We start from the raw sequence: 72,089 nt of genomic DNA on the forward strand, positions 1-72,089 counted from the left end.
AGACGGAGTGAAGTGGCATCGACCCCTATGTTATTTTCTACAGATTTTGCATTGTGGAATGTTGGTCTTGAAGCTGGACTTTCGGTGATACCCTTATTTTTGATACGGGTGTTTCCTTCTTTCCTTGGGTCGTGTGTTGTTACGACCTTTTTATCCTCCTCTTTGTTGCGGATCATTCCGCCCATCAAGTAACCAGCCAATTCCATCGCGGAGTCAGCGGTTTGTGGTAAGTGAGACCTCACCATATCGCGAATTTCTTGCGGTAATCTCCAAATATACCTTGTGGCTTTGCTGGACTCAGGGTTAACCAACTGGGGAACCAGGCAACAATATTCGTTGAATTTGGTGTTGTACTCACGAAGATTCGTTCCAATGACTTTGTGATTCAGAAATTTGGTTTGGATTTGGTCAGTCTCATGCATCGGACAGAACTTCGCCATTAGCATATCCTTAAATTCTTCCCAAGACAGATTGTACATCACTTCTCTTCCTCTACTCAGAATTAACGTGTTCCACCACTCCAACGCTTCGCCTTTGAACATAAGGGCAGAATATTGAATTTTCTCTTGGTCGGAACACTTGCTTATTATCACAATCGACTCCATTTCTTCAAGCCACCTCACGGTTGTAATGGCTCCTTTGTCACCATGAAATTCCTTTGGTCCATAATACTTGAAATCTTTGAACGAACAACCACTTATCTTAAGTTTCTTAAACTCTTGTCTAATTCCTCCATCAACATTGGATTCATGAACACTTTCTTCGACACGGGATGGTTTAGGACGGGATTTTATGGATTTCCGAGAAGGATTAACGAATTGTGAATGTTTAGTTTGCCTAGATTGAGATCTAGCTTCCGATTCAGCCCTAACGGCATCTTTGATCATTTGTTGTATTTTATTCATATATTTATCAGGAATTGGTTCTTCTTGTTATTTCTCGGGGGTTTTCCCCTTTTCTTTTCTTTTGTCAACTTCTTTTCGAGAAGCTTCATGATTATTACTTGATTGAGACATTATCTTTTCTTTTCGATTTTCTTTATATCTGAAATGTTAACAAATTTCTTTCTTTTAACATAGGTTATATATATATATATATATATATATATATATATATATATATATATATATCAAAAGTTGATATATATAATTTTACATCATACGCATTTATTTATATATATATCATCTGATATATATATTTTTTCCAATCCTTAATACTTCGGACGTTTTAACGCCCTTTATTACATTACACATTTATACATATATTTTACAACAACATCACACACACTTTCATCACATCTCTCATCTTCAATCCTTCATAAACTTTCTCACCACCTTGGTCAACTTATTACATTTCCGAAGAAGCTTGTCTCCTATCTTCTTCTTGTTCTTCTCATCCATCGATATCTTCTTTCTCAACTCATCCGTTTCATGCAAGGCTCGGTCCAGGTGTCCTTCCTGTGACTGAGGAATCTCGTTGGGATATCCGTATCTTGGCGGTGGGTCACGGTAACCCATCATCACTATGTCATAATGGTTTCTTGGATCTGGGTACGGAGATGCGGTCACATCGGACTGATAGTTGAAGAAAGCTTCTGCAACCCTGTTCTACTCCTAGATTTCATTCGCTTGGTCTTCAATTGATGGAATCTTGCTTTGATACGGTGGAAAGCTTGATGACACTTTGCCTTTGAGTTCTTGGAGAAATTGCATGTAGGGATCAACAGAACAATAACTTGGGTTTTGGTGAGAGAATGGTTCTTCTATCGGCGTTGTCACTTCATTAGGATTGTCAGGGTATTCCTCCTTCGGATCTTCTTCAGTTTCTTTTTCTTCCGGGTCTTCTTTCTCCGGGTCCTCTTCTTCCAATAATTGGGCAGTTTCTTTTGATATCGATTCTCGTACGACATCATCACCCTCATTTTGGGCTTACGAGATAGTCCTTCTTTGTTGAGACGTGAGTCGGCAGAATCCATGGTAGAGTTTCCGGTATGCCATCTTCGTTGACCTGAGTGGCATTGCATCCAATCTGATGAGGGAGATCTTGGTTCCTCTTTGATCGGTCGGTTGGAGAGAAAGCGTATGAAGGGTGAGGATTTGATGGTAGATATGTCAGAACGCCATATGGGTAGCATGGCGGGATCTCAGATGGTTGATAGGTAGGAACCTCAAAAGAATGATACGTTGGAACTTCGGATGGTTGGTACATGGGTAAACTTGACGGGTGGTAGCTTGAGTGTCTTGGTGCTTGATACACTTGATTTGGAGTGTCATCGGGAAGGCTAATTGGACTTTGTTCTGTACCGGGATAATGAAATGGTTTGGTTAGATCATGCTCTATGTCGGGATTGAAGAATGCTTCATAGTAATTCTCGTTCATGTTGTCTTTTGGAAATGATTAGCAGATTCCGGCTCTTTTTACTTCACGATCATAACTCTCCATTATTTCTTTGAAAGACCTCTAAGTTGGGTGGTTTAGAATGGGGAGGGAAAGAAAAGGTTACCAACCTATCTTATCCCTATTCAAATAAACAAGTAACAGAAAATGTTTTTCCTATGCTTGGATCGAAGCTTAGGTATTATCTTGTAATACCTAATTCGCTAAGATCGATGGCTTTGATACCAACATGTCACACCCCCTTCTTAGGCCTAGGAGTGTGGCCAACAGTTGGTACCATAATGGTAAATAAATCAGAGATGCGGGTTAATGCGGAAGACTTTTAATCCTTTATAAAACATGTTGGCTTAAAGTTATAAATATTCACATCACAAAAGATGAGAAGAACGTCTCATAAGTTTACTTATTTATAGTTTTACAAAACCACCATTCATTAATATTTAAGTTTAACAAAATATCCGAGCCATCGGATTCTTAAGCACTTCGTCTCCACAAGCTCTAATCTTGGTTACCTGCAAAATGTTAGAAAATACGTCAGCAACGAATGCTGGTGAATATGCTGACGTTAAAATATTTTCTTTTACTTGATTACCCCTCGAGACATAACTTAGGTCCAGACCATCGTGGCTTAGGAATAATCAAGTTATAAAACAATACAATTTATAAACTCAAGTCTCTACTCATAGCACCTCAGCAAACACCGCAACTTTCGACATTACTTAGGTACCATAGATATACACATGGTCATTACTCCCCGCAGGCGAGCGTACTATAACCAAGCGTGGTGCGACGTGCCCATCGCATTTTACCACATATGTAAGGATCCAGACAAACGTATACTATAGCCTGAAGGCTAATGTTTGTACTCTTGTTTATAAATATTTTAGAGACCCGTAGTCTCATGTAAACCTTTTCATATAACACGTTTGACTCATTTGGAAACATTTGTAAAGTTGGGGCGTATTCACCTTTTAAATTTGGATCGGCTTCAAAACACCTTCCGAGGGTCTTTCCCGTTGCTATCTCGCACCTATAGTACGAGTATAACCATTTGTTAGTCGGATATACAATCCGGCTTAAGACCTTTAGTCTTATTTTATAAACTTTACCTCGATAAACCTTTAGTTCAAAATCTCTTTTACTTTAAAATCTTTAATTTAAAAGTAATATTATAAACCTTTAGTTTATTTATAAAACCTTACGTTTCTTCTTCTATAAGAAACGTACTCCTTTCTTTTCTTTATTATTTAAGAATACTCATTATTACTTAAATAATATTTATAGCAAAGAATTATATATAATCACACACATACACACACACACACACACACACACACATATATATATATGCATTTATATTTCTGTCTTTATTTTCTTTGTTATGTATATCTTTTATTTTTTATCGAGGTATCGAGTATAACCGTGACTTAGGGTATTAAGCCTTTTATAATATTTTATTATTATTCTATACGGGCATTATGTCTACCTTTCTTTGGCTTATCAAACCCTTGACAACCGAGCAGCACTTCGACGTCTCTTTCTTTTTCAACACTCCTTGATCAACACTCCTTTCTTCGGTACGCTTATCGAGACACCATCACTCTTTCTCACGCGGTACGCTTTACGAGACAATCGACTGGACGTCGGGATTGTAACACCTTCTTCTTGGAACGTCGCCGGGAGATGGCACGCACTTCGAGGATTGTAGATATTTTGGTACAATTTACAAGGAATCGAGGGCACGTTTATCGAGGTGGATCGAGGGTATAATTATCGGGCTTAGAGAGATGTTAGAGAGAGAGTTATGTATGTGAATTTTGGTGTGAGTTGTGAAGAACCCATAGATGCTATTAATAGACAAAATCTGGAAGCCCGTCTCGATACGCGATGGCTTCCTTGCCTAGCCCGCCGCGTATCGCGACGTAGGCCAGCTGGATCACCACGTAGACCTGCCACGTGGCGACACTTGGCTCGCGTTGTGCCGCGTGGCGACACGTGGCGTTCATTCTGCCATGTGGTGACACGTGGCAACACATAGTGCCATCGGTTGCCACGTGGCACACGTGTGACATTTTGTCAGAAGGGTCATCGCGATACGCGATGACCTTGATTCTAAGGCCGTCGTGTATCGCGATAGGCCAAAGAATCAGAAATTTCATTTAAACCCTTGGGGTTTGGTAATTGGCAGAAATGGTCCCTTATCTTTGGAAAACTTGACATAATTGACTCAAAATTTTCGTAATGTTACAATGGTAGTGTATTTGTGTCGTTTTGTTGGGCTATAAAATCGGTACCCCTTTTGGTTAACCCTATAGCCTACAAAAACACATTTTTCAGCACATGTGTCAAGTTTGATTTGATTGATTTTTGGTATGTGGACAAAACAGAACATCCAAATATTCATGGTTGAAGTGTAAGGGGTGGTGGTAGCTTGATGAATTCTGAAAGGGTTTGAAGAGGGGTTTTTAGATCAAGGGCCTTTGTTGGTAGTCTATTGAAAGATTTTGAAACTTGAGATTCAATCAGGAGAACTCGGATTATTTCTAGTAAAATACATTTTTTTCGTTCAACAATGTCGTTTTGTTCGGGAGTGTGGGAGCACGATGTTTAGTGAATTATTCCTTTTGTTTGGCAAAATTGTTTCATACAATCGTTTACGAATACCCCACCATTATCAGACCGAAGAACTTGGATATGGTTTTGAATTGTGTTTGTATCATGGTATAAAACATAGTAAACTTATCAAAAACTTCATATTTACTTTTTAGAAAGACATAATTACAAATTTTGTCATTTAAAACAATCCAATTTACGGTTCGTGTCCTTTTTTTAGTTTCTTTGCAGGCGGTGTACTTTAAACATTTTTTTTCCTACACGTTATTTCCTTTACGCTAACTGGGTTAGAAAAACTCAGTTAAATATGACATGTGCCAGACATGTGATGGGCATAATTGTAATTCTAATGTATCCTTAAATTTAAAAAAAGAAAAGAGAATATATATAAAACATTCCCCTCCTTTCTCTCTTCTTTCTCTATACACCACCACCATCACCATAAACTCCGGCCACCATAAATTTCGGCCACCATATCCCCACCCACCTCATTGTAGATTCCATTCAACCCACCACCACCATCTCCTCTCCATACCCCCACCTACTCTCCTCCCTAATATCCAACCTCCCACTCCCCACCACCACCGTTAATAACCCATCTCCAACCACCACCGCCGTCAATAACCCGCCTCCACTGACCACCATCGCCTGTTACAGTCTCCACCCGACCCCCACCACCATCAACTCCCTTTATTCTTAAATCCGGCACCATCTCCGGTCATCTTCTCCGGCGAGGAAGACGAAACCCTAATTAACAGCAACTATCCTTCTTGTTCGCTACATCTGGGAGGTTTAATGGAGAGTTGACTGGGTCGGGTTTTGGAAGAGGATGGGTTAGGTGAATTGGGTTTTGACCTGAAAATTGAATTTCGGTGGCGGCGGGGTTAACTGGATCTGGGTTTGTGGATCTGGGTTTGAGATTTTTGAGGGTAAAAGTTGAAGAAGAAAGAATTTATTGTTATTGGATCTGGGTAAACTGGATCTGGGTTAAAGGGGAGGTGGATTTGGCGAAAATCATGAAATTAACATCTGACTTGTGTTCGATTTAGCGGTGAACGGTGGTGGTAGCGGATTTGGTGAAAGGGGAGGCGGATATGGCGGTGAAAGGTAGTGGTTGCCGGAGGTTGGATGGGGGCAGTTGTGGGGGGTGGCTGGTGGTGGTGAGTTGGTGGTGGTGGTGGGTGATTAAGAAAGAAAGAGAAGCAGGGAGAGAGAGTAGAGTTTGATACGAGAGAGAGAAAGAGTTTTATATTTTTTATTATGTATCAATGAAAAGACAAAAATGCCCTCACATGCGTCTCACGTGAGGGTATTTAACTGATTTTTTCTAACCAAGTTAGCGTAAAGGACATAACGTGTAGGAAAAAAATGTTTAAAGTACACCGCCAGCAAAGAAACTAAAAAAAGGACATGAACCGTAAATTGGCTTTTTATAAAGGACAAAATTTGTAATTCTGTCGTTTAGAAAATAAATCCACGTCATTCGAGTGCAATTATCAACAAATAAAATAAATAACCAAAAGTTTTATGTCACACCTCGACTTAGAGCCTAGACGTGTGACCAATATTTGGTACTTGTTTTGTAAATATATCAAAGTTGCGGGTCTATTTAGCGGAAGTCTTTATTTATACTAAAATATTAATTTATTTGAAAAGCTTCTCTGATAATAAATACCCGAGTGTTTGATTTGTAAACCTTGTTTGATTTTACAAATCATGTGTAACACCGCGTCTTTTACCCTTTACAATTAAGGCTTAAAAATACTAACTTAGAAAGTACAGGGACCAAAAGTGTAAATTCTAAAAAATCTTCTCTCATCGTGGTACGCGACGGGGTAACAATCAACCCATCGCATAGCGCGATGGGCTTGCTGAGTCAGTGGACACGTGTCCAACAACGTGTCAACACGTGGCACGTTGTGACAGGCCACGTGTCACCACCGCATAAGGCGGCGTCTTTTTGCGGCGCCGCGGTACGCGATAGGGCACAAGGAACCCATCGCGTACCACGATGGGGTCCAATTTTGTCTATAAAAGGGGGTGACGGGCATGAGCTCCATTCATCTCAAACACGCCTCTCTTTACACACACATAGCATTGGAAAGGGTGCCCCGTTGCCGTAGCGAGCTGACGTGCCATTTTGTCGAAGTTCGTGCAAAAAAACGAAGTTTTAATCAAGTAGCACTCATATAAGCGAGTAAATCAAGATCCTGCCTTATCTTATTATCAATCTAAGTACCCGCATTGAGGTAGGAGTTACGTTTAAGTTATTTGAATTATTGCTTAGACTATCAATCGAGGCTATGGCCTTTAACCTTGATCGTATTTTACAAATCATTCATAATCTTGTTTTCATAAACGTTACTTCATGATGAAGTAATGTTAAACGACAGATATATTTTGACGGGCATGTAGTAACTGGAATGGGGATATCACTAGTAGTAAGTTTCTTGCCTAAGGAAAAGTAATTCGTATAAATCCCAATCAACCGAGGGACCCGTTTACTTACCTGGAGAAACTTACCAACGTGATAGAACCTATTGGGCCAAAGCATGCTATATCAAACGTCACATAAAACAAGTGTTTTCATTCACAATCAAAGATAAACGATTTCAAGGTTAAGCTTACAATCATAGCTTAACATCATTCAAAACATTCATACGAACCTATTTATGTATAGGTTAATATCATTCACAATCACTCAATCAATTAGTCTAGGTTTTCAACACCGACGGTACAGGTGAATACGTTAACCTTTTTAATAAGTCAAAACATATTTATACTCAATGAGACGAACGGGCGTTTGTCTTAACGAGTCAATCAATGTCTACATGAGATAATGAAATCTCTAAAACGTTATAATACAAAGTTGAGAATAATATAAAATCTGACCGAATACGCATGTGTATGGATCCAAACATAACTATTAAAGCTCAATCAATCAAAGGCAATGAAGCCGCGAGCTTAAACGGTCATGACCAGTTCTCAGTTCAGGTCCGTTTGGCTCAGGGAATACCGTTGTGTGTGTAGGGCAGTGGTACATATACCGGAAGTAGAAATACTTCCGCCGAGCTTGTCAAGAAAACTACATTTGTATTATAATCGTCATTCAAAATGTTTTATCGAGTCATACGTGTTCACCAGCATATAGCTGACGTATTTTTTCCAACCCATTGCAGGTAATTAAGCATTAGTAGCACTAGCAAGGATTGGAGTCTTTTGAAGATAGAAGCGCCTACAAGATGGCTCCATTTTTTATAATTAAAATCCTTGTAATATGAAACATATGTTTTGTAAACTGATACTCGGGTATTTAATTCCCGAGTAAATTTTCAATGTAAATTAATATATATTCAACCTAAAGTCCTCCGCTAAAATTAAACCATAAACTCTGATATATTTACAAAAGAGGTACCAACTTGTGGTCATACGCCTAGACCCTAAGCCGGGGTGTGACAGGTTGGTATCAGAACTATAGTTTTCAGCGAATTAGGTATTAAACATTAGTACCTAGGCTTTAACCATTATTATGATTATTATTACTATTCGTAGGGATAAGATAGGATTGGTAAACCTCCTATCCCTAATCTAACTAAATGCAGATGTCTTATATTAACTACTTTGATCGTAGACATCGAGTAGCCATTCGATCAAAACCGACAATCAATCTTGAACCCTCCGATATGGAGAGTAGCAATAGTTATTATACTAGCTTTTTCAGTCACAATCAACCAATCAATCCGGTGATACCCTATGGGACCCAACCCGTGTATCTCCCAGGGAGTCAAGAAATGCCAATAAAGATTTCTGACGACACCATCGACAACAATCCTCAGTATTATCCATTCGAGGTTCCGACTTACCATCTTTCCGAGGAACAGGAAATCCAGAGTAAGATGAAACAAGAAATAGAATCGGAATCGTCAAGCTGGATGAATTGTCACTCTGATCGATCAAAGGAGATGGAAATTTGGATCACCACCATTGAATTATCAATATGAGACCCCACCAGCATCTGCAGAACCCAGTCACAAACCAAAAATGAGGGTTATCATGCCTTACAAAAAGAGATTTAACCCATCGCCAATCAAGAATCCTTATGAATCCGAGGAAGATCCCGAGGAAGAAGAGGACGAGAATCCTGATTTTCCTCCATATTTAGGACCAAGACCTTTATTCTCCCAACAAGCAAAAGAGATTCGGGAGGAAGCAAATCTCATCGAGGAGTTTTACACCAATAATATTCCCGATAAAGAAATGCATGAATACGTTGCTAATCCGCATCTCTATCCCCAAGAGAATGCTTATCTCTTTCCAACCGCATCCGCACCAACAGCATATCCGAACCTTCCAAATTCGGTGATGGACGAGCTGAGAAATGAGAAAGTGGACAAAAAGAGAATGGGGAGAAAGATTGCCAAGAAATGTGACAAGATGAAAAATCTTGTTACAAAATGGATTAAGGATTAGAAATCGTAGTTGTGTACTGTTGTAGTTGTTGTAATCCTTTCTCTTGTAAGATAAATAATGAAATATAAAATGTGTCCTTCCTAAATCTTGTTTTATTCATGTAACAGCATGTCTAAAGCAAACAGTAATCCAGAAATTCAAGTAAACAATAAAGGAAAGACAATTGAATAAATTTTACAAGAAAAAGCTACCGTGGAAAATATACAAGCCATACCACAAAATTATGTGCTTGGTATCCGCAATTTGATAAGAGAGGCTGTAAATCCAATTTATGAAATTCTGAAAAATGATCCAAGTAGAACCGCCTCACAATCTAACAAAAGAGCAAGTCGAAGTGAAATGGTTAATTCGAAAAGAGAATCAAAGAAAGAATCCAAAAGGGAATCAAAAAAGAAAGAAGATAAGAAAAAGGAAACCGAGAAAAACAAAGAAGCGAGTGATGAAAGCTCGACTGCTGAAAACGACCCCGTGAAAAGACAAAGAAACTTAAAATACACGAAGGTTGAGATTTCAAGGTGTTTAAAGTTTATAACCCCAAAGAGTTTCACGGGGATTAAGGAGTGATACATACCCTCCGATGGTTGGAGGAAATGGAATCAATTGTGCTAATAAGTAAGTGCACAGGGAGAGAAAAGGTTCAATATACCTCCCAGATGTTCAAGGGGGAGGCGTTGGAATGGTGGAATACCCTGATCAGAATCAAGGGTAGAGAGAATCTATACAACTTAAATTGGGAGACATTCAAAGCAATGATACTGAAAAATTTTTGCCCAATAAACGAGATGGATCAGATTCAAACCAAACTGTGGAACCACAAGGTTGTGGGAACCAATCTCAAGGAATATAACACCAAGTTCCTTGAGTACTGTAGAATTGTGCCTCATCTAGTTACTCTTGAAATCAACAAAGTGACACGATACATCTACGGTTTACCAATCGAAATCCGTGATTAGGTTCGTTCACATATGCCATCTACCACAGAATCTGCCATGGAGTTGGCTGGGTATTTGATGGACGTAATGTTAAGGAATCGAGATGAGAAAAAGAAAGATGATGGAAATGAAGAATATGGAGAAGAAAAGAGAAGGGGGATTTGTGTATAGTCGCCCCATTTTCAAGTCATGCGGAAGGAGACATTTCGGCAGATGTCTTCGACCAGCTAACACTGTTGTATGTGGATTTTGCAAGAAACCAGGACACTCGGAAGCAGACTGTAGGAAGAAGACCGAGGTACGTTTTGAGTGTGGCGAGAAGGGACATTATAGTACTGAATGTCCAAAGAAGAAGCCAACGGTAGTGACCGATGTTAAGAAAGGAAACGCTCGTGTCTTTATTCTAGACACCCAAAAGGCAGCAGATATACCGGACGTGATCACCGGTACGTTTCCTATTAATAATGTTTATGCTAGAATTTTATTCGACTCAGGTGCGAATCAAAGCTTTATAGATTATAAATTTTGTAGTTTATTAAATGAGCCCTTAGTTAAACTAGATAAACATTATGAGCTAGAAACTGCTGATGACAATATAAGTAGAATAACCGAGGCTTTAGATAATGCCACAATTTCTTTAGCCAATCACGTCATACCTGTACGATTATTGCCTATGACATTAGCAGGTTTTGATGTAGTATTAGGTATGGACTGGTTATCGTCTAATCAAGCCCGTATCTTATGTAACGATAGAGCCATTGATATTCGAGTGTCTAACAATAAAACCATTCGTATAACTGGAGATAAAGAAGGAGGAAAGGTAGGGATCATATCCAAGATAAAAGCAAGTCATTGCACAGGTAAGGGATGCCTCGCATTCATGGCCTATGTAACCAAGGAACCTGAACCAAAGAAAATGGAGGAAGTACCGATTGTGTCTAAATTTCAAGATGTATTTCCTGATGAACTACCAGGAGCCCCGCCTGATAGAGAGGTATAGTTTAGAATCGACCTTATACCGGGAACTTCACCGATAGCCAAATCTCCTTATCGTCTGGCACCTACGGAAATGAAAGAGTTAAAGAAACAGTTAGATGAACTTTTGAAGAAAGGATTCATATGACCGAGTTTGTCACCGTGGGGAGCTCCAATTCTATTTGTAAAGAAGAAGGACGGATCGATGAGAATGTGTATAGATTACCGAGAACTAAACAAAGTCACAATAAAAAACAAGTACCCATTACCCAGAATCGACGATTTGTTCGATCAGCTTCAAGGAGCAAGTTGTTTTTCCAAGATTGACCTCAGATCGGGTTATCATCAATTGAAGGTACAAGAGGAAGATATACCTAAAACAGCATTCAGAACCCGATACGGACATTATGAGTTTACCGTTATGCCTTTCGGACTCACTAATGCTCCGGAAGCTTTCATGGACATGATGAATCAGATTTGCAAGCCTTATTTAGACAAGTTTGTTATTGTCTTTATAGATGACATTCTTTTTTACTCGAAATCCAAAGATGAACATCAAGTTCACCTTTAGATCATACTTGAAACCCTCAGGAACGAGAAATTGTACGCTAAATTCTCTAAGTGCGAATTTTGGTTGTCCGATGTGCAATTTCCTGGTCATGTTATAAATGAAAAGGGTATTCAAGTAGATCCAGCAAAGATTGAAGCCATAACTAAGTGGGAGAAACCGAAAACGCCGACTCAAGTCCGAAGTTTCCTAGGCTTAGCCGGATATTACAGAAGATTCATTCAAGACTTTTCCCGAATAGTTGTTCCATTAACTTCACTCACAAGAAAAGCAATTAAGTTTGAATGGGGACAGAAGCAAGAGGAAGCATTCGAAACACTAAAACAAAAGTTAACCAATGTACCTATCTTGGCTTTGCCAGATGGACTAGAAAACTTTACAATTTATTGTGATGCTTCGCACACGGGAATGGGATGTGTTTTGATGCAAGGAAAGAAAGTGATTGCTTATGCTCCGATACAATTGAAAGTTCATAAAAAGAATTACACCATGCACGATCTTGAACTAGGCGCTATAATTTTCGCCTTGAAGTTATGGCGACATTACTTTTATGGTGTAAGGTTCACAGTATATACTGATCACAAGAGTTTGAAGCATATATTTGACCAAAAAGAATTAAATATGAGGCAAAGGCGTTGGATGGAAACATTTAATGATTACGACTGTGAGATTGTATATCATGAAGGAAAAGCCAACGTAGTGGCTGACGCCTTAAGTAGAAAAGAACATGAGAAACCAAAGAGAGTACGAGCTCTTAGATTGGAACTTAAAGTCGATTTAGCTAGTCAAATCAAAGAAGCTCAGAAGTTGGCACTGGAAGAAGGAAACATTAAGGCCGAAAAAGAGAACGACACAATTGATCAATTGATTAAAGGAAGTGACGAAATTCCTAGACTTGGTACAAGAATTTGGGTACCAATGGTCGGAAATCTAAGAGATAAGATTCTCGAAGAAGCACACAAGTCAAAATACACGATGCATCCGGGTAGCGACAAGATGTATCACAATCTAAAAGACGATTACTGGTGGATCGGAATGAAGAAAGACATTGTTTTGTATGTAGCTAAATGTCTAATGTGTCCCAAAGTGAAAGCTGAACACCAAAAGCCGTTAGGACTACTACAACAACCCGAAATTCCAATATGGAAATGGGATATGATAACTATGGATTTCATTATGAAGTTACCTAAAACTTCACGCCAAAATGATGCAATCTGGGTTATTGTAGATAGACTTACCAAGTCTTCTCATTTCATTCCAATCCAAGAAACATTCAGCATGGATAAGTTAGCACACTTATATGTAGAAAACATTGTATCCTTACATGGTGTGCCGCTATCCATCATAACCGACAGAGATAGTCGTTTTACTTCAAATTTTTGGTCAAGCTTTCAAAAAGCTATGGGGACTTGATTAAACTTAAGTACTGCATACCATCCCCAAACTGATGGCCAAAGTGAACGTACAATTCAAACCTTGGAAGATATGATTCGTGCCTGTGTTATCGACTTAGGAGGAAGTTGGGACACTCATCTTGCGCTGATGGAATTCTCGTACAACAATAGTTATCATACGAGTATCCAAGCAGCACCATTTGAAGCATTGTATGGTCGTAAGTGTAGGATGCCTGTATGCTGGTCAGAAACAGGTGATAGTCAGTTGTCAGGACCTGAAATTGTTCAAAAGACTACTGATCAAATAATACAAATCCGTGAACGATTGAAAACGACAAGGGATAGACAAAAGAGTTATGCGGACATTCGCCGCAAGCCATTAGAATTCAAAGAAGGTGACAAAGTGTTATTGAAAGTATCACCTTGGAAAGATGTAGTAAGATTTGGAAAGAAAGGAAAATTGAGTCCACGATTTGTCGGACCATTCAAGATACTCGAAAGAATTGGACCAGTTGCATACCGACTGGAATTACCTGATGAAATGAAAGGTATTCACGAGGTGTTTCACGTATCCAATCTTCGCAAATGCTTAGCCGATGAAACTCTTGCTATGCCATTAAAGGATGTTAAGATCAACGAGAAGCTTAAATGTGTGGAACAACCAATTTAAATCGAAGATAGTATGATCAAGTTCCTCAAGCACAAGCGACTCAAACTCGTAAAAGGTAAATGGGATTCAAGACGTGGACCCGAGTACACATGGGAACGCGAGTCAGAATTGAAGAAGAAGTACCCCTATCTATTTCAATAAATCTCGAGGACGAGATTATTCAAAAGGTGGGGAGGATGTAACACCGCGTCTTTTAACCTTTACAATTAATGCTTAAAGATACTAACTTAGAAAGTACAGGGACCAAAAGTGTAAATTCTAAAAAATCTTCTCCCATCGCGGTACGCGACGGGGTAACAATCAACCCATCGCGTAGCGCGATGGGCTTGCTGAGTCAGTGGACACGTGTCCAACAACGTGTCAACACGTGGCACGTTGTGACAGGCCACGTGTCACCACCGCATAAGGCGGCGTCTTTTTGCGGCGCCGCGGTACGCGATAGGGCACAAGGAACCCATCGCGTACCATGATGGGGTCCAATTTTGGCTATAAAAAGGGGGTGACGGGCATGACCTCCATTCATCCCAAACATACCTCTCTTTACACACACACACAGCATTGGAAAGCGTGCCCCGTTGCCGTAGCGAGCTGACGTGCCATTTTGTCAAAGTTCGTGCAAAAAACGAAGTTATAATCAAGTAGCACTCATATAAGCGAGTAAATCAAGATCCCGCCTTATCTTATTATCAATCTAAGTACCCGCATTGAGGTAGGAGTTACGTTTAAGTTATTTGAATTATTGTTTAGACTATCAATCGAGGCTATGGCCTTTAACCTTGATCGTATTTTACAAATCATTCACAATCATGTTTTCATAAACGTTACTTCATGATGAAGTAATGTTAAACGAAAGATATATTTTGACGGGCATGTAGTAACTGGAAGGGGGATATCACTAGTAATAAGTTTACTGCCTAAGGAAAAGTAATTCGTACAAATCCCAATCAACCGAGGGACCCGTTTACTTACCTGGAGAAACTTACCAACGTGATAGAACCTATTAGGCCAAAGCATGCTATATTAAACGTCACATAAAACAAGTGTTTTCATTCACAATCAAAGATAAACAATTTCAAGGTTAAGCTTACAATCATAGCTTAACATCATTCAAAACATTCATACGAACCTATTTATGTATAGGTTAATATCATATCAATCAGTCAAGGTTTTTAACACCGACGGTACAGGTGAATACGTTAACCTTTTTAATCAGTCAAAACATATTTATACTCAATGAGACGAACGGGCGTTTATCTTAACGAGTCAATCAATGTCTACATGAGATAATGAAATCTCTAAAACGTTATAATACAAAGTAGAGAATAATATCAACTCAGACCGAATACGCATGTGTATGGATCCAAACATAACTGTTAAAGCTCAATCAATCAATCAAAGGCAATGAAGCCGCGAGCTTAAACGGTCATGACCAGTTCTCAGTTCAGGGCCATTTGGCTCCGGGAATACCGTTGTGTGTGTAGGGCAGTGGTACATATACCGGAAGTAGAAATACTTCCGCCGAGCTTGTCAAGAAAACTACATTTGTATTATAATCGTCATTCAAAATGTTTTATCGAGTCATACGTGTTCACCAGCATATAGCTGACGTATTTTTTCCAACCCATTGCAGGTAATTAAGCATTAGTAGCACTAGCAAGGATTGGAGTCTTTTGAAGATAGAAGCGCGTACAAGATGGCTCCGTTTTTTATAACTAAAATCCTTGTAATATGAAACATATGTTTTGTAATCTGATACTCGGGTATTTAATTCCCGAGTAAATTTTCAATGTAAATTAATATTATATTCAACCTAAAGTATTCCGCTAAAATTAAACCATAAACTCTGATATATTTACAAAACAAGTACCAACTTGTGGTCATACGCCTAGGCCCTAAGCCGGGGTGTGACATCATGTTTAAATCTTGTTTTTTTTTAAATAATTTAAAATTGAGTCATCTCTACATTGCGAGCATCTAACTCTATGAATGACTATAATTTACTACCTATGCTAATATGTTTCCATGAAATGTGAGGGAAAAATAAGTTAGCGATCTACGGGTGAATCGTTGACTCTAAAAATATTTATTAAATCTTTGACTGACTGACAAAATAGTTTTCTTGAACAATCTTAGCAGAAATATCTCTCATTTCTGGGATTTGTATCACTTGCCATACACACACAATTTCGGTTCTTCGGGAACTGATGCCTATTGGAGAACTTTTATTATGATTTCTAGTCTGCGGCCACGTAGCCTTGATTGATAGACTAGACAGATTATGTTTGGATCCAGACACATGTGTACTCTGTCTGAGTTACTTTTATTTTCTATCTTGTAAATTAGGGATCACGTAATCTCTTAAATCTTTATATGTTAGAGATCACGTAATTGCTAATAAACATTTGACTAACTATTTAAGATAAACAACCCGTTTATTTTAATGATTGATTGTAAAGGTTTAATGTATTCACCTATGATTGTCTGTTCTGAATGATGTGGTGATCCCGTTTGAAAACCTTTGTGAATGATGCGTAACCTATCATAAAATAGGTTTATATAAATTTTCGGACCGTCACTTGATCCGGCTACCGACATTTAGTCTGGTTTTGATAGCTTTAAACCTTGAATGATCATTTGATTGAATAAAATATTTAGATCTGAAGTATTTCTCTTTATTTGCCAATCATGTCCTGAGTTTCTTCTTCATGAAGAAACAACTATAATAGGTTTCTTCTTCAAGAAGAAACGTCATTGGTCTATAACCTTTGTTTACAAACTCTAATATTTCTTACTCATGCAGAAACACTATTTTGACTATACCCGTTGTATGTAAAAGCTTATGTTTCTTAATCATGAAGAAACCATATTTTAGCTATACCCTTTGTATATATAATTTGTATTTCTTAATCATAAAGAAATATCATTTTAACTATTATCTTTTAATTTGATTAAAATCTAGGCTATACCTTCAACTAGGGTTCAAGCATTGTAATATAATAATAAAATAATAACTTAGGCGGAACCCCTACCATAGACGAGTATTCGGAGTTTATACGCCCAAGCTTGTATGATCAGCACTTCTACGCTATGTCGCGTACTAAGGCTTAACCGGCGGAACTTCAGGGTTTGGCACGCACTTCGATGCTCGCACGTAAAACGAGGTAAAATGTGTGAGAGAGAGTGATTTGGTGTGAGATGAAGTGTGCCGTGAACCCCCCTATAGTTGAAATTGGGCTCCATCGCATATCGCGACAGACCGTTCCCCTGGTCCGTCGCGTATGGTGATGGTAGGAAAATGACGCGTGGTATGATGACTCAGCCCTAGTGTCTGTCTCGTGTCACCCTGATGCGACACGTGTCGCTAAGTTATAATGGACCAGCGCGTATCGTGATGGCCTTGTTTTGAGCTCATCACGTTTGGTGATGGGTTCATGGATTCAAAATTTCACTTTTGGTCCCTCATCTTTGATAACTTGTTATTTCTTGGTCTAACTCCCATTTTCCAAAAATACTATGGCGGCTCTCAAGCGGCTCGCGGCGATGCGAGCATGCCATCAAAGCTCCACATTGTGCCCAACGCCCTTCGCCCATCGCCCGTGCCCGTGCGCGTTGGGTGCTTCGCACCCTCCGCTAGGACCACTGGTGCATGTTTGGTATATAAGAATAGAACCTCCTTATGAAATATTTTTATTTCCTTATCTAAATTTTTCATTACTTATTTCTGAGAATAATTTTTTGATCCTTCAACTTTACAAAGTTGTCAAATTTGAATCAAAATTTTGGAGATGTTACATTTTGCCCCCAATAATTTTGTCGCCCCTACATCTGAATGGATCAGTGAAAAAGGTAAACCAACTTTTGTGTTGTTTGGTTTAAAGGTTGTGTATGGATTTTGGCCATGACACATGTTTCACAACTTAAAGTTTCGTTAACGGAAAATAATTTTGGAAATAAAATATGCAAATAACTAATAGATGGGTGTCACAATCTCCTGGGCTATAACCAAGCTTCTCTATTTATTGTTTCATGGGCTAACCTCACGGTACCATGATGAGTCATTTCTTCCACGTACCTGGCGTTTAGTGCCACAACCAATAATCACTTACGTCCGGATATCTTGTAAGATATAGAAGGTCGGGTGCATTAAAACTGTGAAGTTTAATTCCTTTGTTACATGGCTAATAGATAATAGTTTATGTGACAAAGAAGGGACGCAAAGGCAATTTGAAAGTTTTAAAGTAGACAATATTTCAATGGCTCCCCTACTATTACAAGAACTATTCCCCCATTGGCAGTTTTGATGTGATTTATTTAAGATTTATAGTTTAAAATAGTATCAGACTGTTCAAAAATCCATAGTATCGGTAGCACCACAATAAAAATTTCATGATTGCTTATCTGAATTTTCAAAAGTTTTGGCCATATTTACTTCTCCAAAAAATTTGTTTTTAGATTCTTGACCCGTCTCTCAAAAAACATACTCCATAACATATTTTTTTGGTTCTTATTAAAAATGACATGATCTTTAAGAGTGCCTTCATCGAGGAAACCTACTTAATTTTTATCTTTAGTTGTTTAACTAGAAAAAACAAATGGTTGGCAATATTCATTAATAAACATAGGATTTTTAAGGTCTGTAGAGGTTTCAACAGGGGAATAGTTTAAAAATTTTAGAACATGTGGATCTATAAAATTAGGGTTACAAATGTAAGGTCAGAGAATAAGTACTAAATGGTTGCTGGGTAGAAGATGAGCATATCCCTAGATCACCGCTTTGATACCATCTAAAACAAGACAATACAGAGGAAAAAGTATACTGTATTTATTGATGTTGTTCTTTTACAAAGAAAGGCAATTACTATCAGTTGGTATTAAACCACTTGGGCTAGCTCAAGTGGCCAGCCAAATGATGGGTAAGAGCTTGATGCCAGTTGGCCTCTCAAGTTCGAATCTTGATGGCGACACGAGTTTTCTATTAGAGTGTCCTTTCCCAGAAAGCTTGCTCTTGTGGGCGGACAACTCCTGTCAAGTCGCAGGGGGCTCGAAATTTTCTCGTGGAACGCCTAGCCAAACTCGGATGCCAAGCGTGGGCTCGGTTAAGATAACATAGTCTTGACCCGAGTGGGGCGGTTGGGGCTCTCTCCGAGAGCTGTGGCTGATTATTCAACCACTATGAAAATCACCGTTCAAAAAAAAATCAGTTGGTATTATAGTTTTGGGATAACCAAATTTCTAAATAACAAGCCATGAAAGGAATAATTTTCCTTTGCTAATATTATCTTTAAAGAAATAATTATTGAAAAATGATTTTCTTTTAGAATAATCTCAATAGTAATAAAAGAAATCTTATTTTGTCCATGTGTCATTCATATATGAACTCTCCCTTTTATTTTGATCATCTATTTTTTTGACACGTGGAACCCTCTACTTCAAGAATTTTGACGGTTAATTTAAAAAATAGAAGTTATATGCAGTTACATATAGTTTCTTTCCACCATAATCTCCTTGATTTTAGCCTCTATTCATACCCCATATTCAACACCTTTTTTATTTACTACCAATATTTGATGATTCATATAATCCCTAACATTATTGTTTAGCCAAATTGGAGCCCTATTCTCCTAATATCGATGATTTTAGGAGTAAATTATTATTATTATTATTATTATTATTATTATTATTATTATTATTATTATTATTATTATTATTATTATGGTCGAATAACCCCCGTTATATGTGTTTGTTCGATTAAGATCCCAAAAAAGAACAAAATTTTCATATGGGTTTCTTTTATCTTTGTTTTTACAGGTTATTGGAATCGATCTTTGGTCTCAATCTTTACCGCCAACAATTGTTGAACTTGCAGAGGATAGACATTAGAGATTCATTTGACAATCATCAAGTAAATACTCTATTGGTGCTCTTTGCATTCATGGTTACAAGACAAGGGTATTTACCTTTAAATGAATACAATTTGGCCCCTTTTATTATTATTAGGAAAATTGGATTTTAATAATCCCAACTTAATGCAGTTGGCTGATAATAATCCTAACTTTGAAAATAGCTGTCACTGGTCCCAACTTTCACACTATTTATTTTCATTGGACATCCGTTAAAAAAAACTTAACGACGTTATCTTTTTTTCCAAATTTCAAACTGATATTTTAGGGCTTTTGATCGGAATGAGAATACAAGTCGATTGATGTAAAACTTACTTCCAAACGGTGGTCCAAACGACTAAAGGATGCTTCAATTTCAGTGTTTAAACTTTTAATTAACAAAAATCAAGCTGTTTGAAGCGTTGTTTCGAGTTAAGTTTTACATCAATCGACTCGTATTATCATTCCAATCAAAAGCCCTAAAATATCAGTTTGAAATTTGGAAAAAAACATAACGTCGTTAAGTTATTTTTAACGGAAGTCCAATGAAAATAAATAGTGCGAAAGTTAGGACCAGTGACAGCTACTTTCAAAGTTGGGATTATTATCAGCCAACTGCATTAAGTTGGGATTATTAAAATCCAATTTTCCTTATTATTATTATTGTTATTATTTTGTAAATAACAATGCAGGGTAGAGCCGTTCATATAATCAAGGTACAAAATCTCTTGCAGTGATTAGAAACTTTTGTTTTTCAGAGTAATACTTTATTATGAATAATTATATAGTTAGGCTAACTTGATTGATCATATCTCCATGTCTTTGTTGATTTCTTCCCGCTATTAACATGTGATTATTTGTTTATAGCTTGTAGTCAAATCCTTTGTTTGGGCACGACTTAGCAAGTAAATTTCTTTGAGGTTTAAATTAACACGGTCTAGGTGAATTGGTTTAAAGTCTTAGACATTGGTTTTTCTAAGTGTTTTTTTTTTAAATAAAAGTTATTTATTTATTATTATTTTTTTGTTATTATTGAGTATTATTGAGTTTGTTTTGAATACTTAAATATGTTGGATGGAGAATTATTTTTCTTGGATGTAACATCTACCATAATAACCATAATTATAATTTAAATAGTGTAAGTGATATCCTTTAAAGATTATGTGGCACCGACCTTTTTGGTGTATAAGTTAAAGTATGGATCTATAGATTGGTCTATATGGTGTAATTTTTCGTTTTTGTAGTTTGGTTTTGTTAGTGGCTGGTCTCCGGGTTGTGGAGATGGCCTGTTTGTGGGGTTTTTTAGTGGTGTTGTGGCGGTTGTTTGTTTATAAAAGTTCATAGTTCGAAGAAAAAAATGTGGTACCGAACTATTGGTATTTATCTTATATATATAATGCATGTATGGTATATACTAGGCTTAAATTTGAATACTACAATTCCACTTCATTGTGCATTATATGTTACTGTGTCAAAAATATCACAATTGACCCTTTTAAAAAAATATATACTTCGAATAATGTTACATTTATGTCACTTCTATCTCATATTTATTCATATAATTTTGAATACCGAGTCTTAATTATGTATGTATATTTGTCATGAATAACTAATTCAACATGGAATTTTTAGCACAAGAGTGTTATATCACTAGGCCAATGGTGGGAATATATTGGTTAGCAACATTGTTCATTATTTCGTAGGTTTAAAAAACGAAGTTATAATTGGCTACTGCATTTTAGGTTTTGAATGAGTGTTTAGAAGTAGATAAGATTGTGAAATTCATATGTAATTGTATATAAAACATCGTTAAATATAATTATATTTATTTACAATAAATTTTTTAATTACAAAACGTTAGGTACCTAGCCCCGTGTAGTTCACGGGGTTATAACCTAGTAACATAATAAAAAAGTATAGACGCTGTAACCGTTGGTCTAATTGATGGTGTTAGATTAGGCAAAAACAAACCAAACTTACAAGTTTTTTTTTAAAAGGCGTCAGATATATATATATATATATAAAAGAAACAAAACCACGACTAGCAATAAACTAGACGAGGGGAAACAAGGAAAGCGTTACACATACATCAGAGGGTTTAACAACCACTCTGTCCAAGAAACATGACATTTACTAGACCGACCATTATACCAAAAAAAAGATAATTGAACGATGTCATCAAAAAGGCGCTCCTTACTTCCTTTTAAATTAATGATGATGTCATTTCTCAGCCTCCAAATATTCCACCAAGTGATAAAGATAATCGAACCAACTAACTCTTTCTTCTTTTCCACTAAGTGAGTCGAACTAAGCCATTTCATGAGGGGGGAAGGAGATCGATCCACCGGAAACCGAATATCCAACCAAGTGGCAATTTTGCTCCAAATCTGAGAGATAGAAGGACAAACACCAAAAATATGACTAGCCGACTCCAAGGTTACAAAACGGACACAGAACAGAGGGAATATCTATATTTCTGTCCACCAAATTACATCGGGTGGGGAGCCGATCCATCAAAATCCTCCAAGCACAAATATTGATCTTTCTCGGAATGTGTTTATACCAAATAGTTGGAGAAACACTGGTCGGCAGAAAGTGTCCCTCCATCAACAATCTCATATCTTAAACTGAGAACCCTACCACCCCATTACAAACCCATTGCTAACGATCCATACTATCCCCAAGATGCACCTCAGAAGTAGAATGAACCATATCATCAAAGGAAGTCAGTTCGACTCCACATCTCAAAAGCCTTCGCCAACGCCACCCTTTCAAACCCAACCTTTGCGCCACCGAGCATGATTTATTATTTTCCAAAGCAAACAGTCTTGGGAAAATATTTTTTAGTGGCTCGTCCCCCAACCAAACATCAACCCAAAAACGAGTATCTTCACCGTTTCCAAGAATCTTTGTAAGAGCCGAAGAAGGGATAACTCCACGGTTGTTCAAATTGTCCCTTAATTTCATAATTATTCCCCAAGTTGAAGATCCTAGATCTCTTTCACTCTCGTTTAAAATTCCCGCACCTTCACCATAGATCGCCTCAATAAATCTCACCAAAAGACTGTTCCTCTCATTTGCAAACCTCCAACACCATTTAAGGGTAAGAGCCTTGTTAAACACCTCAAGAGAACCAATACCTAACCCTCCATTAAGCTTAGATGCCATCACCTTTTTCCACGCTACCCAATGGATTTTTCTATCGTCCTCCTTAAAACCCCAAAAGAATTTTGCACGAATACTTTCCAAGGTCTTTAATACAACAACAGGCGCTAGGAATAGGGACATATAATAAGTACCCAAAGACCCGAGGACAACATTAGAAAGCAAGGAACGTGCCCCAACCGAAAGCATACCTGCTTTCCATTTACAAAGACGATCACGAAACCTATTAATAATTGGACTCCAAGCAGAAGTTCTATTCATATTAAAACCTACCGGGAGACCTAAGTAAAAGAATGGACATGTACCAACACTACAACCTGAAATAGAAGCCCAGTACTCAAGTCTCCATTCTATCAACCTGAAAGCCAAAAATGGAAGATTTGGACAGATTTACCTTAAGGCCAGAAACGAGGTAGAAACCCTTAAGCAAAGTTAGCAACGTCTGAAAATTCAACCTGGACCATACCCCCATAAATATAGCATCATCGGCATAAAACAAGTGGGAAATGGGTTTGTCCTCGTTTCTAATCCGAATCCCCGAGAACATCCCAGAATAAACCAAATCTTCCACCGCCACATGCAAGCCCTCCATAACCAAATTGAATAAAAAAGGAGATAACGGGTCTCCCTGTCTCAAACCCCTTTCCATAACGAACTCAGAGGAAGGACTACCATTAACCAAAACAGAGATTCGAGATGACGTAAGGCAACCACGAATCCACTTAATCCACTTTTCACCAAAACCAAGAAAACCCATTATAGACTCTAGGTAAGCCCAAGAAAGAGAGTCATATGCCTTTTCAAGTCTACCTTAAAGATAAACGTTCTCTTTTTCTTTTTTTTCGCCCAACCAACAATCTCGTTCATAATAAGAGGGCCATCTAAGATCTGTCTACCTTTGATAAAAGCGGATTGTTCACCACTAATAATTGAGTCCATCACTTTCGATAGCCTATTTGCCAACACTTTTGCCACAATCTTATATTAAACCCCAATGAGCCTAATGGGCGATAATCTTTAGCGAAGATCGGGCTCTGGACCTTAGGAATAAGACTGATAAAAGAGGGTTAAGTCAAAATTTATGAACGAGATTAAGTCAAAATTTATGTTCCAAACTTAGAAAACCTATTATAGACTCTAGGTAAGCCCAAGAAACAGAGTCATATGCCTTTTCTAAGTCTACCTTAAAGATAAACATTCTCTTTTTCTTTTTTTTCGCTCAACCAACAATCTCGTTCATAATAAGAGGGCCATCAAAGATTTGTCTACCTTTGATAAAAGCGGATTGTTCACCACTAATTGAGTCCATCACTTTCGATAGCCTATTTGCCAACACTTTTGCCACAATCTTATATTGAACCCCAATGAGACTAATAGGGCGATTATCTTTAGCGAAGATCGGGCTCTGGACCTTAGGAATAAGATTGATAAAAGAGGGTTAAGTCAAAATTTATGAATGAGATTAAGTCAAAATTTATGAACCAAACTTACAAGTTAGCCGTTTCAACTAGAGGGTTAAGTCAAAATTTACGTTCTTTATTATTTTAGAACGTATGTTTAGGATAGAGTCGGTAATCAACCACTCACTCTTACACTTCCATGGGTGAAGCTTCATTAGGACCAGAATGGGTCTGCCCCCCAAAACCAAACTGTGCAAGAAAATTAAATAAGTACACAACCATATCCGACATTAATGGTCCAAACCTAAACAATACTATAAGGCTCCTTTACCTATCCAACAATACTATACAGCTAAAACAAGTTGAAGGGTGCAATTACAAATAACACAACTGTTAAGGTGAGGGTGGGGGGCATTGCTCTTTTCCCTTACCCGTTAAGGCGTTAACATGTTAGCACCCGAAGAGCTCAAATGGTGGGGTCAACACCCGTTAAAAACCAATCACATCTTTTTTTTAATATCTGGTTAAACCTAATTAACCCACAACATGTTTGTTAAAAGGTGGGTTAGTCAAAACCCACTGTCTACGTGACAACGACATAACGTTTTAACTAGACCTTTTTGATTAACCAACAACACACAACCTAAACAACAATGGATCACTGCATAAAATCTTGGAATCCACACAACATGTTTTGGTTTTGTTTGGTTACCTGGTTTCTTAACATAAAACTGTCGGTTTAGAAACCATAAACCAAACCTATGGACTTTTGGTTTCGAGTTTTATTTTTCTCAATCCCCAACATACACTTTCTAGTTATATAAAAAAAATATTATCAAAGTCTTCATAGTTAAACAAAAAAAGTAAATATATATATCTAAGTAGTTGACCAAAGCGTAAAAGGTGGGCATCTATCTACAGGGTAAAAGAATAAGTAAAAAGGTAGTGGGTGTGTACACCTAAAGTTGTGACATGTGTGCAGCAGGCATATGGGTTGCGCGTGGTGGTCTTTGACGACCAGCAGCCGGCGGATATGGATTCTTGCCCTGGCCCCTAACCTTTTCTCGCTTGGCTTTCTTTTTCTATAAAAGTCAAAACACACCCCAGAATCAATAAACTAAAGATGTAACCTATACTTTGAAAACCTAAGTTTATAAGTTCCAGTTTTATACGAGATCATTCTCCTAGCGTATTGGTGTATTTGAAAGACTAGAAACGATGTCATCTTCTTAAATAAGACGACTTGCTTCGTAAAACTGTGGAAAATATTAAATCATTGGGATATATTTGGATAAAAAAATTGTTCGTCTTTCAAAAATTTGTTGTGGAAAGTTTGATGTAATATTATGTTGTAATCTTCTTTTTCTTTTGTTAGGTTTCTAGATTCTTGCTAGTCGATTAAATGAAATTTCCCGTTTAAAAATAAATAAATAAATAAATAAAACAAGTCACGATTTAATGCTAAATTGTTAACGATACTGTTTGGTATAGATTTAATTTAATCATTTAACATTAGTTCCTTTTAAGACAAAAAAAAAAACTAATTGAGGTCGAGTTGATTAGTTAAATTAACTCAAGCTCGATCTATCCGAGTAAAAATTTAAGTTAAATCTCGATAATTAGAGTGTATAGTTGGTAAGGGTAGCAATATCTATTGACTAAGGTGTGAGTAATAACCGAACCGTTAACCGAAAATCGACGAAAACGAACTGAAATTAATCGATTAACCGAAAATCAAATTAACCTACAATTAGTTACCGGTTACATTTGTACCATCGATTAAACGAAATTAACCAAACCATTCACTTTTTCATATGTTTCTAGCTTTTGTACATTCATTTCATGTATTTATTTTTCTATACCTTTATTTCATATATTTATACATCCACTTCATGTATTTATATACCTTTCTTTCATATGCATACACATCCATTTCATGTATTTGTAAGCGAAGGTTTTAGCCTAAATTTGGTCTTAGTTATTAACCGATATTGATCAAACCGAAAACCAATTGGTTAATAAAATTGATTAACCAATGACTTTGGTTATGGTTTTTGCTAATAATTAAACCAAACTGAACCGAGACACCCTTAAATTTCTGTCATATAATTATTTAATCTTTTTGCATACGTAGTGTTAGCTTAATTGTTATTTGGCCCACCATCCAAGAGGAGGGGGGGGGGGGGGTGTTAGCTTCAACAAACTGGTTGTGGGCTTAAGATGTGTTTGAGGGGTTTTAACTTTTGAATATGATTTATTTAGTGACTAAGTTCGGTTTATTTAGATTTATTGTCAGTTATGTTTAGTTAACATTATAAATACCTAATCAAACCTAAGGCTATGTAGGAGAGGTTATCCAACAAATTGCTGTTTGTTTTTCGTTTTCTAGCCTTCAAGTAGATCTAAATGCTTATATGACCAATTGAGGAAAGACTTAACTTAAAAAAATAGAATTGAGTCAAGCTAGGCTTATAATAATTGTACTTTTATGTAATAATTTTATCAATATGTTAATGTTGATGATTACACTACTAGAAAATAGACCTTTAATGACACGTTAACCATGACACACAGTAATTTTATGACGTGTAAAAATCGCGTGTCACTAAATATTGTCATCTTTTATCAAAATTTGAAGAAATGAAGACACGCATTTGCTTGTTATTGTTTTATTGTCATAAAAGGTTTTTTAAAAAAAAAGCATGGGCTACACTTTTAAGGGTGTGTCATATTTAAGTGTTACTTTTTTATTTTGGTTAAGAAAAAAACAAAGTAAAAAACCCTCTCTCATCTCATCGACCACTTAATTTCTAGGGTTAACTCTAATGTTAAATCATCATCTATCTCTCATGGCAGTAACCTAATTCCATATTTCTCATCATCGATCGCTCAATCTGATTCACTGCTCTGATTCACGACTCTGATTCACGGCTCTGGCTCTGGATCTAAGAATTTGCATACCTGTTAGGAAGAATCGAATACATATCATCAATCCTGCAACCGAACAAATAGTAGGTACAATATATTATAATATATATATATATAGATATATACACTCTCACATACTTTAATTACTTGTCTGTGTTATTTGTAGTTATTTGCCCTAATTTTATACACTGAGTTTCGATTGAGTTACGAGTTGGACACGTGTACTGATTAACCGACTTTTGTGTAGCGGATTCATTTTGTTAGGTTAAGTTGTTGATCATTAAGTCTCTAGTTTAAGATTTGCATTTGTTTATTATTTTTTGTGTTGGACTGATGACACTGATCGATGTTAATATGTGTAGTTTACTGTTATGTTTATTATGTTTATGAATTTTGAAGTGATTTTAGAAGGTAGTTTGTTGTGAAAATAAGATAACATGTTTATGTAATCTAACATCTTGGGTTTGAAAAATTTGACATCTACAGTTCGACTACAACACCAATGGCTGAAGTGATAGCCATGTCGGTGGACACCGTGACCGGTGACCATAAACCCGACGTCAATGTCAATGAAACTACATCACCACCATCGCCGCCTCCTTCGCGACGTTGCGACCGTGATTATTGAAGAACCGATAACAGAGACATTGATCGAATACCTACATGTCATTCCGATTACTACGAACATCGTAATCGTTCACCTCACAAGTGGCGTGGGGGACACTCGCCGCCTCCGTTTAAGCGGTATCGAAGGGACGATGGGCGCTGTGGTAGTCCTCTTGATAGAAGGTTTGTTAATAGCTTTTTATTATTTTTATTTTATTATTTGACATGATACATGAAGCGGATTTCGTAATAATTGATTTGTGTTTATGACAGTTAATTAGGGTTGTGCATTGTTAGGATTGGTTATTAGCCTAAACCGAAGCCGAAAGTCATCTGCTAGTCTATTTTATTAACCAGTCGGTTTTCAGATAAAATGTTCGGGTTAGTCGGTTAGTTTCGGTTGATAACTAAAATTAAACTTGGATTAAAATGTTTGTTTAGAAATACATGAAATGAAGGTATGGATAGATATAGATACCTATCTATACCAAAATAATTGATTGTGTTTGTGAAGTTGATTTACGAAACCGAAGTCATCATTAGTCTTCGGTTACAGTTAAATGGTGATTCCTGCCAGTCTGCTTCACTGATTTGAAGTTAAGATGTGTTTCTTCTAGAGACTACTTAAGAGACGGATCATGAAGCACCTTACACTAAGTTTTGCTTTGCATTTTGATATTTATAACTTTAATATTACATGCAGTATCTGCTGCAGAGTGCATACACACTTCTACTGTTTGTGTGAAACTGTGACCAATGATATGTGATGCAGGTTTTGTAAAGAGTAGTATCTATGTGCCACTATTTGTTATGACAATGGTTTTAATCGTGGTAGTTTGAATCATATAATTCAAAAAATGATATTTTTATTTATTTATTTTCAGGGGTCATTAATTTCGTAACTGTTTGATGCTACAACACAAATGGTCAAATGCTTTACAGTGTAGGTACTTGGTGTTTTGGGAACAAGTTAGTAACTATAGGTAGCAAGTGATAATAAAATGTCAAATTCGGATTTTGAATCATCCAAATCGAAATCCAAGTTTTATTATTTGTTTGACTAAATTTGGTTTTTGTTCTTTTTTAGAAAGCATTGGGTGTTGGGCGTACTACACATGAAAACAATGACTTACCTTGATTCTAGGAATTGTTAATTTGCAGTTGTAGCAAATTATTGATGGGTAAGTTATACAAATTATGGAAACATTATGTTTTAGTATTTGATATATTTCTTAACATTTTTGTAGTGCAATGAACTTGTACAGTACACAAAGTGGTGGATCAAGGGTAAAACTCAATTGGGTCAATGAATTCCTTATTGAAATAGTAGTTTTAACCTCATTATATGAATCTATGATACGATGACTATTTGTTATGTATTTACGTAGTGTCCTTGTTAGCCGGGAAGCACCGAATGTGGATACTTTATGTTAAAGTTCATGAAAGAGATACTTGATGAAGAAATTGAAATACTAGTCGATGACAATGTAAGTATAGCAGCTTTTTATATTTTCATTATTGTATCAGTTTAGTAAATTTATGACCCGTAGGTTTAAGTTATATTGTTAAGGTTGACTTTTTTATGGTCAAGCTGATGATTAATGCTGATCAAAATGTGACATTTGGTTAGGAACTTTTTTCCCTAAACCTAGATAAATAAGTCTCCATAACCAGTTAGGAACTTGTGATATGAAGTTATTATGTTATGTGATTAATAAAACTTAGTATTTCTGCTGTAATTAGACTCAATTCGCTTATGCTATTGATCTTTTACAGTTGTCGTATTGTATATGCTAGATCAGGTTATCAAGTTGCTTAATGGAATTCGTGATTGACCACTTTTTTTTACATATCATTTGAAATTTATGTTTAACTAATCTAAATTTTTTCTCAGGTTAGGGGGTGAATAATGAATACATATTGATGGAATTCGTGAAGAATGGTCGAATCTTGTGGCATCCTTTATTTACCAATTAATGTTCATGTCGATGTTAATGAAATGTTAACTTTGAAATATTGTTAATTTTGAATGTTTGTTAGTATGTTATGAAATATTATATGAAATGGATTATTTTGTTATAAAATGAATTTTAGTTTTATTATTAGACATTAATTATCATTATTTAATATGGAAATTATGAATCTGCCAAAAATCTTTATTAAGTTGAGTGGAGTTGATCTTTAAAGAATCATTTATATAATTAAAAGTCAAGCTTCTAAACAGAGGGTTGGACGATAACTGTAAGACCAAGTTTCATGAATCGTCCCGTTATATGGTCAACGTTTCACAATTTTGTAACTAACTAATTATTTTGTTTATTAAAAAAAATAAATGTAAAATGTGTGTGGAGAAAATAGAATTGCGAGTTTGTGTTATGTTATTCCGTATTTTATATCTCAAAGAAATCGTGGAGGAGAATGAAAGATTTGGTTTCTCTCTTTACAATCCATATATCACGAATAGTGACCTAATCTGAACTTTTTAAATTAGGGTACCGAAAATATTAATATTAAGTTTTTAGTTACGCACAAAAAAATAAAAAATCATCAAATAACGAATATAAATTCAAAAAATAAACAAATCTATCCTTATGCTTACTCGTGCGTGTGAAATTGATGCTTTGAAGGTATTCCTTTATATTAATTTGCTCTTTTAAAGCTCTAAAGAAGTTTATTGAATCCATGAAGGTACTCCAACATGAAGATGAAAAAATTACAATTGAAAACAAATAACAACTTAGTTAAAATAGGTTGTTAGTTTTTATAAACTTATGATAAGTTTATAAAAATATATATTTAACCGTATTTGTTTAAATATCAAATAATTGAAAGACTTATTTTAGTCTTGGTAAGTCTTTCATAATCCTTCATGCATTGAGCAACCAAATCTACCGTATGGGTAAATCAAACTCAAATGTGGAATATGTTGAAGCTTTGGTTGAAGTTTATGAAGTACGTTTAACCAAATGGATGAAATACTTGGGTTGTGTTGTATGGAGAAGTGAGAAGTGATTGAGACATGTTCTCACATGTTTTAGTCAACATTAGAAGCCAAAAATCAAGACAATGACCACACACAACGTTCATATTGGTAAACCCAATGTGAAGTGGATTGGGCGTCCACGGCCGCTGGAAGTGACTGTGGAAGCGACCGTCTTACCACCCGTCCTTTAGCCTTGTCTCTCACATACTTGGTTATTAAGGCTAAGTGTAATGGGCGACAAGGAGGGACGATTTTGGGCGAATTTGAGGAGGAACACCGCCCCCCCCGGGGCGATTTTGGGGCGAAATGGGGCGGGGGCAAAAGGTTTTTATCGCCGGAAGGAGGAAAAGTCTTATTATTATTTTATTAACATGTGTGTGTGTTATATATATACATATATATATATATATATTATATTACTATTTGTAGCCCCTACATCATTACACCCCAAAAACAAATTCCCACCCCTTGCTGACTGGGCACCACACAGCGTAAAACGCCCCAATTTGTAGCCCCTCCACTACGCATAGTCTAATAGAAGACTTATTCAAACTAAGTCTTCATCCCTTTGCTCTACAACAATTATATGCACACTTCAAGGTTACTTTCTTCCAATATTCAAGTCTAATCAAAATTCAATTATATAGAGAGGAGATTAAAAGTGTAGAGCAAAAAGATGAGCTTTTCTAAGCTATCATCCAACATCTTAGACCATCCGTAATGGCCTATGTTGCGGCGTTGTGGGGGTGAAAACGCCGGGGCACAACCCCCCGGCGTTTTGGTGTCTTCTTTTTGAATAGACGTTTTTTACATAACGCTTCCATGGCACAAACTTTTAAAATTTTCAACAATTGACCGTTGGAAAACGGTCATATTACCTTTTATTTTTTATATATATATAAAACCTAATCTATAAAACTTATAAACCCTTCTTTCTTAAACTCTATATTTCCTCACACCAAATTCTCTATAAAACCTAATTTATGGATTCTCCCACTTCTATATATAACCAACTTTTCAGGCCAGACTGACAAGCCGAAGACGACACGGAGGAAGAGGCGGTTACGAGTGCAATTGTGCTCGCAACAACTTATATGAAATCTATTAGCTCTCATTCACCCCCCGTTTCAAAAAGAACATATATCGAACGAGACCGTATTTGCGCCAACGACCGATTGACGGTAAATTACTTCAACGACTCGCCGAGATACAAGAACCCGAAAACTTTTAGGCGTCACTTTCGGATGTCTAAAAATTTATTTATGCGCATCACCAATGATTTGGAGTGTGAGCTTGATTACTTTAAGCAAAAACCGGATGGTCGAGGAACGCTAGGATTCACAGCTACTCAGAAGGTTACGTCAGCCATACGCGTGCTCGCTTACGAAAACACGTCCGACATCAACGAACAATATTTAAAGATGGCCGATAAAAAAACTCGGGATACCTTGAAGTACTTTTGTTACGGTACATTTCATTTTTTTAAATAATTATTCACTTGTTCACTTTAATTAATTATTTTATAAATTGTATAAAATATAGGAATGCTAAAACTATATGGACCACATTATCTAAGAGAGACCAACTAGAACGATCTACAACGTCTTTACGAGGCACATGTAAGGGTGCATGGTTTACCCGACATGATCGGGAGTGTAGATTGTATGCATTGGGAATGGGCTAATTGTCGAACTGCATGGCGAGGTCAATACACACGAGGTGACCAAAAAGGACCAACAGTCAGCCTTCAAGCGATTGCTTCATACGATTTGGATTTGGTCAGAATTCTTCGGTGTTTCCGGTTCCAACAATGACAAAACCGTCTTAGAACAGTCGCCTGTGTTGGAGAGTTACATCTTTGGGACCGTTTCTGTCGCTTCGTTTTGGGCTAATGACAACTTCTACGATCATGGGTACTAACTAGGCGATGGAATATATCCAGAGTATGCGATTATTGTGATAACATTTAGACCCGTTGGATGAAAAAGACAGTATTTTAAGAGATTACAAGAGTCTGCGAGAAAGGATATCGAGAGGTGTTTTGGGTTTCTTCAACAACGCAAACATTTTTTTAAAAATCCTTGTCGTCTATGGTCTTTATAGATAATGAAAAGTGCTATGTATGCGTGCATCATAATGCATAACATGGTCATCGAAGACGAGAGAAGAGTAATATGTCTAACTTTCATACCGGACTCGGATCCACCACGAACTCCAGCAAGTATGGAGCAAAGACTTGAAAACGCGTATTTCGTGCGGTCAAGAGAAATACATAACGCACTTAAGGGGGATTTGGTCCAACATATTTTGATGAATCGGTGTTTGCCAGGTGAAAATGAAAACCAAAACGAGGGCAACGATGAATACGAAGACGAGATCGATGATGAAGACGACGACGACGACGACGGAGACGAGTAGTTTTTGTTTTTATTTTAATGTAATATTTATTTAATAAAATATTATTATTTGTTTAATTTTAATAAAAAAAAGAAAAAAAAACAAAAATTTAAAAGTGACTGGGCGCCACGTGGTGCAAAATGCCCAAGGGTGGGGCATTATGACTACACTCTCTTTTTGCAAAATTTGGAAAAGATGACCGGGCGTCACATGACGCATAATGCCCACATATGGGGCATTATGACTACACATGGTCTTACTTGTAATTTGAGGGTTCACCACTAGAGTTTGTTCTAGTGTTTTGACAAGTGAGGAATTATCATTAGTCGGTGATTTGAGAGGGGAACACACTATCTTAATATACCGTTGGTTTGTATTGGGTTGGGACCTCTATCTTGATATAGAGTTAATTAGTTATTAGGTGAAGTCTCACTATCTTGATATAGTGTGAATATAAGAAAATTGTAAGGTAAGTACTTGGTGAAGAATGTGACCACTTCCATTGGAGAGTGAGAAGTTTGTATTGATGATCCCTACCATTTTAATGAGACTGACTAATGAAAAAAAAAAACTCTCGATCGAGGGTCGGGGAGAGGACGTAGAGTGAATTAGTTAACATTCACTTGAACCTCTATAAATCTGTTTGTGTCATCTCTAACCCTTAACTCTTTACTTATTCGTGTTCATTATTATAAGTTGTGAAAAGAGTTAAATAAATTCATTAGCTCGTTGAAATCAGATTAAAATATAATAAAAATATTCACTTCCTCTAGTTTTCTACAACATCAAATTACCATCTCCCAACACGTGATATATGAAACTATACACCCTTTTGTAACTACCCCTTCTCAATTTTGACAATTTAGAAAACATGCAATATTCACATAATTCAAAAATATGTGATAAAGAGAAGAAAATAAGGAAATAGGAGTATTCCACGTTAAAAAAAATAATACGGTGGGTTTGTCCCACATTGGAAGAAGAAAGAAAGTGGAGTCATTCCACATGGTCTTATTTAGGAAAGAGAAACTCCTCCCACATTGATAAATTACAAAACTTGTGAGCTCCTTATAAAGAGATGAGTTCACATAGTAATATTCTTATGCGACAAGTGTTGGAGCATTTTGGTGTGTCAGTACTTAATAGGTTTATTGTTTGTTTTGTCTCTAATAAACAATATGTTTTGTTTTGTGTAGTTAAATGGCTTAGTGATTAGTGAGGTTAAGGTTCAAGCGATAATAAGATAAATTCGCCTATTATGTAAGAGGCGAAGATATGTGTTATATAAACATATCTTCGGCCTAGGTTTTAGTAGTTGTTCAGTTGCTCATTCCAGCCGTACGAACTTGTGAAGTGTTTATCGTGTATTGATTGATACTGAGATATTATTCAATACAAGTAAAATTTTTCTACAATCCATGTTGGTGTGTTATTGTTAATTACTAATACTCGTAAACCAAATACTTAGGGGATTACACACCCTTTGTGTTTGTGATATCTCCTGTAACGATCCATCCCAGGGACCTACAATTAGTATCAGAGCGTTTGCTCTTAATTGTGTGATTCAATAATATCACACGAGTATTATAACTTGTACAAAGGATTTTTGCACAAGTTTGACGTTCAGTTATACCAAAAATTGATTCCATAGCCTACCGTCACTCAACAAACACCCCTCACAAGCCCTACACTCAAAACACAACCAAAAGAAATGAAAAACCAAACCTTCCAGCCGTCACAACGAAGTTGTCGCTAGGGTGTTTGGCGAAGTTACAAGTTAGGCAAACTTGTTCCAAGCGAAGTTAACCCCCTACAGTTGACTTTGGAGAAGTTGACTTTTATGCTTAACCAGGCGAAGTTTGACCATTCTGTTTTACCATGCGAAATTACGTAACTTCGCTTACTTTTGGAGAAGGCAATTAACGGACTATTAGATTAAAATAATATATATATTAAAATAATATATATATATATATATATATATATATATATATATATATATATATATAGGTATTGGATCATTTCAGAAATTTTTTTTACAGTAAGAAGTGAAGGTGTAACTCCATTAATCCCTAATTTCACTTCCTTTCTTATTGTGTAGGTGCGTATGTATGTGTGTAGGTACGTATTTTTGTATATTTGTATGTATCGGTACGTTTGTATGTGTGTAGGTAGGTTTGAATGTGTGTAGGTACGCATGTATATGTGTGTAGGTAGGTTTGAATGTGTGTAGCTAAGACATATATACAACCAACCTACATACATATAGGTAACATCATAAGAAAGTGAGTGAAATTAGGGATTAATGGAGTTACACCTTCACTTCTCGTTGTAATATCACTTACGCAATATCCATCCCCTATAGGAGATGATGAAAAGAGGATGAGAAGAAAATGTATGAGGCTGAAAGCAAGGCTCTAGCAGCGATAACCATGGCATTACCGCATGATATACTTCATAGTTTCAAAAAATATAAGACTTCTAGGGATGTGTGGGATGCGTTGGAAAGTAGATATGAACGAAATGTTGACCATTAGAAATTCAAAGACGAAACTGCTAAAGACTCAAGTTTCGGTCTTTAAATACTTTAAAAATGAGACGTTGAATGACATCATCACTGGTAATTACCATCTCATGAATGGACTTTATAATTTTAACATAAATATAGTTGAAATAGAAAAGGTTGATAATTCTTGATGCATTTCCACCAAAATGGGAAATGTATACAGTAATGATCCGAGATACCAAGGATTTTGATGTGTTTGAACTGGAGGATGTGGTTACCCGACTTAGAGGTTATGAGTTGAACATGAAGAGAGTAGGAGGAGTGACTTATCAGGCACACAATCCTTTTATGTATGGGCCAAAAATTCTTCAGGTTCAAGCTCTGGGTATGCAACATATTAATCTGGAAATGGTAATGAAGAGGGGAGTCCATAAGTAGGAATGAACTCAGATGGTGAAATCAGTTTTGTAGCCGGTGGAAGTACTCCATCAAAAAGTCATGGAGGTTCCACTAGGTCTACAGGTAGTCCTCAAAGCATAAACTAATCCTCTATGCCTATGAGTGTAAATTTGGCTGAGAAACAATTTGCCTTGTATGCTTCAGTTCTAGCATCTTATGAAAACTACATCAAAGGAAATATTGTGGATCTGACTACATTAGATGAAGACTATGATCGGATTGACGCTAATGATTTGGAAGAAATGGACTTACAGTGGCAGATGGCAATGATAGTGAGAAGAGTGAAGCAGTTTATGAACAAGACTGGAAGGAAGTTCGTAGGACAAAGTTTTTTGATAAGTCTAAAGTGAGGTGCTATAATTGTCAGAGGTATGAACACTTTGCTCGAGAGTGCACAAATGAAGGAGTTGAAAGAAAAATAATGCATAATCGGGTAGTCAGTTTGGAGGTAGATCAGAGGTGAATGCAATGGTATCTCAGCAGAGTGGTGGGTATAACTGGAATGTTAAGGTTGACGAGTGCAATATGCAAGCTCATGTGGTACGGTCAGATTTTGACTAGGAAAATGGAAGATCTTCAAATGTTAGTGATAATTCATACATGGCTGGACTGAATGATCTACTATCTGAGGTAATTAGAGAAGAGTCATGTGTCAGGTGTCAAAGCTTAACTAAACAAGTGAATGCCTTAAATATTCAAAATAATGAATTAATAAAAGAAGTTAGCTCTTTAAAGGAAGACAATCACCATTCACCACATAAGAGAGAAAGATCACCATTATAATCGAAAAATTAAAAGTCTTGAAAAAGATTGAAGAAGTTTAAAAACGACACTTGGTGAAAAAGTTCAAGTGATCGATCTCTCATATGAAGTGGTTGAAGAAAAGACTAATATCAAAACTAACAAGGACAAGGAAATAGCTGATTTCCAAGTCAAAATTGTTGAGCTAAAAAGAAAACTTGAACAATTCAGAAACTAGTCTTTTGCCTTGGATCAGGCTTTAAGTTCTTTAAGGTCCTCAACTGAAAAGGATGGAATTGGTTACGTGGAAGTTCCTCATCCTTTTAATAATAACTATACTTTTACACCTACTGAGGAGCTTGACTCAAATAAGCTAAGTTCTTATCCGGGTCCAACATGTGCTACGACATCGAAGCTCAACTCGGGAACATCAAACTTAACTAAGCTTGCCATCCCTGATTTGGCAAACATAAGTGAGATGAAGTTACATAACTTCGCTGAAAATCGAGAAGCGAAGCTAAGCAACTTCGCCTCACCTGCTTGACATAATTTCAATCAGTCAAATTTAAGAAGTTTTGCACTAGTTAAATATGTTAAAGGAAATATGAAGGAATAAGAGGAGGGAACACTAACAAGGGAGACAAATGTGGAGTTCATAAAACAAAATAACTGGTTTAAACCCATTTGTTCCTCCCTATGTTAAATTGCAATATTGGGTTCCTCCCTTCTCTTCTACTCATGTGACCAGACATGCGGCTGGTATTTTTCTCTTGAAGAAACGTCTAAATCGGAAGGAAAAGTAAAACAAATGTCGAGGCATCAATCAACATATCACAATACAAATTCTCGTAAAACGTATGTTTCAAAAATTAACCAAAGGACTTGGTTTTTGTCCTCGTTTCCAAAGAAACCATCCACCATTATTCGTGAGAACTAAAGTTAATTATATTAAATGAGATTCTTATAATAATCGACCTCGCCATCCCTTTTCCACCACTCGTGATCACTTTATAATTCATAATGGGTCACTAGGAACACCAAGTATGCAACATCAAGTAAATGGATGACCCAAGGCCTCAATGGCTTGGGTCCCCCATACTATTTAAGTTCTCTTTTATGTGCAGGATCAGTCATAAAGAGCTGTGAACAAAAATTGGGGTGTAGAAAGTGTCTGTTCAATGCACATGACTGGCAATAGAGATTTGTTGCAGGATTGTAAGAGTATACAGGAAGGAGGTGTTAGCTTTGCGGGAGAAAATAGATGTAGTATAAGTGGCATTGGTGTTGTGAGTAATGGAAAAATCAAGTTAGAAAAGGTGAATTTCGTGGAAGATTTGAAACACAACCTTATGAGTGTCTCTCAATTGTGTGACAAGGGTAATTCAATGGACTTTAAAAATGAAGAAGCCCTAGTGTTACACCCCAGATTGAAGATACCAGAGAAGTGGATATTGGTGAGAGCACCAAGAGAAAATAATACTTATGTGATGGACATGAGAGCAGCGTCAGCAGCAAATGAAGAATCCTGTTTGCTCTCGTAGGCGTCTGAGTCTGAGTCTGAATTATGGCATGGATGCATGGGTCACATTCATATAAGGAATATGAACTACATTGTGAAAAACGAATGGGTTGTGATAATTCCTCTGAATATTTTTGGTTTTGAAGACAAGTGTATCCCTTTCAAGAAAGAAAAGCAACACAAGAAATCTCATCTGTCTAAGCTGGTCAACTCAATCGTGACACCATTGGATCTTCTTCACATAGACCTCTTTGGTCCAATAAACATTAAAAGTCTTGGAGGGAGATACTACTTCTTGGTGATCACTGACTATTATACACGCTACTCATGGGTATATTTTTTGGTGACCAAGGATGAGATAGTTCAAATGGTAATTAACCTAACTACCAAGGTTGAGAACATCGTTGGGGGAAAAGTGAAGTACATCCGGAGTGACAAAAAAACTGAATTCATAAACTACCCAAATGGAGTTAATCTGCTTTTAGAAGGGAATATAGCATCAATTCAGTGCACCGTACACGCCATAACAAAATGGAGTTACGGAAAGGAAGAATATTACTTTGATTGAGGTTGCAATAACCATGTTGGCCGATTCCAAACTTCTTGTCATGTTTTGGGCAGAGGCTGTAGCCACAAGTTTTTATATCCTTAATAGAGTGTTAGTTATTAAAAGATTGAATAAAACATGTTACAAGTTAATGCATAAGCGAAAGCCAAATATAAAGGGATTTGAACCTTTTAGATCCCCGTGCATGATTTTAAAAAAAAATTCAAAGTTTGGTGAAGTGGCCGACGAGGGTTTCTTTGTTGATTACGTAGTTGGTTCACCAAATAAACGTGCTTTTAACATTGCAACTAAGATGGTAGAAATAACGTGTAATACGGACATCACGAGTTTTTCTGCACCTCTATCTTTTTGGGGATCCGAAGGAGCTTTCGAATATGACAAATTGTTTAAGTCTTTTAATATACCTTTCATGTTCGATGCAGATTCGGAAGAAGAATCAACAACTTGAGATGATGTATGACGAAGGAGAAGCTTCAATTCCCAAGATCTCAGACACGACTGATGTAACAAGACAAACTCCTAATGTGGAAGCAGAAACCTATGATGAGTTTCACAATCCTTTTCAGACTCAGACAGATACTGGTGAAGTTGAAACTAACTTGGGTGAGGACTTGGTAGTTGATCTATTTTCTAACCTCAAAGTTCACAATGATCACCTAGTCGACAACATAATTGGTAATCTGAATTAGGGGGGGGGGGGTATAAACAAGAAGGAGCATTACAGAGAATGTGTGTGTCTATGTGGAGATTCAAGAGTTGGAATATATGATGAGTGTCTTTAATCGTGCTTCATTAGTCAAGTAGAACCTAAGAATTATCAGATGGCTCTAAGGAAAGCTCCTAGGTTGAGGCAATGCAAGAGGATCTAGCTTAATACAAGAAAATGGCTGTATGGACGTTAATGGAGAAACCGGATAATGTTCATGCCATAGGAACAAAGTGGCTGTTCAAGTGCAAGAAGGATGACAAAGGCGCAGTGATCAGAAATAAAGCATGTCTGGTGACAAAAGGTTTCAACCAACAAGTGGGTATAGACTGCAATGAGGTTTTTGCGTCGGTTGCAAGATTGGAAGTGATCGATTATTTCTAGCATTTGCAGACTGTAAGGATTTCAAGGTTTTTCAACTAGATGTGAAGAGTGCTATTCTAAATGGAGAAGTTGTTGAGTTGGTCTATGTTGACCAACCATCGGGGTTTACTGATCCAAACTATCCAGACCATGTGTATAGTTTGAACAAGGCTTTATATGGGTTACATCAAGTACCTGGAGTATGGTATGATACATTTTTAAAGTATCTTCTAGAAAATGGTTTTGTGAGAGGGAAGATAGACATTACTTTGTTTATTATGTGGCAAAAAAGAGACTTTCTGTTGGTCGAAGTTTACATGAATGACATTATCTTTGGGGCATCAAAGGTTGAGATGTGTAGAGACTTTGAAAAGGTGATGAAGAAGAAGTTATAAATGAGCGCAATGGGGGATTTGACTTTCTTTTTAGGTTTGCAAGTTGATTAGAAGGAAGATGGATTGTTTATTCATTAAGCGAAATATGTTTATGATATGTTTGAGAAGTTTAACATGACAGGCAGTGCACCCTACGAAACTCCAGTTTGCGTGAATCATAAGCTAGGACCTGATGCGGACAGTCCATAGGATGTGGATCCAACCCTCTACCGATCAATGATTGGTTCTTTAATGTACTTAATTGTAAGTTCCGAATCTGGATCACGACAGTATGATATCAACCCAAATACGATGTTAGTGCGGAATCCTAACACCGTGGTGATTCAAGAACGAGATATAAGAACAATATAAATATGATAAACACAGTAATACTCCAAATGCACACGATTATATTAATAAATCGTCTGGTACATGAGATTACACAAATCGGTATTGCTCTCTTGATGGTGACTATGAAAGTATGAGAGAGATCTAGTTCGTCTAACCTAATTATCAAATAAAACATGCTTTATATAGTTAGCATTTACAATAGGTCCAATGACCAAGCCCAACTAAGCCCAAATAGAAACCAACATGATTTCTATATTGCTAGCCCTCCCCAACCGAAATCCATAGGGATTTTGGTATTACATGCTCCAAGCCATAAATTCCATCTTGTATAATACTTCGACTCTTCTAGATTATTTCTCTCTTATCTTGATCATGTCGTGGTCTTTTGATATGCGTCAGTCTAACCAAATCGTGAGTCAATAATCTCCCCTCTAGACTGATGCTTTCAAAACTTTCAGAATCTTTACTCAGACATGATCAACAACTTCATGTGTCTGGAACAAACCATTTAATAAATATTACTTTTGTGGTTGTTCCTGCACGCATAGTGATCAGTTGGACATACGGACCCAAGTCATGAATGTCCTGGGATTACGTTGAGCATCAACAAATGTGACCTCTTGCCAACTCATGTCTTTACCATCATCTAAGAGCATATATGGTTTTACGGGTTCGGTTTGTTGAGTATTGACTTTCAAAATCTGTTTTGGTTTAGTAATGCACGAAAGAACAAACTTTGGAGTTGAACTTGTTGAAATAGAACTCTCAACACTCTTAACACTGTTTGATTTTGCAAAATTGAATTGCCCTTTACCATGTTTAAAATCATTTGAATGCAAACCTGTCGTGTTAACCTTGAGTGCTCATCACCTGAACAGTCTTCCTTTTCATTGTACGGTATAGACACTCTTTCGCCAGATGCCCACCATTCTCACATGCGAAGCACACCTTCAATCTCTGATTTTTCTTTGCTAAGTTCCAATCACCATCAGAAGGTTTAACTCTGGAATTCTATTCCATTGATGTTTTAGGTGAGACCCATTTCGTCGGATTAGATCGAGACGTTCCTCTGAATGTAACCCCTTGATTATTCATATAATAGGGTACGTAAAGCTGATGAACACAGTTTCTGGTTATGTGACCCGAAAAGCCACAATGGTAACACGTTTGCCTTTTAACACCAGCAGTAACTGGTTAACTGTCAACCTTTTTAGGTTTCTTAGCCCTTTTTCGACCTTCTTCAACCTTGAAAAACGTTTCACACAAAACCTCTTCAAGATCGTCATTCTGGCTATCACAGTTCTCAATGTCAACACTTTCAGCACATGAAGTAGAGGCAGCAAGATTGTTAACACATTGAAGACCAGGCTTGATTTCCTCTAGGGATCCTAATCCAACAGTTTCAGATTGAGCCTGTTTACCATATCTCATGTTCTCCTCCCCAGCCTCTTCCTCTTTAGTTACAGGCATACTCGTATAATTATGATTAAAAGGAGGAGGCACCTTTTCATATCCTAATCCCTCACACTTCTGTGTTTTATACTTTAGTTGACTCTTAATTATGTTCTCAACCACCTCACATGAAACATCAAACTTCTTGAACTTGAAATCGGCATTTTCAAATTTAACAGTTAATTCTTCAAGTTCTTTCTTAGATGCATCTAGTTCGGTAGTTAATTCAGCAATACGCTTCTCAGCATCTAAGTGGTGACAACTTTTATACTGAAATCTGATTGAAGTTTACATATGTCCTGACGCTATGCATCTATCTTTTCTCTATCCAGTTTCTCATTTTTCTTAAGAGTGTAGTTTTCACATTTGACCCTTTCCAGCTCCCTTACCATATTGGAATTTGCTAGTGTATTTGAATCTACCTTTGTAGGCGAACTCTTCATGCTCTGAGATACTACTGGTGAGGGAGCAGACGGATTATGAGTACTTCTAAACATTAAGAAAGGTTGTAGAGAATCCATTGGGTTATTACTCTGAGTTTCCCGCCAAATTTTTTCAAAAAATATGATCCCCAAAATTCTTAAGAAAGATATCCCACTTAAAAGAAGTGTCTAGGAAAAATTTCGTTCAAGAACAATTTTTCTGATTTTCCTGCCAAAAAGTATCACCGAAATCACCTTGAAAAATTATTTTTGCCAAAATTTTCAAGAATGAAGTCTCACTTGTAAAAGTATTCAGGAAGAATTTTCATAAATTCCATCTTGTATAGTACTTCGACTCTTCTAGATTATTTCTCTCTTATCTTGATCATGTCATGGTATTTTGATATGCGTCAGTCTAACCAAATCGTGACCCAAAATTAACTGCCTCTAGAGCTGATATTATGCTTGAAGTTTGTTTGTGTGCTCTTTTTCTGACTAATACAAAGGAGTCACACTTGAAGGCAGTAAAAAGGATCTTGTGGTATGTGAAGGGAAAGCCGAAGTTGGGATTGTGGTATCCAAAAGGAGCGATTTGGTTCTGGTTGCTTACTCGGATTTTGATTAGGGTGGGTGGAATCAAAACAGGAAATCTACCACAAGAGGTTGTAAAAACTATAGAGGTGGGGCATCATCGTAATAACCTAAACACCTTGAATGAAAGGCATGTAAGTCCGTATTACGTGACATGTAAGTCCAACGTTTAACCTTAATGTTTGATTTTGAAAGATATTCCAAGTTTGTATAAGAAAATAAGTGTTCTGTCATCAGAAAGATTGTTGGCCAGGTTTCAGGGGGTTGGAGTCAAGTTGGGGTGACTCGATCCGCTAAAACCAAAATGAAACTTGGCGAAGTGGTTTCTAGGCTTTTAACTGTGGGTCACACTAGATCATATGAACTTAAATTGTGTCCGATTTTATCCTTCGAAGTAAGTATTAAGGGTATGGGTTTAAGTGGATAACAATACCAGTAATGGACCAGAATCTTACAAAGTATTTGTGTGCTAACAAGTGTCCCTTGACTGAACCTAGAACGTTTGATCCCACTAGATGAGAACATAAACTTCATTCTTTGTTAAGTTTTATTTAATGACTACACTTCCTGTCTTATGTTTGTTACTCTCACGATTAAATGACCCATAACAAGGTTTACTGGTTTAATGGAAAAACGTTGGATTTTGGTTTTAAAATTTATGTGATTAAGGCTGAAGGTAACTTCACCATAGGCAAGTGGAGTGAAATTTTCTCAACTTCGCCTGCACCACTGCGTGGCTATAAATATGAGTTCTTTGGGTCAATTTTCTTACTTTTCTTCCAAATTCTCCATGTGCGGCGTGATAGGAATGTCGTCTGGCTCGATGCATTCACATTTAGTTTTATGCATGATTGGATGCACGTGACGATACTAGACAATGCTTCAATCTAACCAAACCCTAACGTGACTCAGTCACTTTTTGAAAATCTTTAACAGATCTATGGGTAAGGTGTCATGGATTCATAACTTTTGATGTTCAATGAAAAAATATTACTTACTGGTTTTCTTGTGCTTGAACATGTTGTGTGGTTGGTTTGTGCGGGTTTTGAGGTTATTAACTGGCAACAATTGTAACTTGGAAAACGGAACGGGTTTTGGGTAACAGGCTTAAAAGATGTATGAGTTTACTAAGCAAACAGAACGAAGAAGTCGGTTTCCCGTTTGATTTTGAGTGATTCTTTGTGTTTGCACGTTTTTCGAGGCGGATCAGCTAACCAATCTGATAGTTCAGATTTCACATGCGAAGTTATGTCAGGCGAAGTTCCGTAACTTCGCCTCTATCTTTTCAGAAAGTATAAAAACGGGGTTTTTAGGTAAAAACTGGTCAAACTTCTTATACCCAAACAGCGAAGTTACCAAACGGTTTTACGAACATTTTAAAATTAAACATATTTTTTGGTCTACATTAAAAGGTATAAACTCATTCCCCATTCACATTTATATAACTCTTAACCTTTAATGGTGCTTCGTTTGAGTTTTATAGCCGATAATCATGTTTAAATAAACCGACCTTTAAATCATTACTTATGTTAACTATAGATGGATAATGGGTTCAATTAATTGTTAATCGGCACTTTGGGTATCCAAGATCATCATCAATTTGAACTTTAGTCGTGTTTTTATCAGATTTTGGTTTGTGTGCAGATGAACAGTCGCTGGTATTGGCGAACTTGTTCATAAGATGAACTTCTGCTAAGTCAGAACTTCGCCATTTCAATAACTGGCGAAGCTAATTGTTTTCTTATTATATGGTCTAACTTAATATGTTTGGTGCATTTATGGCTGTAGTTGCTAGTGCAGGAGGAGCTGGTGGAGACGGTGGTGCCGATCCAAGGAAGTTCGTAAGTGCGCACAACATGTTTATGACTTTGGAGCCATGTCGACGAGGACTGAATGACTTTAGCAAGATGATAAACTTCTTGCTTCGTTCGAGGATTTTTAATTCTATTTCAACTACATTACCTATTTCAAAGCCAAATATTAAAGATTTTTGTTTGATTTTCCGATGCTAGGCTAAACGCTATAGACTTCTTAGGCTATCGATGAACCTTTGTTAATGTTTGATTTTCTTTGGATTATGCTTTTCGTTATGGTTTTATAAATCAGCAAACTGTTTGATTTATAAATCAGCATATGTGTGCTTGGTTTTGATTGATGAGTTTTATTATTCAACATTATCCTTGGTGATTGTTTAATATAATAGGATTTTGTTAGGTCATATACTGTGTGTTTTTGACTAGTTTATGATTGATTTGCAATAAGATCATAGGAATAATATTGTTAGTCAAACGAATAAAAGTGTGCTGCTAACCTAAAAAGCTGTAAGGTGATAGGTTATTTGTTAGAGCTCTGTTGATTAAGATTGCGAGATTTAGTTCTTCTTAAGGAGCCTGTCTAAGTTTGATTATTAAACATTTTCTATCTAGTCAATTGAGTTTATTAAGCTACCTTTGACTTCCGCGTTGTAAGGTAGGATTTCATTATAAAGGTAGTCGTTCATAATTATTTAAATAACTGTAAGGATGTTTAACATATAAAACTGGTGTGTCTTAAAACTCATTAGAAACCCATATGTGTCTTCCTGAGAAGGGTCAGCTGTCCTATTCGGGTTTTCTTTTAAGTGTCTATTTTATGATCCCAGTTTCATTATAAGTATTTTCCGATTAATTGATAACTGCAACTTAGAAGATTCCAACCTAGGTGGTTTTTCATCACCATCTGAATGAGTTGAACTATATTGTCTTGTGTTTTATTACTTGTATATTCTAATTTAGTTATTTTATTAGTTTAATATTAGTAATTTGAAACCACCTTTAATAAATATAAAAGTAAATAGTCGTGTCAGTTTTTCGAGTCTAATTAGTTAATTTACGTATTTTAAAGAGTCTCGTGGGCTCGATATCCGAACTTACTTAGCTTTACTAGGGTCGATCGGTTTACTTGCCAGTTCGTAGCTTAGTCGAGTTTTTAAGTGTCTAGAGTGTTACTTAGTGTTTAGTTTAGCATAATTTAGTTAAAAATTAAATAACTACTTTTAGCACATCACGGGAGCTCTATGAACATCATCCAGTCCGATGTTCTAAAAAAGATGAATACCGCGAGGCTGAAATAACTCCAAGATCCTCTTTCTTTGTTGGCTCTAGCGATGAAACTAAGAACACGCTGGGGGACATTAAACTTCTAATATATATCGAGAGAGTTAATTCTTATAAAAAAATTTGTGTTGTTGACAATCTATCTTGCTGTAATATATATCGAGAGAGTTAATTCTTATGAAAAGTATCTTGTGGTATGTGAAGGGAAAGCCGAAGTTGGGATTGTGGTATCCAAAAGTAGCGATTTGGTTCTGGTTGCTTACACGGATTTTGATTAGGGTGGGTGGAATCAAAACAGGAAATCTACCACAGGAGGTTGTAAAAACTACAGAGGTGGGCATCATCGTAATAACCTAAACACCTTGAATGAAAGGCATGTAAGTCCGTATTGCGTGACATGTAAGTCCAACGTTTAACCTTAATGTTTGATTTTGAAAGATATTCCAAGTTTGTATAAGAAAATAAGTGTTCTGTCATCAGAAAGATTGTTGGCCAGGTATCAGGGGGTTGGAGTCAAGTTGGGGTGACTCGATCCGCTAAAACCAAAATGAAACTTGGCGAAGTGGTTTCTAGGCTTTTAACTGTGGGTCACACTAGATCATATGAACTTAAATTGTGTCCGATCTTATCCTTCGAAGTAAGTATTAAGGGCATGGGTTTAAGTGGACAACAATACCAGCAATGGACCAGAATCTTACAAAGTATTTGTGTGCTAACAAGTGTCCCTTGACTGAACCTAGAACGTTTGATCCCACTAGATGAGAACATAAACTTCATTCTTTGTTAAGTTTTATTTAATGACTACACTTCCTGTCTTATGTTTGTTACTCTCACGATTAAATGACCCATAACAAGGTTTACTGGTTTAATGGAAAAACGTTGGATTTTGGTTTTAAAATTTATGTGGTTAAGGCTGAAGTTAACTTCGCCATAGGCAAGTGGAGTGAAATTTTCTCAACTTCGCCTGCACCGCTGTGTGGCTATAAATATGAGTCCTTTGGGTCACTTTTCTTACTTTTCTTCCAAATTCTCCACGTGCGACGTGATAGGTATGTCGTCTGGCTTGATGCATTCACATTTATTTGTATGCATGATTGGATGCACGTGACGCTACCGGACAATGCTTCATTCTAACCAAACCCTAACGTGACTCAACCACTTTTTGAAAATCTTTAACAGATCTATTGGTAAGGTGTCATGGATTCATAACTTTTGATGTTCAATGATAAAATATTACTTACTGGTTTTCATGTGCTTGAACTTGTTGTGTGGTTGGTTTGTGCGGGTTTTGAGGTTATTAACCTGGCAACAATTGTAACTTGGCAAACGGAACGGGTTTTGGGTAACAGGCTTAAAAGATCTATGAGTTTACTAAGTGTTAGTGCACAAAAATTTGACACTGTGGATATGTTATCCTGGCATATGTTTTGGATCAGTTATCCTTAGCGTGTGTTCCAGATCCCGTCAGGATCAAGGATCCACAATACTCATTATTTACTAACGGTTGTTTCATGTGTATAACATTATAATTGACATATGTAACGGCTAAGAGACCTAGTCTACCCCCTATTTCGCAGCCTGAGTGTTGGAGCACGTGGTCAAAGTGGCTGTTACGATTATATTGAAGGCAATGGTGGATTTTTAGGGATTATTATTTAATTGTATTTATTATTAATAACTCCATTGAGTTATGATCAGTTAAGGCACACACCCTATATATAACACACCAGCTACATTCGTAGGGGAGGAAAGCAATACACACACACTTAGAATTATTGTAAACACTGATCATAATCTCCAACCTTGTGTCCTCATTTTTCATATTAATAAAGTGGTGATTGACGATTTGTCATCACCCGGGGTTTTTTTTCCGGCGATCCGACCAAGATCAAGGGCTTTTCCTTGTAACAAATCCTTGCGTTCATCATTATTTCGTTTACATATTCATTATTATCATCATAGCACTAGACCTCACAATTACGAATTTGGATACATTATCCTTGAGTGATTTTTGTCCAAAACAAATTGGCGCCCACCGTGGGGCAATTGGTGCTATTATCCAGAAAATACCTTATCAACATTCAACCTTTCATACCTATATCACTATCAACTACCTCTGCTACATCAACCATGCCATCCTCGGTTTCTCTCTCATCAAGAACTTTGCCGCCGATGCCTCCTCCAATTACGGGAGCACCAAGGACCACCGCGGCTGGAAACAAGACACAAATTCCAGTCTTCCAGAGCTCGAAAACCACTGCAGCCACTTCGGTGGTCAAATCTAACAATGATGTTTTTGCAATGTTTTCATAGGTTAAGGCATACATGGAGCAGTAGAACAAAACCAACCAGAGGATCCTATGTGAAATTGAAGATCTCAAGAAAAGAAAGAGGCCAACGGAGGATTAGACTCCCTTGATGCCTAGGGTGCTGGATTTCACTACTCCAGGATCTGTGGCTCAACATACTTAAGGATCCTCGATCCTTCAGCAAGGCTCATCCATCCTTCAACTAGGGTCCGTGGGTCAACAAACTCAAGGATCCTCGTTCCTTCAGCAAGGATCATCCATCCTTCAACCAGGGTCCGTGGGTCAACAAACTCAAGGATCCTTGTTCTTTCAGCCAGGATCATCTATCCTTCAACCAGGGTCCGTGGGTCAACAAACTCAAGTATCCTCGTTCGTTCAGCCAGGATCATCTATCCTTCAACAAGGGTCCATGGGTAAGCAAACTCAAGGATCCTTGTTCCTTCAACAACGATCATCCATCCTTCAACCAGGATCCTTTGGGTTGTATCCTCAAGGATCCTTCAGCTCCCAACCTCAAGGATCCTTCTGGCAGAATCAAGGATCCTCAGGAATTCACCATCAAAGGTCTTCTGAGGTCCATGAAGGGGACATCATCCCCATGCAGACCATTGCCTCTGGTGGACCTGCTACTGTAGCAGATTCCTCTTATCTTAACTACACTTCTGGGATGCCAACGTTTAACCAACCAAGAGGTAACGCGTATAATCACATATCCTCAGACACTAACCTTGGCTCGATGCAGGATACAGGTATCAATCAGGCTATGGCTAGGGAACTTTAGAAGCTTAAGGATATGATATCCAGCGTGCCAGGAGTGGTCCGTCCGATTCCTGAAATACCAGAAGGGAGCCACAAGCTGTCCAGATTTTCTCCACCGATATGCGATGCGGAGATCTCGAAACACTTTCAAACCCCCAACATGAAGGTGTATGATGGGACCACTGATCCGGAAGAACACGTGGCTCAGTATAGGGAAAGGATGAAGATCAATCCAATTCCTGAAAGACTCAAGGAAGCTTGTCTATGCAAGGGTTTCGGATCCACACTAATAGGATCTGCACTTAAATGGCTGCTAAGTCTTCCTCCTTATTCTGTTACATCTTTTTCACATTTAGTTAACTTGTTCAACAGCCAGTTTTCTTGTAGTAGGAAATTTGAGAAGTTAACTAGTGATTTATATAGAGTTGTCTAACCTTATGATGAATCCTTAAGGCATTTTGTTACAAGGTTTGGCAGGGAAGCCCTAGAAATACCTAATCTTGATATGGCTACGGCTGTTGAAGCATTCAAGATGGGAATTCAAATGGGCTCCCCATTTTATGACGATCTTGTGAAGACTCCTTGCAGGACTTTAGATGAAGAAAGGAACAGGGCACTAAGATTCATACGGCTGGAGGATGACAAGAGGATCCAAAAACGATTAGAGGCCCAAACGAAGCAAGAATCTCCTAACCAGAAACAAGGATCCTCATTCAGGAACAATAACTCAAAGCCTTACTCCAAGTTCAACAACCAAAACGTCCGGGCAGTTGAAGAAGGAGATGATGATGAGGACTACCCAAGTATTTCTGAATATTGCTTCTCTGTTTATACTCATGGTTTGATTTGTGCCATGAAGGATCTTGGAGAGAAAGCAAGGTGGCCTCGGAAAATTGAGAAAATAACATCCTTCAAATACAAGTCCAAGTGGTGTGCATTCCATGAAGACTTTGGCCATCAGACCGATGATTGTATTGGTTTAAGGAGGGAAATTGGATACCTCCTAAGCAAAGGCCATTTCAAAGAACTATTGGGATGAAAAAAGTCGAGGATCCAGGATCCTGAGGATATCCCGCAAAAAGCAACTCCGCCCCTACCAGATGCACAAGTAATCAACTTCATCTCCGGTGGCTTGGATATATGTGGTACTTCCTTCTCCGCAGCTAAGAGACTGGCCAAAGAAACCAAGATGGAGAACGGGGAACGACCAGTCATATCCACTACTTTGACGAATGACAAAAGAATCTTCTTTGATGAAGAAGATAAGACAAGCATTCAGGATCCTCACCACGACGGTTTGATTGTAACTTTATTTATTGCTAACCATTATGTGCGCAGGATCCTAGTCGATGGTGGAAGCTCGGTCAATATCATCCAACACAATGTGCTTCAGAAAATGAACATTCCAGACTCGGAAATTATCCCGAGAACATCAGTATTAGTCGGTTTCAGTGGTGAAACCAAGAAAACATTGGGGGAGAGTAAATTTCCAATATACATTGAAGGGTTAAATTCCTACCAAAAGTTTTGTGTTATTGACAATCTTTCTTGTTGCAACGTTATTCTTGGCAGGCGTTAGATTCATGGAATGAAGGCTGTAGCCTCTACTTACCATTAGTGCATCAAACTGCCAACTCCTTGGGGAGTAGTAAGGATAGATGGTGACCAAGTGGAGGCCAAGAATTATTATTCTTCATCCATGAAGCCGACAGCTAAACAAACGATAGCATAGCAATTACAACAAAATCCTAGGTATGTACTAGAAGCTCGAGAGCAGGACCTAAAAGAAGTATGATTGGATCCCGAGGATCCAGATGTGAAAGTTTTCCTAGGATCCAGTATTCTTGACGACATCGAGGAGGATCTAATATCATTCCTAAAGCGAAGAAAATCCACGTTTGCCTTCAAACATTCAGACATGACAGGTATTTCTGAGGAGGTAATTACTCACAAATTAGGCCTTGATTTATCTATTAAACCCGTCCATCAGAAGCGAAGGAAATTCGCTCCTGAGAGGAACGCGATCATACAAGAAGAAGTTGAAAAACTTCTTAAGGCCGGTATGATCAGAAAGGTTAAGTATCCTCGATGGTTAGCTAATGTGGTTGTTGTTTCTAAAAAGAATGGAAATTGGAGGGTGTGTGTCGATTTTACTGATTTAAACAAGGCATACCCCAAGGATCCTTTCCCGTTACCACATATAGATTCCATGGTGGATGCAACGGCAGGACATGAAATGCTTACCTTTATGGATGCTTCCTCTGGATTTCAACAAATTCAGATGGAACCATCTGATCAAGAGGATACAACATTCATGACTCCTATCGGCATATATTGTTATACTGCTATGCCATTTGGACTAAGAAATGCAGGGGCAACTTATCAAAGACTGGTGAATATGATGTTCAAGGATCAGTTAGGAAAAACCATGGAAGTCTACATAGATGACATGGTGGTGAAATCGAAGAAAGCTGAGGATCATCTCAGACATCTCGAAGAAGCGTTCAACATCCTGAATCAATACAATATGAAACTGAATCCGTCAAAATGCCATTTTGGTGTTAAGGCTGAAAAGTTTCTAGGGTACATGGTCACCAAAAGAGGGATTGAAGCAAGCCCCGAGCAGATTGATGCCATCATCAACTTGAATTCTCCTGCAAATGCTAAGGATGTCCAAAGGCTCACGGGAAGAATAGCCGCTCTCAACAGGTTCATCTCAAGATCCTCCGAGAAGTGCAAAGACTTCTATAACATTCTTAGAAAGAATAAGAAGTTTGAGTAGACGAAAAAGCATGAGGCTGCGCTCAAAGCCTTGAATGATTACTTATCCTCAGCTCCAGCTCTAATCAAGCATGTGGATGGAGAATCCTTATATCTGTACCTAGCTGTTTCAGGAAATGCCGTAAGTGCTGTCCTTGTAAAGGCTCATGAAGGTGAACAACATCCCGTTATTATGTAAGTAAAAGTCTTCTAGATGTAGAAGCCATGTATTCTCATTTAGAAAAGTTAATTCTTGCACTTATTATGGCTTCTACTAAATTGAGACATTACTTTGAGACTCATACTATTATTTTGAGAACTAACTATCCTGTTAAGTATGTGCTTAGAAAACCAGAAATTTCAGGTAGGATGGCCAAGTGGGTTGTGAAGCTAAGTGCATATGATATTCAGTATGAGCCTAGAACAGCCATTAAATCACAAGCGCTTGCAGACTTTGTGGCTAATTTCAGTAGTGACATGCAAAATGAAGCTGATTTAGAGGTCCAACAACTTGAAGAAACCAAGGATCCTTGGATCCTCTTCACAGATGGAGCGTCCAATGTAAGAGGAACAGGTTTGGGCATACTACTAAAATCGCCACAAGGGGACATAATACCCCAGTCCATTGCATGTGCATTCCAAGCCACCAACAATGAGGTAGAATATGAAGATCTCATCGCAGGTTTGTAATTAGCCAAAAGCATGAGGATCAGGTATCTTCAAATATATATAGATTCTTTGTTAATAGCTAACCACTTTAACGGTTCTTATACTGTGAAAGGTGAGAATATGGTCAAATATTTAGAAATTGTGAAGGAATTGGCAAAATCTTTCGAATTGTTTAGTATAATACAGGTACCAAGGGAAGAGAATGCTGGGGCAGATGCCTTAGAAAACTTAGCATCATAGTTGAAGATCCCGGATGATGTAAAGATACCCATCATTCATATATTGTCTCCGGCAATTGGAGAACAAGAATCCGTGAAGATAACAGTGGATTGCACAGGAGAACATACGGATCTTCCATCCTCTTCAAAAGTAGGATCTTGGATCCTTCCAATCAAAAAATTCCTACAAGATGGAGAGATCCCTACAGGGGAAAATCCTAAAGCTTTCAGATTAAAGGTATCACAATTCATTATTTTACAAGATATTGTGTATAGAAAATCTCTTGCAGGTCCCTATCTGAGATGCATTGAGGATCTTGAAATACAAGAGGTACTTCAAGACTTCCACGAAGGCGATTGCGGCAACCACAGAGGGGGAAGAGCATTATTCTCCAGGATACTTAGGACTGGATATTTCTGGCCAACAATGAAGAATGATGCTATGGAATACTCAAAGAAGTGTGATGCTTGCTAAAGGCATGGAAACATTCTTCACCCGCCAGCAGAACCTATGTATCCTATATCCTCTTCATGGCCTTTCATGAAATGGGGAATGGATATTGTAGGCAAGCTACCAAAGGAACCAGGCGGAAAGGTCTTTATGCTTGCTATGACAGACTACTTCTCTAAATGGATTGAAGCAGAAGGATTCGTGCAAGTCCGAGAAAGGGAAGTTATATCCTTTATTAAACGAAATATTATAACAAGATTTGGTATCCCTTCTGAAATTGTTTGTGACAATGGTTCCCAGTTTATCGGGAAAAGAACCACTAACTTTTGTGACAGTTGGGGCATCAAGATGATCACTTCTACACCAGTTCATCCTCAAACCAATGGTCAAGTAGAGTCAAGCAACAAGATTATCATCAACAACTTGAAGAAGAAGCTAGGATCCAAGAAAGGAAAGTGGGCTGATAGAACAACACCTAAGAATGCAACAGGTCAAACACCCTTCTCATTGGTGTTTGGATCAGAAGCTGTAATCTCTACAGAAATGGTGGTTCCTACTGCTAGAACAAGCATCCGTTATCCTGAGGCTAATAATGAAATCCTTCTCCAAGATCTAGATACTGTTGATGAGCTCAGAGACCTAGCTAAGATCAGAATGGCAGCATATCAAAAAAAAGGTAGCTGGGGCATACAACAAAAATATAAGGATCAGAAGATTTCAAGAAGTAGATTTGGTATTGAGAAAAGCCTTCCAAAATACAACCAACCCGGCAGATGGAAAGCTAGCACCCAAGTGGGAAGGTCCTTATCTTATCGAATCGGAGGCAGGAAAGGGGGCATATCATTTGCTCACAATGGAAGGCAACAGGTGACCAAGAGCATGGAATGCTATCCATCTCAAGAAGTACTTTTTCTGATCAGGATCAAGTATCCTAAAAGGATCGAGTTTCCTTAAATGATCTAGGATCCTAAAATCGGTAACATCTATCTGATCACTTACCCTTTTCAAATTCTTATTAATTTAAGGATAATATATTTTTAACGTTTGTCTTTTCCAAGTTTTTAAGTAACAATGCAGGTTTCAATAAGAGGTTCAATGTCTAAGAGGTTGGCCACCTCTCCCTCACGCTTAAGGAACATCGCTATTTTCCTTGGCCTAGCCCACGATTGGGTATGACCCCCGATGGTCATACCCCCCAAGGTTTAAAGGTTTTCACATTTCTTATAAATTAGAGTTTCTACACTCTCGCCTGGAGCGCACGCTATCCAACGTATAGTACGGGGCAGCGGGACCAGTACACGCTTAGTGGCTGACAATTTCGTTGTCTTCGGCTATATGGAGGATCCTACGATTTATGGTAGACATACCATACCACCGGTTTATAAATTTTTCACGTTATCTCAAGACAAAGGTTTCTAACATTTTCATGTTAGCTAAGGTTTTGACGTTTTCACTCACGTTTGGGCTAAATCCCGGTTTGGGCGAGTCCCCAGTTGACATCCGTATCCTTGGGCCAGTCCCCAGTTTGGGCTTGTCCCCAGTTTTTGGGCTTGTACCCAGTTTAACACCAGTTTGGGCTTGTCCCCAGATTACACGGGCTTGTCTCCAGATTACACGGGCTTGTTTCCAGATTACACGGGCTTGTCCCCAGTTGCACGGGCTTATCCCCAGTTTATTTTATGGGCTTGTCCCCAGTTTATTGGGTTTAATCCCAGATAATATCATAAGTTATTTGCATCAGGTATCATAAATTAGATTATGAGGATCACTGAAGGATAAATATTTATGGATTCAAAATCCTTTAATTCAGTTTTATAAGGATTGCAAAAGGATCAATACTTATGGTAAATTAGGTCTAACCAGACCTTACGGTGTGATTTCTGTTTATCGGTTTACACTTATTTTATTTCAATTTATATCTTCATATATATAAGGATGCACTATTCTCAATCTATTTTTATAAGGATTTAAGATCCTGGTTTATTTTTGCAAGGATATTTTATCCTAAAAACTTTTTACTAAAGAATATTATTTCTTAAAACTTTCAATGAGACTTAAGCTATATCAAACAAACTTTCAAATAACAAGTAACAAGCGAATAGTCAAAAGTTTTAGATTATTATTAAACATAAGTCACCTGGACTTATCTAAAATCTTTAACCTGGATTTCAGCATACGAAAGATGGACCATCCACCCAACTTAAACAGGTGTTACTAGTTGTTCATGATTTGCAGGGAGAAGGATATACAACCGGAAGGGAAGTTCCCAAGGAAACTCCATTGATATATGACAATTATATCCGGCTTATCAAATCCCATATGTTTTTGCATGAAGTTTGAATTCAAAGGCAAAATGACAGCTGTGATCTTATCACAACCGCCATTTTGGGGGCAATTATTAGTGCACAGAAATTTGACACTATGGATATGTTATCCTGACATATGTTTTGGATCAGTTATCCTTAGCGTGTATTCCAGATCCCGTCAGGATCAAGGATCCACAGTACTCATTATTTACTAACGGTTGTTTCATGTGTATAACATTATAATTGACTGATGTAACGGCTAAGAGATCTGGTCTACCCCCTATTTCGCAGCCTGAGTGATGGAGCACGTGGTCAAAGTGGCTGTTACGCTTATATTGAAGGCAATGGCGGATTTTTAGGGATTATTAGTTAATTGTATTTATTATTAATAACTCCATTGAGTTATGATCAGTTAAAGCACAAACCCTATATATAACACACAAGCTACATTCGTAGGGGAGGACAGCAATACACACACACACTTAGAATTATTGTAAACACTGATCATAATCTCCAACCTTGTATCCTCATTTTTCATACTAATAAAGTGGTGATTGACGATTTGTCATCACCCGGGGTTTTTGTGCCGGCGATCCGACCAAGATCAAGGGCTTTTCCTCGTAACAAATCCTTGCATTCATCAATATTTCGTTTACATATTCATTATTATCATCATAACACTAGACCTCATAATTACGAATTTGGATACATTATCCTTGAGTGATTTTTGTCCAAAACACTAAGCAAACAGAACGAAGAAGTCGGTTTCCCGTTTGATTTTGAGTGATTCTTGGTGTTTGCACGTTGTTCGAGGTGGATCAGCTGACCAATCTGATAGTTCAGATTCCACAGGCGAAGTTATGTCAGGCGAAGTTCCATAACTTCAGCTCTATCTTTTCAGAAAGTATAAAAACGGGTTATTAGGTAAAAACTTGTCAAACTTCTTATAACCAAACAACGAAGTTACCAAGCGGTTTTACGAACATTTTAAAATTAAACATATTTTTTGGTCTACATTAAAAGGTATAAACTCATTCCTTGTTCACATTTATATAACTCTTAACCTTTAATGGTGCTTCGTTTGAGTTTTATAGCTGATAATCATGTTTAAATTAACAAACCTTTAAATCATTACTTATGTTAACTATTGATGGATAATGGGTTCAATTTATTGTTAATCGGCACTTTGGGTATCCAAGATCATCATCAATTTGAACTTTAGTCGTGTTTATCAGATTTTGGTTTGTGTGCAGATGAACAGTCGCTGGTATTGGCGAACTTGTTCATAAGATGAACTTCTGCTAAGTCAGAACTTCGCCATTTCAATAACTGGCGAAGCTAATTGTTTTCTTATTATATGGTCTAACTTAATATGTTTGGTGCAGTTATGGCTGTAGTTGCTAGTGCAGGAGGAGCTGGTGGAGACGGTGGTGCCGATCCAAGGAAGTTCGTAAGTGCGCACAACATTTTTATGACTTTGGAGCCATGTCGACGAGGACTGAATGACTTTAGCAAGATGATAAACTTTTTGCTTCGTTCGAGGATTTTTAATTCTATTTCAACTACATTACCTATTTCAGAGCCAAATATTAAAGATTTTTGTTTGATTTTCCGATGCTAGGCTAAACGCTATAGTCTTCTTAGGCTATCGATGAACCTTTGTTAATGTTTGATTTTCTTTGGATTATGCTTTTCTTTATGGTTTTATAAATCAGCAAACTGTTTGATTTATAAATCAGCATATGTGTGCTTGGTTTTGATTGATGAGTTTTATTATTCCACATTATCCTTGGTGATTGTTTAATATAATAGGATTTTGTTAGGTCATCTACTGTGTGTTTTTGTCTAGTTTATGATTGATTTGCAATAAGATCATAGGAATAATATTGTTAGTCAAACGAATAAAAGTGTGCTGCTAACCTAAAAAGCTGTAAGGTGATAGGTTATTTGTTAGATCTCTGTGATTAAGATTGCGAGATTTAGTTCTTCTTAAGGAGCCTGTCAAAGTTTGATTGGTAAACATTGTCTATCGAGTCAATTGAGTTTATTAAGCTACTTTTGATTTCCGCGTTGTAAGGTAGGATTTCATTATAAAGGTACTCGTTCATAATTATTTAAATAACTGTAAGGATGTTTAACATATAAAACTGGTGTGTCTTAAAACTTATTAGAAACCCATATGTGTCTTCCTGAGAAGGGTCAGCGGTCCTATTCGGGTTTTCTTTTAAGTGTCTATTTTATGATCCAAGTTTCATTATAAGTATTTTCCGATTAATTGATAACTGCAACTTAGAAGATTCCAACCTAGGTGGTTTTTCATCACCATCTGAATGAGTTGAACTATATTGTCTTGTGTTTTATTACTTGTATATTCTAATTTAGTTATTTTATTAGTTTAATATTAGTAATTTAAAACCACCTTTAATAAATATAAAAGTAAATAGTCGTGTCAGTTTGTCGAGTCTAATTAGTTAATTTACGTATTTTAAAGAGTCTCGTGGGCTCGATATCCGAACTTACTTAGCTTTACTAGGGTCGATCGGTTTACTTGCCAGTTCATAGCTTAGTCGAGTTTTTAAGTGTCTAGAGTGTTACTTAGTGTTTAGTTTAGCATAATTTAGTTAAAAATTAAATAACTACTTTTAGCACATCACGGGAGCTCTATGAACATCATCCAGTCTGATGTTCTAAAAAAGATGAATGCCGCGAGGCTGAAATAACTCCAAGATCCTCTTTCTTTGTTGGCTCTAGCGATGAAACTAAGAACACGCTGGGGGACATTAAACTTCTAATATATATCGAGAGAGTTAATTCTTATAAAAAAATTTGTGTTATTGACAATCTATCTTGCTGTAATGTTATCCTTAACAGGCCTTGGATCCACGAAAAGAAAGCTGTTGCTTCAACATATCTTTAGTGCGTTAAGCTACCAACCCCATGGGGAGTTGTGAAAATCGATAGTGATCAAGCAGGAGCTAGGAAATTATATACTTAATCTATGAAGCCATCTACAAAACAAATGATCGCAAAGCAATTAAAGAACCATCCTAGAGAAGTTCTGGAAGCAAGTGAGAGGGACGTAAAAGAAGTTTCCTTAGACCCTGAAGACCCATACGTCAAAGTATATATAGGATCCGATATCCTTAACAACATCGAAGAGGATCTAGTATCCTTCCTCAAACATAGGAAATCTACTTTTTCTTTTAAACATTCCGATATGACAGGTATTTCTAAAGATATTATTACACATAAATTGGGTATAAACGCTTTTGTTAGGCCTATTCACCAGAAGCGGAGAAAATTTGCTTCCGAGAAAATTGCCATTATCCAAGAAGAAGTTGAAAGACTTCTTAAAGCAGGTATGATTAGAGAAGTTAAGTATCTAAGATGGTTAGCCAATGTGGTAGTTTTTTCATAGAAAAATGGAAAGTGAAGGGTATTTGTTGATTTCACTGATTTAAATATAGCATGTCCCTAGGATCCTTTCCCCTTACCACACATTGACTCCCTGGTGGATGCTACAACAGGACATGAAATGCTTACCTTTATGGATGCTTCGTCTGGATTCAAACAAATTAAGATGGAACCATCTGATCAAGAGGATACAACATTCATGACTCCTACTGGCATATACTGTTATATTGTTATGCCTTTTGAATTAAGAAATGCAGGTGCAACCTACCAAAGACTTTTCAATATGATGTTCAAAGATCACTTAGGAAAAAGCATGGAAGTCTATTAAATGACATGGTGATCAAATTGAAGAAAGTAGAAGATCATCTTAACGATCTCGAAGTAGCCTTATATATTCTTGACCAATATAACATGAAGCTCAATCCATCAAGTGCCACTTTGGCATCAAAGCTGGAAAGTTCTTAAGACACATGGTGACCAAAGGAGCAATAGAAGCCAACCCTGAGCAGATCAAAGCCATTGTCAACTTAAAGTCCCGGATAAATGCAAAGGATTTCCAAAGGTTGACAGGAAGAATTGAGCCTTAGATTTATCTCCAGATTCTCAGAGAGATGCAAGGATTTCTATGATATCTTAAGAAAAACAAGAAGTTCGAGTGGAATCAGAATCATGAAGTTGCACTTAAAGCCCTTAAGGATTATCTATCCTTAGCACCAGCATTGATGAAACCATTGGATGGTGAACGATTATTCTTATATCTAGCTATTTCAGGTAATGCAGTCGGTGTCGTTTTAGTTTAAGGATCACGAAGGACAACAACATCCTGTCTACTATGTAAGTAAAAGTCTTTTAGATGCTGAGGTCAGGTATGCTCATCTTGAAAAACTAATACTTGCTTTAGTGATGACATTAACTAAATTAAGACATTACTTTGAAACTCATACTATTATTTTAGAACTAATTATCCTATTAAGAACGTTCTTAGAAAACCCGAGATGTCAGGTAGGATGGCTAAGTGAGCTGTCAAGCTCAGTGCCGATGATATAAAATATGAGCCCAGAACTGCATCAAATCACAAGCACTTGCCAACTTTGTAGCTGCTTTTAGTAGTGACTTTCAAAAAGAAGCTGATTTGGAGGTCCAACAACTTGAATAATCCAATGATCTTTGGATTCTCTTCACATATGGCGCATCAACTGTTAGAGGAACATGATTGGGCATACTACTAAAAGTGCCACAGGGGGACATAGTACCCCATTCTATAGCTTGTGAGTTTCAATCTACCAACAATGAAGAAGAGTATGAAGCATTAATTGCAGGTTTATTACTTTCTAAATAAATGATAATCATTTATATTAACGTTTACATAGATTCCATATTGATAACTAACCACTTTAATGGTTCATACACTGTCAAAGGTGAAAAATTGATTAAATATTTAGAAATTGTAAAAGTTGGCAAATTCTTCGAATTGTTTAGTATAAATCAGGTACCAAGAGAGGAGAATGTTGGGGCAGATGCCTTAGTAAATCTAGCATCATCCTTGAAGATCCCAAACGATATAAAGATACCAATCATTCACATACTTTCTCCAGCAATTGGGGAACATGAAACAATGGAAGTGACAACGGATCGTCCTAGAGAATTTAAGGATCCTCAATCCAGTCCTGGAGTAGAATTGGATCCTTCCGATTAAGAAATTCCTCCACGACAGAGAAATGCCTAATGAAGAAAATCCTAGAGCTTTCAAAACCAATGTATCCCAATTTATTATATTACATGATACTTTGTACATAAAATCTCTTGCAGGTCCATACCTAAGGTGAATTGAAGATTCGGAAATCCAAGAAGTACTTAAAGACTTCCATGAAGGTTACTGTGGTAACCATACAGGGGGCCGAGCATTATTCTTTAGAATACTTATGACATGTTACTTCTGGCCAATAATGAAGAAGGTTGCTATGGAATATTCAAGGAAATGTGATGCTTGTCAAAGACATGGCAACATTCTTCATCAACCAACGTTACCTATGTATCATATCTCTTCTTCACGGACTTTCATGAAATGGGGGTTTAATATTGTAGGTAAGTTACCTAAGGCACCAGGTGAAAAAGTCTTCATGATTGCCATGACAGATTATTTCTCAAAATGGATCGAAGCAGAATCATTCGTTCAAGTCCATGAAAGGGAAGTGATATCCTTTATTAAAAGAAACATTATAACTAGATTTGGTATCCCACCTGAAATCATTTATGATAATGGATCCCAATTTATTGTGAAAAGAACAACTAACTTTTGTGACCGTTGGGGCATAAAGATGATCACCTCTACACCAGTCCATCCACAAGCTAATGGTCAAGTAGAATCAAGCAACAAAATCATCATCGACAACTTAAAGAAGAAGCTAGGATCCAAGAAAGGCAAATGTGCTGAAGAACTTCCTTATGTTCTTCGGGATGATAGAACAACACCCAAGAAACCAACAGGTCAAACACGGTTCTCATTGGTATTTGGAGCAGAAGCTGTAATCCCTATAGAGATAGTAGTTCCCACCGCCAAAACAAGCATCTATGATTCTCAAGCAAACAACGAATGCCTTATTCAAGATTTAGACACTGTTGATGAACTCAAAGACTTAGAGAAAATCAGGATGGCTGCATACCAACATTGGATGGTTGGGCATAAAACAAAAATATAAGGATCAAAAGGTTTCAAGAAGGATATCTAGTACTAAGAAAAGCCTTTCAAAATACAACTAATCCGGCAGATGGAAAACTAGCACCCAAGTGGAAAGGCCCTTACTTGATTGAGTCAGAAGCTAGAAAAGGAGCATACCACTTACTTACAATGGAAGGTGACCGACTACCAAGAGCCCGGAATGCCATCCACATCAAAAAGTATTTTATGTAATCAGGATCAAGGATCCTGAAATCGGTAAAATCTTATCCTACTATTTTATTTTGTTACTTATTGTTAAACAAAGATATCGATATTCTTAACATCTACTTTCACCAAGTTTTGAGTTTATGCAGAAAATGCAGATTTCAAGTGATTTTACAAGGGTGAAGGGGTTGGCCACCTCTCTCCCATGTTTAAGGTATAATCTTAAATGATCATACATTCTAAGGTTTAAAGGTTTTCTCCTTTCATACGAGTAGAGTTATGACACTATCGCCTGGAGCGCACGCTATCCAAAGTATAGTTCGGGGGAAATGGGACCAGTAAAAAGTTAGTGGCTAACAATTTTATTGTTGTTGGCTATATGGAGGAACTTACGAAAAATGGTAGACGCACATAGAAAGTTCTCTAACATTTTCATGCTAGCCAAGGTTTCTAACATTCTCATGTTAGTTAAGGTTTTAACGTTCTTACATCACTTACATTTGGGCTAGATCCCGCTTTGGGCTTGACCCCAGTATATTTGGGCTTGACCCCAGTTTCTTTGGGGTTGACCTCAGTTTATATGGTTAATCGACTTGAGTTCTAAGATATTTGCAACAGGTATCCCCAATGCAACCACAAGTATCATCAAAATGTTTGTGGTAACTTAGATCTAATTAGACTTTCTGGTATGAACTTTATTTAACAAGCTATACTCATACAAATATATTTTTGAAAACTATAATATTTAAAGATCTAGGATCCTTAATCTTTATCTGAAAGGATAATTTATTTTTAAATCTTTCAAAGTATAAATAATAACAACTATGGTTTTCATAATAGTAAACGGTCAACAAATAGATAAAATATTAAAAGTTATTATTATACCACCTTTGATTGACCAAAACTTTTAACCGGACTTCCCCATCAAAACATGGTCCATCCACCCGGGCTAAAGCGGGTATTACTCCTCGTTCGTGATTTGCAGGGAAATTAAAAGAAGAGGCAACAAAGGCTTCATCCCCGTAAAATGAGGATCCCTCCGCCTTTGCCACCCCTTAGAATTGTATAAGGATCATGGATCCTTTACCATAATTATCTGTTGTCTTATTACAAACCATCATGCTTCAAAACAGAAAAATACATAAAAACGTGGGTTCAGGCGTAGGCTCAACATCCTTCATCGCCCACATTAGCGGCTCCTTCTTCAGCCACACCTCCACCATCACCTTCACCAACTCCGCTCCCATTAGCTGCAACCACAATGCTCCACAAACTTTATCCTCATTACCAACAACCGCAACAAGGGCCTGCCTCCACTTAGCCACCTCCCATGTTGACTTGTCAAAAGCAGGATCACCAGCTTCAGTAGCCATCTTGATCCTTGCCTACAACACGGGTTTGGCCGCCCACATGTTGGCTTCATCTATGGCCTGCTTAACCACCTCCTCTTGGTTTCGAGCCTCCACCGCACACAGCTTATCCTCCAGTTGATTCTTTTCCTTCATAAGTTTGGACACAACCTTGTCTTTGGCAGCAACCATGGCCCGCATCCCAGAGAGAGTCTCCTCCAGCTCCTTGATGACCCTCTCATAATAGCTTCTGGAATAGTTCATGGCCTACACATAAAGGTAAAGTGAGACAAAGTTAAAATATCTTCAGCAAGAGTACATGATCCATAAACATAAACAAATAGGATCAAGGATCCTTACCGTAGTATGCATTTCATGGAGCTGACTATCGGCTTCAAAAGGATCCTCAAGCTCTGAATGTTTCTTTCTTTTGGAGGCTCCAGACTTGGCACGAGCAGTTGTAGGTTCCCAGCCGGATTTACACAGGAGTATCTCGTACACGAAGGGTGCGGAATCCCAAAGCATATGATACGAGTGTATATACGAGATAACGTAATGAACATGTAGTAAACACGAACACGTAAAAAAAGGCTTAATTGTTATTAGCTTTGAGAGCTCTTAACCGATAAACCAGCCGTCCACAAACAAATGAATTCCAAAACTTACAAAATAAGTAGCCGAAGCTAGGTTTTATAGAATTTGACAACTTCGCCATATATGCTTGGCGAAGATGTCCCTAACTTCGCTGCTGACCAACTTCACGTATAACCATAACATTGACCAACAACTTCACCAAAACAAAATGAACAATATACTGATTACAGACACTATAAACTAAAGACTAATGAACTACTGGCACATTGCACCAACAGACTCCCCCTTGGCAGTAGCTTCATTTCTGTTATAGCTTTGTCTTGTCTTGTAATCCAAAAAGCCGTACCGACGATCTTCAGGCATGCACACCATGTCTCACACAAACTGAGACCACCAATTGATACTTCTTTGCCTCATCTTTCCAAGCAGGTATATAAAAGATCTTCTTTTCATTGAGTACCTGCAAATCAGCTTGAGACAAGTTAACCAGGTGCAAATGATCATACACCCTTAAGATCTCCTGTTCATCTTGATATTCTATCACAACTTTAGCAGTCTGGCAATCTACATACCACCATTTCAGGTCTTTCATCACATCTTGAGGCATTGTCTTCATCAGAACCTCTTTTAGACATCTAATTGGTTTGTACTTCATCACCATCCAAGGCTTACCATCTGCTCGCAACCCCCTTTCAGTATCTTCAATCAATTTACCCCTCTAAGGCTTTAACAACATAAATCCTTCACCTCACATTCAGGAAATATATTAAACGATCTCAGCTTCTTAGCAAAGTACTGAATCCCATCATACCTTTTAACCATAAACAGCTTGAGTTGATCATCATAGAGCCAACAGATTATTCCCTTCTTCGACTCAGCACATCCTTTGATATTATAACTCCTCTTGAACATCGGAGGTACCGCTGGTTTCTTTGTCTTGACAAACCAATGAACACATTCTTCTTTCTACCTCAGTTGTTCTTCCCATTCAGAATCACCCGACACACTATCATCTTGACTCAACTGTTCTTGACCACCACTCGGAATATCATGTTCAACACTATCATCCGGTATCTCACCTTCCTCTAAGCCACTGTCAATCTCAATCTGTTCGCCAATATTTTCAATCTCACTAAATGATAACACATCCTCGACCATATCGTCCTCATCATCCACCACAATGGTCTCACCACCTGCACTGCCAGATGGAGCAGTAGACTCCCTCTGAGATGTGGATGCCCCAAGAGTTTGTTCAGTTCTTGGCAGCTCACAACCTGCATCTTTCGATGCATTGGGATCATCATCTCTGTCCTCCCTCCTTTTTGTCCTTAACTCATCTCCGTTGTAGCTACTCTCCCCCTGAGATACTAAGAACTGTTTAAGAGCATCAAAAAGTTTACCGTGCTCAATCAGGAGAGACGACTGAATTTTATTTTCAGCTATGAGACGTTGAATAGCCTGAGTTTGAATGAGATTGATCCTTGATTACTCACCTACAACATGTTCCAGAGCTGCTATCCGCTCTGAATCTGACAAAGAAGTATCAAAGGAAAATGACATGTGAGAAGTATCCTAAGCATACGGTGGAGGGATACCCAAAGTTACTGGAATCTCTGATGTAGACGAAATAGTAACAGGAGGTGGAATTGTAACCAAGGACCCAACAGTTGCCACCAAATTAGATTCAACAAACATGCCACCACTTCAGATGGAGTAACAGTACGTTGTGGTAAAGAAACAATCTCTGGCGCTGACATCTCAACCGTAGAAGGTACAATAGACGGTGCTGACAAAGCCACCGTTGGTATACCAGATGTCACTAGTAACGGAGCAGATGAGGATGGTACAAGTGTAGACATACCAGGAAACTGTGGAGGAGCAAAGCGAACAACGCTCGAGCTTTCATCAGCCCTAGCCTTTTTGGATCTACGGACTAGAGCATACAACTCTTTCTCATAATCAGAGTCACTATCATCATCGAAATCTTTCTTTCGTTTCCCCTGTATCCTTTCTTGAGTGGCCAGAACCCGCTGTGCCTCATCAGCCTCATCTGTGGATGAATCTATAAAGTTTCTGTTGGTACATGTGTCAGTAGTTCATAGTCTAGCATTTATAATCGAGTCTGTAATGTAATTATGTTTTGATTATGATTATTTATGTAAAACGCGAAGTTGTCAACAAGTTCGCTATGGCGAACTTGTTGAATCAGCGAAGTTATTGACAACTTCGCCTGTGGCGAAGTTGTCGTGTTTATATACTTTTCAGCGAACAGTTTACGTAGTTGGTCATTTTAGGGTTTGTTTCAGTTGTTCAGTGAACGTGTTCGTGTCATAGTCTGTAACTGTGACCTCGGGTCACGTGTTTGTTATCAATATAACGTGGTTGGTTTATTGCTTTCGTGTTCGATCTCTACATACTCTACACTCGTATCTACCCACGCAGGGATTCCGCACCTGCTTTGTTAGCGACGTCCCGTGTACGATCCGTCCAGGAGCCTACAATTGGTATCAGAGCCATCGGCTCGATTGTGAGGTTCGGGATTTCACGCGGGTGTAGAAACGTCTCGTTTGACCTTTTCGCGGGACGTGTTTTTGTTGGGATTGTGTTTTGCTCGTGCTTGACAGTCATTTTCAAGCCATTGCATTGATCGGAAACTGCTGGATTGACGAAATCAGATCTGAACAGTTTCCTTGTTCATCGGGCGAAGTTATCGTTCTTCGGGCGAAGTTACCATTCTTCAGGCGAAGTTGCCGTCACTGGAATTAGGGTTTTCGGCGAAGATATAAGGATTAGCGAAGTTAACCACAACTTCGCTTACCTCATAAGTTCGCCTCAGCGAAGTTATCCGCAACTTCGCTTCCCACCCAAGTTCGCTTAACTCCTAAGTTCGCTCATTCTAAGCGAAGTTACTTTTAACTTCGCCAGTTCAAGCGAATTTAAGGCCCAGCGAAGTTCTCTTTTCAGCGAAGTTAACTTTCAAGCGAAGTTATTCTTAACTTCGCCTACTGAGCTGTTTTAATATTTTATTATTATTTTTTTCAGGTTTTTCAGGTTTTCGCAAGGATGTCGTCGATTAACATCTCCGATTTGGTCAAGATGGAAGTAGAAGCGGGGTCTGCCACTAAGGCCCCGAGGCTGATGAAAGGAACTGACTTCGTGGCATGGAAGGACAGATTCATCCAATACATCAAATACCAGGATGCCAAAATGTGGGTGTGCATCCAGGATGGATATATCCCTCCAACTATGCAATACGAAGGACGTGATGTGGTTAAGAAGTATAGCAAAATGGAGGACGAAGAAAAGAAAATGTATGAGGCTGAGAGTAAGGCCCATGCAGCTATAACAATGGCACTTCCTCAAGAGGTTCTCCATACGTTCCGAAAGTACACTTCTGCGAGAGAGCTTTGGGATGCTCTTGAAAATAGATTCGAGGGGAATGTGGGTATCCGTGCATCGAAGGTAAAACTTTTGAAGACCCAGTTCTCCGTCTTCAAATTTTTGAAGAACGAATCACTGGATGATATTATCACCAGATACTATCATCTAATGACAGAGCTTAGCAATTATTCGATTGCTTACCGAGAAGAAGAGATCGTTGAAAAGCTTCTCGATGCTCTCCCACCGAAGTGGGAAATGTACACCGTTCTTATGAGGGAAGACAGAGACTTTCCTAATTATGATCTTGAAACGGCAGTGAACAAGCTCAGAACTTATGAGCTTAATATGGTTCGAAAAGAAACACCTACAGATCAGATACAAGACCCTGGTATGTATGGTGCAAAGGTTAACTCAGGCTCAAGTTCGAGGCCTGAATCTGCTGCTTATTACTCTAAAGGGGAGTCAGGTTCTGACTCGTCTCATGAAGGAAACGTCTCTGTAAACTCGAATGGTGATGTATGTTTCGTTGCTGGAGGATCAAGTACTTCAAAGCCTCAAGCATCCTCAAGTGGTTTTTCTGCAAATGCATCAAGCAATAATTATACCAAGATGCCTATGAGTGTAAAATCTGCTGAAGAGCAGTTTGCAGTCTATGCTTCATTTATTGCTTCCTACGAAAACTACATCCAAGGGAAGATTATGGACCCTGCTGTACTAGATAAGGATTACGACCAGATCGATGCTGATGATCTGGAGGAGATGGATTTGCAATGGCAAATGGCAATGATTGTGAGGCGTGTGAAACGGTTTATGAACAAAACTGGGAGAAAGTTTGTTGGTGGTCGGCTCGGGTTCGACAAATCCAAGGTAAGGTGCTATAATTGTCAACAGTACGGGCACTTTGCCAAGGAATGCAGAAATGAGAGGGTTGAACGAGGACAAGGTCGGCCTACACAACATTCTGGAGTTAACAGAGAGATTAACGCCATGTTGACCAGAGAAGCAGGTGAGTACAACTGGAACCTGCATTCAAGTGGTTCTGGTGAGCAAGCAAACATGGCTGAGGCTGAAGTTAAAGAATGTGAGAAGGTTGATGGAACTGAGAAAGCTACTGAAGAAGAAACAGCTTTCATGGCAAATGACAAGGACACTCGCTCCGAGGTAAGTAATAAGAATATTTGTACTAATTGTGAAAATTTGTCTGAGCAACTAACAACTATGACTGATCAGTACGTCCGTTTAGATGCTGACTTTAAAACTATTAAAGAAGATCACCATTTTACAAAAGCAAGAGAAACAAGTTATAAAATTAAAATAAAAGCATGTGAAAAGGACATTCAAAGCTTAAAGCTTAAACTTGCTGAGAAAATTGAAATAATTGATCTTAGTTATGAAGTTTTGGAGGAAAAAACTAAAGTGATTGCTGATCGGGATAAACAGATTGCTGACCACCAGGTAAAGGTGGTGGAACTGAACCGCAAACTTGAGCAGTTCAGGAATTCCTCGGCAATCCTTGATCACCTCGTGAGTGATCAAGGTACCTCTGCAAAGAGGGGAGGAATCGGTTATCACGAAGTTCCACCACCCTTTAACCACAACTATACTTATAATCCAAGTGTTCAGAAATCTGTTGATTTCGAGGTTCCTCAGACAACTCCTATCAAGATTACAAGTGTAGAACCAAGTGTTAGCTGTGGCGAAACGAGTTCGCCTGTTTCTAGTGTGAATATTTCTGTTTCAAGTCCTGTCTCATCGGATTCGGATAAGTTGTCCGAATCTGGTCAGACAAAAGAGAAGGTAGGTTTACCCACTGATGGAGATAAAAATAAAGTTTCTAAAAAACGTTCTCCACTCAATCCGTACGTCCCACCTTATGTGAGACAAACGGCTGGTAACACTGCCTCTACATCCAAACCAACATTTGACAAGAAAATGGAGAGTCGATGTTGCTTTAGATGTAACAAGTTAGGACATCTAGTTGCAGATTGCCCTTTGAAACCGAGATTTAGAGATGTGAAGCAAAATAAAACTGAGTATAAGCGTCATTTTGCTACTGCTAAAAATGAAAACTTTAAAAAATGCCAAAATGTATCGAATTCAAGTTTTCATAAAAACAAACCTCAGTTTTACAACCAAACCACAAGATATAACACTTTCAATTCTCAAAGGTTTGGAAGGCATTACACTCAATCTGCAGGGAGATTCCCTAACAGGACTTACAGAAATTATCCTGATGCTAACTTGAGAAAGCCAGGGTACGGGACGTATCGATCCAAGACCAATTGGTCTTGGGTCCCAAGATTCTAACTCTTTGTTTTATTGTGCAGGAACAGTTGAACAGGGCTGCCAACAATCTATGGATTGTAGATAGCGGCTGTTCCAGGCACATGACGGGCAACAAACAATTGTTGCAAGATTTAAAACCTGTTCAGGGAGCAAGAGTTAGTTTTGCTGGTGAAAGCGGTGGAAGGATTACCGGTAGAGGAACTGTGTCGAATGGGAGAATGACACTTGAGAATGTAAACTTTGTGGAGGAGTTAAAGCATAATCTGCTGAGTGTGTCGCAGATTTGTGATAAAGATTACACTGTCCATTTCACGAAAAATGAAGCGATCGTATTGAAGCCTGGTTTTCAAATACCAGAAGAATGGATAGTAATGAAAGCTCCACGTGAAACGAATACATACGTGATGGATATGAGGTCTACTGAAATGGCCACCAGAGAATCTTGTTTAATGACAAAAGCAAGCGAATCAGAATCAGAATTGTGGCACAGGAGAATGGGACATATTCATCTTCGCAAGATGAACTTCATTGTCAAGAATGGGCTTGTGATGGGCGTTCCCTTAAAAAGTTTTAACTTTGAAGACAAATGCATAGCTTGCAAGAAGGGAAAGCAACACAAGAAATCCCATCTCACCAAGAAAATTAATTCAATTGCCGGTACTCTAGAACTACTTCATATGGATCTCTTCGGTCCCGTGAATGTACAAAGTCTAGGCGGTACCTCTTACTGCTTGGTGATAACTGATGACTACTCGCGATACTCGTGGGTGTATTTTCTGAAAACGAAAGACGAGACGGCTCAGATGGTGAAGAATCTCATTACAAAAGTTGAGAACGTCATGAGTAAATCAGTTAAATTCATCAGAAGCGACAATGGGACAGAGTTCAAGAACTTTGAAATGGAAATCTTCTGTCTTCAGAAGGGAATTGAGCATCAATACAGCGCTCCGTATACTCCACAACAGAATGGAGTGGCTGAAAGGAAGAACCGAACGTTAATTGAAGGAGCCAGAACTATGCTGGCAGACTCGAAGCTTCCTGTGATGTTTTGGGCTGAAGCAGTTGCTACAGCCTGCTATGTTCTGAATAGGGTGCTAACCGTTAAGAGACTTGGAAAAACTTGTTACGAGCTTATGCACGGAAGGAAGCCCAACTTGTGCGGTCTTGAACCATTTGGGTCTCCTTGCTCGATTTTGAAGACTAATTCGAAATTTGGTGAAGTAGCCGATAAGGGAATCCTAGTCGGTTATGTTGTTGGGACTCCCAACAGACGGGTCTTCAATACGTCGACTTGCAAGGTGGAGGTGGTTTGTAACACCGACATTACTAGTTACCAACCGCCAAAACCAAGCAATGGACCTGCTGAGCTTTTCGACTATGTTAAACTTTTTAAGTCGTTTAACGTACCTGATTTGGAAATTTCTGAAGAAGACGAAAGAGCTGTGACGAAGATGATACTTGATGAGGAAGAGAATCTATTGCAACATCAGATGTTTGAGAAATCTCAACCTTCCACATCAAACCCTATCGATACCCCTGCAGCCTCAACTGAAGATGAATTTATTAATCCTTTTCACTCTCAGCCAGAAACAACCATTGATGAGATCTCTTCAAATTTGGAAGATAATTTGCATGTCGGTGCTGTTCCGACCACGAGAATTCACAAAGATCACCCATTGGAGAATATTATAGGTGATGTGTCCTCCGGTGTACAAACCAGAAGTAGCTTGAATGAGCACACCTGTGTTTATACAAGCATAAAAGAAACGGGTATAATGAATGAATGTTTGTACTCCTGCTTTATAAGCCAAATTGAACCAAAGAATTATCAAATGGCTTTAAAGGACAGCTCGTGGGTCGAAGCCATGCAAGAAGAGTTGGCTCAGTTCGAAAAAATGGAAGTTTGGACTTTGGTTGAAAAACCAAGGAATGTGCACGCTATAGGCACAAAATGGGTGTTCAAGTGTAAGAGAGATGATAAGGGAATTATCGTAAGAAATAAGGCGAGGCTGGTTGTTAAAGGTTTTAATCAGCAAGAGGGTATTGATTACAATGAGGTGTTTGCTCCTGTCGCCCGGTTAGAAGCGATTCGATTGTTTTTGGCGTTTGCTGCATTTAAAAAGATGAAGGTATTTCAGTTGGATGTGAAGAGCGCGTTTCTAAACGGGAAAGTTGATGAGGTTGT

At 37.8% G+C, this 72,089-nt stretch overlaps 1 protein-coding gene across 1 annotated transcript; it reads right to left on the reverse strand.

The window, feature by feature from the left end:
- Nucleotides 1-22,559: 22,559 nt before the first annotated feature.
- Nucleotides 22,560-23,820, reverse strand: LOC143559799 (uncharacterized). Its single transcript, XM_077048261.1, has 3 exons — nt 23,519-23,820; nt 23,369-23,421; nt 22,560-23,254 (listed from the first exon to the last, which is right to left on the reverse strand). Exons 1-3 carry the CDS (start codon nt 23,818-23,820, stop codon nt 22,560-22,562), a joined length of 1,050 nt encoding a protein of 349 aa, XP_076904376.1.
- Between the last annotated feature and the right edge of the window lie 48,269 nt (nt 23,821-72,089).

This window comes from Bidens hawaiensis, unplaced genomic scaffold (genome assembly GCF_021521415.1).
Source record: "Bidens hawaiensis isolate Kalapana, Puna unplaced genomic scaffold, B.hawaiensis_p1.1 tig00020041_1, whole genome shotgun sequence".
Classification (NCBI taxonomy): domain Eukaryota; kingdom Viridiplantae; phylum Streptophyta; class Magnoliopsida; order Asterales; family Asteraceae; genus Bidens; species Bidens hawaiensis.

Bases quoted from the DNA above. Each gene is read 5' to 3' on its own strand.
- LOC143559799 (XM_077048261.1), bottom strand. From the start codon at position 23,820: ATGGGTTTTCTTGGTTTTGGTGAAAAGTGGATTAAGTGGATTCGTGGT. The intron at 23,422-23,518 runs GTTGAATTTTCA...TTTGGCTTTCAG, and splicing joins TTTATGGGGGTATGGTCCAG to GTTGATAGAATGGAGACTTG. The intron at 23,255-23,368 runs GTACATGTCCAT...AATGGAAAGCAG, and splicing joins TATTTCAGGTTGTAGTGTTG to GTATGCTTTCGGTTGGGGCA.